The sequence below is a fragment of the Sciurus carolinensis genome, chromosome 17 (assembly GCF_902686445.1).
Source record: "Sciurus carolinensis chromosome 17, mSciCar1.2, whole genome shotgun sequence".
In the NCBI taxonomy this organism is placed as follows: Eukaryota; Metazoa; Chordata; class Mammalia; order Rodentia; family Sciuridae; genus Sciurus; species Sciurus carolinensis.
The window spans coordinates 4403265-4454090 of NC_062229.1; the positions used below are offsets into that span (position 1 = coordinate 4403265).

Sequence of the window (50826 nt, forward strand, 5' to 3'; positions counted from 1 at the left end):
TGTACTGACTTCCTTTGTTGCTTCTAACTGATTTTCTCTTGAGGTTGATTTTGTTAAATGTGAATCTAGCTATGCCTGCTGTGTTGTGATTTGATTTCATTTTATTGAAATATCAGTTTCTATCCTTCCCCTTTCAGGCTGTGGGTTCTTGCCAGTCAGCCGAGTATCTTGCAGGCAGCATATTGGAAGGTATCAGTTTTAATTCATTCAGTCAGTCTGCATCCTCTAATCTGAGAATCAAGACCATTTCCATGCAGGATTCGTATTGAAGGCTTCTGCTGGTCCTTGCCATGTTGAGGTTTTTCTTCTGGTTGCTTTAACTGCTCTGTTTTTTCTTCTTACATTACAGATTTTATGCTTTTCTGTATTGATGATGCTTGATTCTTTCCTAATGCTCCCTTGCTTACTTATTATCCCTGTGAGAATTTTTATTTGCTATGCTCTCATGACTGTTTTCTTTCTTCCTTCTCTGGGTGATGATTACCTTAACTCTCTACCATGAAGCTTACTCTGCGGTTATGAACGCCCTCATTTTCTGTCCGTCACAGAAAATCTTCACTTCTAACACAATTTTGAAGAATGACTTTGCTGGGCATAGTAAGCTAGGATGGCAAGATTTTCTTTCTGGTCATGAAATACATCATTCCATTCCCTCCTGGCCTGTAGATTTTCTACTGAAGTCTGCTATTTTTTTAAATACTTTTGCCTATAAAAGTGACTTAAAGTTTCTCTTGTGCATCTTTTAATATTCTTTTGATACCTGCACTTTTGGAGATTGAATATAAATTGAATATGTTGTGGAAAGGGTCTTTACTGGCAGTGGTTTAGTGAGTTCTAAATGACTCCTGTACCTGGATTTCCATGTCTTTCCCAAGATGTATGGAAATTTGGGCCCCACAATGGACAAATGACCTGCAAGGATGTTTCTCAACAGAGGATGTACAAAAGTCCAACATGCATGACAAAGATTTTCAACATCATCAATCATACAAATGCAAGTGCAACCCTCAACAAGATACTATCTCAGTCCACTTAAAATGCATTTTATCAAAAAGAGCAAAAAAATTTCACACTTGTATACACATGTTGAAATGTCACACTGAGCCCAATAATGATGTAAAAACAGTGTCAAATTAAAATGAAAATAGTGTATTAAATATGACTGGAAAAAAACATTTAAACTAAGCAAACACCAATCAATTCTAATCCAGCACAGCTACTTTAGGATCAGATAAATTCAGTAAGTACACCATGCACTATTAGGAATCAGATGGTCCATTCATAAAGGCTTTGACATTCAACTCATCAAAGAAATCATATTACTGAACTTATGTATCATTTTGAGAATAACCTCAAATAAACAAAAAGAAGGGAAAGAAAAAGAGAGAGGAAACAGAGTCAGAACAAGAAAGGGAGAGAAGCAAAAGGAGGAGGAGGTGGAGGTGGAGGGAGATTCACATGGTCTGGGAGCATATTTGTATGCAAGTTTTCACTAATGGGAGAAATTTGAACTGCTACAGTTAATCATTTTGACATTTTTTTCACATTTTAAAGGAAAAGGATGATAAAATTTTTAAATTGTTACAAAGCCAATGGTCTAATATTCTTTTATTTCTCATAACCCCAGCCTGTTCCCCACCCCTCATTTCCTACACAATTCAATGTTCCTCCATTCTCCCCTTACTCTCCCATGCCTATTATGTATCATCATCAACATTTGGGGCTTTTGGTTTTTGGGGGATTGGTTTATCTCACTTAGCATGATATTCTCCAACTCCATCCATTTACATGTAAATGCCATGTTTTTAATTCTTCTCTATGGCCGAGTAATATTCCATTATGTTTACATACCAAAATTTATTTATCCATTCATGTATTGAAGGGCATCTAGGATGTTTCCACCATCTAGTCATTGTGAATTGAGCTACTCTAAACATTGATGTGACTGTGTCACTATGGTGTGATTTAAGTCCTTTGGGTATAGACCAAGGAGTAGGAGAGCAGGGTCAAATTGTGGTTTCATTCCAAGTGTTCTAAGGAATCTCCATACTGCTTTCTAGAGTGACTGCTCCAAAATGCAATCCCACCAGCAATGTGTGAAACAATTGCAGATCTTGCAATCTTTCATGCTTCTCCAAAACGTTCCCATCTCTCCATGATTCCTTCTTCACTGATGTTATGCTGTTCATCCTGGTTTCTTGGTTCTTGATGGTAAATCATAAGGTTCTGATGGGGCAGAAGCGTAGGTAACTTCATGGCCAGCCTTGTCTGCAGCGTTGTTCTCAATCCACAGGCATCCTGGCTCTTTATTGGGTAATAAGCTTCTACCGACATTATGTTCCCCCATGGCTGTAAGTTAAGATAATAATGTTAGGTTGCATGAGGTACTTCCTAATGTATTAATATGAAAGGGCATTTTGGTTTGAGAATCAAAGACACATTAGAAAAACAAAATCTTCCTCAAAATTGCACTTTTATTACTAAATATAATTATCTTCCTCTATGTGAGTGGAATTTAGCAAGAGCCCATTGGAGACTAAGCCATGTGATTTTTGCCCACACTACAAAATGCTTGTCATGCAAGAACCAACTGTTTCCAGGTAGGCTGCAGTGATGGATGTTCAGCATTAAGACAATGTCCTGGCTTCAACTGCTGTATAACCTTATTCCAGGAAAAGGGAAGGCCAACTGACCACAAATACATCATATTTCACACTTATGCAGACCAGGAAGACCCAGATCATGGCATTAGAAGATCTCACGTCTTGTAAAGGCCTATTTACAAATCATGAAAGCACTGCCTTTGGTTTCTAAAGGCATGGCAGAGAGATAAAATGAAGTCGCTCTCTTTCTGTACATAAGAACCTGAAAATCATTCTGGATAGGACCACTTCATGATCTCTCCTAATCCTAATTACCTCCATAAGAATCCAGATCTAATTCAGTCCCATTAGACATGAGACTTCAACATGTTCATTTTGTGGACACACAGGCATTCAATTGATAAGTAATTTCAATGAATTGGAAGAGAATCAGGTCTGAGTCACCCCTAAGCATTCCTATTCCTTCTACGCAGGTCTAATGGGAAAAACTACAAGTTGGTGCTGGCCTTGGTTTTTGCCATTAAGGAGATCAACAGGAACCCCCATATTTTACCCAACATGTCTCTGGGATTTGATCTCTATACTATTCCAGACAATGAATCAAACATGTTGGAGAGTTTCTTCTTTTGGCTGTTGGGGCTGGAAAAGGTGATCCCTAATTACACCTGTAGAAGAGAAAGTAAGTCTGTAGCAGTGCTTCTAGGAACATCACGGAAAACATCTTCCCAGACTGGCCTACTCCTGGAACTCTACAAATTTCCACAGGTAACAGTGGATGGGAAGGGGGGAGATGAAACCATTCTCCTCTGGTGCCATTCTTGAGGGCCTGGGTATGGTTAAAGGAAGAGACACGATTTCATCAGTTTTCACTGTGTGTAATATCAAAGGTTAAATCCTCAGAGACTGGAAGGTGTATTCACATTTTGGTTTTTTGGAATAGAGAGCAGGATGAACAGGGGCAGACCAAGAAGTGGGTTGGAAATCTGAGGTTGTTCAGTCATTTTCCAAAAAGCTCTCAGGATGAGAGAGGTCTTTGAAAATGAGATGAACAAATTTCCTTGGTACAACTTCCACCTGTGGCTTCATATAATATCCCATTCAGGACTGGGACTGTGCTCTGTGACAATCCTTTCCTTCACATTGTTTCCAAATGTTCCTTTCCCTTCAGCTCACCTTTGGGCCTTTTGATCATGCTCTGAGTGACCCTGGCCAGTTTCCTTCTCTCTATCAGATGGCTCCCAGGGACACATCTCTGGCCCTTGGCATGGTCTCCTTACTGCTTCATTTCCACTGGACCTGGGTGGGGCTGCTCATCTCAGAAGACCAGAAAGGTATTCAGATTCTCTCAGACTTGAAGCAGGAGATGGAACAGAATGGAGTCTGTGCAGCCTTTGTGAAAGTGATCCCAGAGGACACTGAGTTCAATCTTCACTTGATCATTGAATCATCAGCCAATGTGGTCATTATTTACAGTGACAGTAATTTTTTGGAAGACTTAATGTTTGCTATAGGGCAATCTTTCATGACATGGAAAGTCTGGTTCACAAACTCACAATGGCTAGATCTCAGCAAGATGAAACATTTCATCTTAGGCTCTTCCCATGGGATGCTCATGTTTTCACACTACCATGGGGAGATTCCCGGGTTCGCAGAGTTCACCAGCACATTTAACCCTTCCAAATACCCAGAAGACATTTACCTTGCTAGGCTGTGGCATTTCTGTTTTGGATATTCGTATTCTAAACTGGACTGTAAAACTTTGGAGAACTGTCCACCAAATGCCTCATGGGAATGGATGCCTGAGTATGTTTTTGACATGTCCATAAGTGAGGAGAGTTATAACATATACAATGCCGTGTATGCTGTGGCCCACACCCTTCATGAGATGCTTCTTCAACATGTAGACACACCAAAAATGGGCAATGGAGAAGGGCTCCTGTTTTCCCCCTGGCAGGTAATATCCCTGCTACCTCATGACACACACCACTGCAAGGGATGTCCACAGAGAGCAAACAAAGTAGTTTAGGATCCTTTCTCCAAAGCACAAAGGAAACTGTACCTATTTCATGTGCAGGAGGTAAATATAGGCCTGTGTGGAAGTGGTCTTGAGGAAGGAGCCAGTGGCAAGGAAGGAATGGGTTCTACACCAACATCCAGGCTTGTGTTACACATGAGTCCTGTCCACCTGATATGTTCAACAGGATAAGTCCAGATTTTCCACATGCCTTTCTTAAAAAGAGGAGAATTCACTCTTGAAGTGTGTAAATCCAGCTCAGGACTCCCATGGACACTTTACATAAGTGAACACATTTCACACCACTTGAAGTATTCACCATATTATTTTGTAGACTCAGACTAATGATCACTGGGTTCAGGGAACTTTTAATGGGCAGTTAAGATTTGTCTAATTCAGAAACCCACAGATTACACACTTGTGATTAGTTAGGAGACTTCTTCTGAAATTATTCTAGAAACATATTCTTTAAATGTCTTTGAGCTATCATTTGTTCTACTCTATGATGCTTGTGATAAAGTTGCATCATACAATAGGGATTAGCTTGGCACAGTGTCACATTCCTGTACTCCAGTAGGTAGGGAGTTTGAGACAGGAGGATCTTGAGTTCAAAGCCAGCCTCAGCAACTCAATAAAGCTCACAGCAACTCTGTAAGACCATGTCTCTAAATCAAATACAAAAAGGCCTGGTGATGTGGTTCATTGGTTAAGTTGCCCTGGGTTCAAACCCCAGTACCAAAATAAATAAGTGAATAAAACAGGGATTAAAGACAGGTAGGGACTTTATCCAATTCACAGTTTCTGCCTTGACTCTGGAACATGCTTATTCATTCAATATTGTGTTTCTTCAGCTTCACCCCATCCTCAAGAAACTAAAATTTGAAAATATCGCTGGAGAACAAGTGACTTTGGATGAGAAAATGAAATTGGAAATAGAGTATGAAATTCACAGCTTTTGGAATTTTCCAGAAGGTCTTGCATATAAAGTGAAAGTGGGAAACTTTTCCCCATATGCTCCACGTGGCCAACAACTGTCTCTGCAGGAGGACCTGATTGAGTGGAGCATAGGATTTACACAGGTGAGTTGGGATCCACCACAATGCCTTGAGTCACACAAGAACAAACAAGATTTTATTCTGTATTGTATGCCACCAATTGCTCAGTCGTGAGCCAACAAAGAACACTTAGGAACTTCCATTTAAGGAATTTTCTTATAAACATTCTCTGAGGATGAAAATTGAACCCATTTATTTACTAACACGATTCTAAATATTCATACACTTCATGTCACAAAATATACAACACACCCGAAAACCAACACATATGGAGATATTACAGTTTGAATGTGAAGTGTTCCCCCAATGCCCTTGTGTTAATGCATGAGTTGAAATGATTTGATCATAAGAGCTATAGCCAAATCATTGAATAAAACCATTGCAAGGACTAATATTTGAGTGGATTACTGGCGGTAACAGTAGGCATGTGGAGTTTGGCAAGTGGAAATGGGTCACTGAGGACATGTCTATGGGATTATATACTCCCTGGCTCATCCTGCTCTATCTCTCTGTCTCTGTCTCTCTCTGTCTCTGTCTCTCTGTCTCTCTCTCTCTCTCTCTCTCTCTCTCTCTCTCTTTCATTCCCTCCCTCCCTCCTCCCCCCCTTCTTTCACCATGATGTTCTGTCTCACCTCAGACCCAGAGCAATGGAGTCATCCAACCATGAACTGAACTTCTGAAACTGTGAGCCCAAATAATCTTCTCCTACAATAAGTTGTTCTTGCCAAGTGTCTTGTCAAGTGCCAGGCATTGACTAACACAGGAGCAATGACCTATTTTCACTCAGTTTTGATGTTCAGTCCATGGTTAGACTCTGAAGAATGGACAAGGAACACGTACTTTCCAACATGATTCTAACTGTTCATATATTTCACAAACACAAACAGGGCAACTGTCTTACTTTCCATCCCTCTGATGCATTGCCTGACACACTCTGACTTACAAGAAGGAATGAGTTTCTTTTGGTTCAGTTTGGTGTGCTTCCATCTGTGTTCAGTTGGCCTCTTACTTTTGAGTCTGTAGCTGGAGAAGTACATCATGGTGAGAGTGTGTGGCACAGGAAGTCGCTGCCTTCATAGTGGCCAGGAAGTAGAGGGACACTGGATTGGGCCAGGATCCCAACATCCTCTCTGTACTTACTGGAGGAAAAGCCCAACAAGTCCAAGCAGTTTCCAACAACAATCTGATTTTCCTCAGACCCCTCGTTCTGTCTGCACTGAGACATGTGGTCCTGGATTTAGGAAATCCCCTCAGGAGGGAAAGGCTGCCTGTTGTTTCAATTGCCATCCCTGCCCGGAGAACGAGATTTCTAATGAGACAGGTAAGCACATGCCTTGTGGAGAGATTCACCTATCCTCCTTCATATTCCTCAGTCCACACAAGCAAAGGGAAGAGATCTGGAAGAGACTTGAGAGACAGAATTCTTCTTTCCATCAGGTAGGAATTGAATTGTTATTCACAATGGTATTTCTCCTTGAAATAGCACAACTCTATATACATTACACACTTGGCTACATCATTCTAAGCACACTGTGGGCATTGCTATCTCAAGAAGCCCCCTTCCACCATCCCACAGGAATGCCAGATTCATCTCCACCATGAAATTTAATGCACAATAGTCTTTGTCTCCTTTGAAAGTACGTTTAGATCACATTTTGGGTACACACCCTTCACACTCCTTGCACTGCTCCTAACACACAGCAGGTCTTCAGGTAGTCCCTGGTTTATCATGCAGATGGAACTGAGCGATAAAGAATGCGTTCAAACTGCCGAGAGTAGGTTTCATTCCCTGCTCTCCAGTAGTTCACAGGTGAGTGGGATACACAAGATATAATGATATGAATTCAAGGAAGAGTCAGAGGGCTGCACAGAAACCTAGCAGATGGACTCAGCTCTGTTCTCTGATTTTTGAAGTGCATTATGGGGTTCTTTACAGAGGCATTATTATTGTATCTGATGAGTGAGGGTGGAATACAATTTTTAGGATTAGTATAAATGAAAACAATAACACCTTTTACAGTCATGTAATATTCATGGACATTAAAAAAAACTCCTTCTGACTGAAACACAGAGAATGTGGGAATGTGGGTTGGAATGAGACAGAGACACATGACAGAAACTAAGATTGAAGATTATTGGTTACCACCTTGGTAAAGCTCGGATTTACAGTAACAAATGGCTAGAATTGGTCCACGCAGGGTTTTTCTAATTTCTTTGTGTGGTGTACGTGTAGTTTAGTATCCCAATATAATGGAATTTCCGTTTTTGATTAAAACTATATATTTCATTATTTTTAGAATTTCTCTGTGTATTGGCAAATAGTCTGTAATTATAGCTTAATCTAAGGCTTAAGAGAAACATGAGTATATTGAGACTGACAGTGGAGGATGCAATAGGGTCAGTTTGCATACTGCTCTATGCACATTTGTGCATGGGATGGTCAAGTCCATATTCCACACATACAGGCATGAAGAACAACATACCTGACAGTATGAGGACCACACACTTATGCATTAAGAAAAGCACCTCTCAGATAAGTGGAGCAGAAAAAGTGGATGGAGGAGGAGGAAGAGGACAGGGAAGGGAAGGAGAGTGAGCTGAATCTGATGGAACAGCCACATGTGCGTGCATGGAGGTGGTACGGTGGGTCCCTCCACCAGGTGTATTCACAAGATGCTAACTTTAAAAAAAACTGTGAACTGTAAATGGATTGAAGAGAGATCAGTGGAAGAGAGGGGGTGAGTTACAGGGGAAATTCTAGGGATTGAATTGAAATGGAGAATACTCCATGCTTCTGTGATAGGTCAGTGTGTGTCCTGGTGTTGTATATAATTAAAATAATTAAATGAAGCTGAAATGAATATGAAGGAATTTCAATAAATAAAACCAATAAACTTTTCAAAGGTCAGGAACTTAAAATTTTGATAGAACCAGGTGTGGAAGTCCCCACCTGCGATTGCAGTAGCTTAGGAGTTTGAAGCAGAAAGATCAGGTTCAAAGGAAGCCTCACCAACCTCTCCAAGTCCTAAGCTACTTAGTGAGACCCTGCCTCAAAATAAAATCTAAAAGGGCTGTGGATGTGGCTCAGTGGTTAAGTGCCCCTGAATTCAAACCCTAATACAAACACAGAAAAAATGTTTGTGAGAAACAGCAGGTATGCTATAACTGCTTTACCTAAAGTGTAAACTGTAAGAGATTGTTCAGAGCATCACTGTTTAATAGAAAACTTCTTTCTAAAGAAACACAAAAGAAAGAGGCAGATTTTTAAAACACAAAGAAATAGACCTTTAAACACACCGTAAGTTAAAGAAGAGATTTTGAGAAAGACTACAATGAGTCCAACAATGAAAATATTATTAATGAAACTCATAGGGTAGAAGTAAACCTCTGGTTAGAGAGGGATTTTAAACCCCCCATTGTAATTAGAAGCATGTTATTTATTATGTCTACTATTATCAGAAGGCTTGAAAAGCTACCTATGAAGCACTAATAATGAGGTAGAAAAGAAGCAACAAAGTAAATGCAGACAAAATAGAAGAAACATAGAAAAGAAAGACAGGATAAGCAGTCTACAGGAAAATACCTTTAAAACTGACAAACCATTAATGAAAGTAATCGACAAGGAAGAGTACAATGGCTAAAAGGAGGTCATTTTTATGGCTCTACAGAAAGTTTTCCTCATAAAAACATAGTATGAAAAGTTTCACATTGGTAGATTTGAAAATAAACATAAAATTCACAAGGTCAGTGAAGTCAACAGACTATACCAAGAAGGAACTAAACTTCCTAGGTGCTGGGCTGGTTCCATGGTGAGTCTTTCCAAGCTTGTGAGAGGCCCTGGGTTAGATCACCATCACTGTAATAAAAACAAACAAAAACACCAAACAATAATTATACATCTTGAAAATGTTCAAGCCATAATAGAATACTCCCACCATTTTTGAGGCCACCAGCCACTTCACTAGTGAAATTCATCAAAATTTCAAGAATGTAATAAAACTTATATTCTCAAACTTATTCTGAGAAGAGAAAGGGGACAATCCAATTCATTTCCTAGAATAACTGAATTTTGGTCCCCATATCTGAGAATGATATAACAAGAAAATCACTTTATAACTTTCAATCTTCCATTAAAGTCATGTGTCCTTTTCAAAATCAAGTTACATATTATAATTATAAGGAGGCTGTAAAATAAACAAATTTGGGTTTTGCAATTTAATTCAATATGCCAGTTTCTGAAAAAAGGGAAAAAAACAGTCTCATAAAGTGCAGAAAGACATGTAAAGATCATGGAAAACCAATCAAGATTAGAAATAAACAGAATAAACAGGTTTTCCTGACTTAGGAGTAGGTGGGCATCACCTTCATCATTAGAGGCATTTCCAGGGTCCAAAGGGAGCACTGTATGTTGCACCCAGGGTTGAAACCAGAACACGATGACATGCTGCTCATGACCCCTCCTATCCCACATTGTGCTAAGATCTTGGAAGTGCAACATGCCCATGAGAAATTGAAGGAAACACTTACTGGGAAGGAAGATAAAAGTCAGATATTATTTTCCTAAGATAGTATTGTATGAGCATAAAATCCAGTTAAATTGTTGAATTAGCCATCGAAGTTAGTGGTGACTGAACACAAGATCCATGGGCTGAAAATGATTGATTTTAGCATCCCAGTCCTAAGCCACTCACACATGGAATTTTAAAAAGATGACATTCACAAGTTCTTAAACTGTAGCATACCTGGAGATAAAGTAGTGGTTGCTTTTAAAGACTCTAACCAAAACCATACAAAAGCAACCAGAAAAACACTTAAAAACTGAAATGAGTGGGGTTTGAAAGCTATTCCTGACTGGATGGAATCAGTAGTGGACTGATGTCAGTACTCTCCAAATTGACCTACTGATAAAATGAAACTGAAGGCAAAAGGTTCACATTTGTGGTGAAAATTACAACTTGACTGAGGTGGGGAGAAGTTACTCTGCCACTTATCAAGTATTATTGACCATTTCTATTTCCCAGAAACCAAGCAAAGTGCACAACTGAAACAAGTGAGCACTATTTCTCATAACTGATGGCCATTGACTGAATAAACCTAGGCCATAGCTTATGGAGGTTGAACATAGAGAGATGAAATCTCTTAAGACATCTCTTAAAGTTCTGAGAATATAAAAATAAGGCACCATAATTAAAGTACAAAAATCAAGAGAAGAAATAATAGCTTGGTTTATGGCTTCATAAAGATGAAGAGTAAAAATCCATTTATTGCCTCAAGAGCATTCTTTACTCAGTGATTAAATCCACCTTAGACGACAGGTTGGCTAACACAGTCCAATGAGCTTCCCCAGAGAGGGCTATAGAGAAGAGAGACACTGAGCCTAGACTAAGGATATTTTGCATTCTTCCCCAGACATGGACCAGTGTGTGAAGTGTCCAGATCACCAGTATGCCAACACAGAGAGAAGCCAGTGTCTCCAAAGAACTGTGACCTTCCTGGATTATCAAGATCCCCTGGGCATGGCACTGGCCTGCACAGCTCTCTGCTTCTCTGTACTCACAGCTGCTATTCTTGGGGTCTTCATGAGGCACCAACACACTCCCATAGTCAAGGCCAACAACCGGGCTCTCAGCTACATCCTGCTCATCTCCCTCACCTTCTGTTTCCTTTGCTCCCTGCTCTTCATTGGCCGTCCCAACACAGCAACCTGCACCCTGCAGCCAATAGCATTTGGACTGGTGTTCACTGTTGCAGTTTCCACCGTCTTAGCCAAAACTCTCACTGTGATCCTGGCCTTCAAGGTCACTGCCCCAGGGAGAAGGATGAGGCGGTTGCTGGTGTCAGGGGCACCTAACTACATCATTCCCAGCTGCTCCCTGATCCAACTGACTCTCTGTGGAGTCTGGCTGGGCATCTCTCCTCCCTTTGTGGACTCAGACACACACTCTGAACAAGGCCACATCATCATCACCTGCAACAAGGGCTCAGTCACTGCCTTCTACTGTGGCCTGGGATACCTGGGCTCCCTGGCTCTGGGGACCTTCATGGTGGCCTTCCTGGCCAGGAAACTACCTGACACCTTCAATGAAGCCAAGTTCCTGACCTTCAGCATGCTGGTGTTCTGCAGTGTCTGGCTCACCTTCCTCCCTGTGTACCACAGCACCAAGGGCAAGGTCATGGTGGCCGTGGAGGTCTTCTCCATCCTGGCCTCCAGTGCTGGGCTCCTGGGCTGTATCTTTGCCCCCAAGTGCTATGTTATTTTATTAAAGCCACATAGTTGCTCCCTACGTGGGTTCAGAGATAAAACTCTTTGTTGGAGTCATAAGCCTTCTTGAGTTTTTTTGAAAATCAAGTGTCAGAACATAAATCTATATTCTCCCAAAAGATCGTGGATTTCTACATGAGATTTCTTCAATGAACCAACAATCCACATCTCTTTCTGCAGTAATGACAGTTGCCCTACCTGCATCTATCTTCTTTTATCATATAATTGCACTCAAAGTGATTTTTATTCACCAAATCTGCAATGCATCCTGCAGATCCTGCTCATCTGTGGCCTCCCACCTGCATGTTGGCTTCCTTTTGACCTCTTAACTGATTTTAGTCACACATAAATTGTTCTAAATTTCTCCAGGCAGTTTGCTGTATTTTAAATCCCTCTATGTGTTTCAGTGATTTCTTTCTATCAAATAAGTAATATATTTCATTTACTAAGTAGAGTACATTTTGGAAATGGTTAATATATTTCTTCTTATTTTTGTCTTCTCCAGTATCCTTGAGATCATTTTGCAGAATTTTTCTTTCATGTGTCCCTTAGAACTTTAGAGTCATTTTGTCACAGGTTGTAAGAAATATGATTCATTGTGGACTAGCAATTTATTGAATTCATACTTTCATATTTGAATCCAAATCATAGCAACAGTTAGTTTTTCTGACTGTAGGCAGATAAATACATCTTTCCATTGACCCTTTCTCTTTACCATTTACTCATAAAATACATGCATCTCCATGATTTGCTACAGTATATACAAATGTAGGTATTTATATATGTAACTATATTATATAAAATAAAGAACACCTCTATAATTCCTTGGCATAAATATGAATATCCTACATATTCTATAAATTAGTAGAGAAGAACATTTTTCTGTGCTAGATTTTCAGTTTCATTATGTTGTAAAAGGAAAGCATTCTTTCTTGTACCACACTTATATCACCTTCTTGTTTCCTAGATTTGGGTTGATGGATTGTTGTGTGTGTTTAGGCACATGAGCTTGTTGGCACCTTTATCTCATCTCTACCATTCATTATTCCCCTTCATCCTTTTTGTGCTTATATATACAATATGATGCCTAATAGTGTAGTGGATCATGGGATTCATCTACTTTAATATTCACTAGGAAAGTTGTCAAAATTTTTACCATAAAATATCATGTACATGTTACACTTTGTGGCATATCCTTTATCCAATGAAAACTTGTTCTTCCATTAAAAGTTGATCAGAATTTATTAAAATTTGATAGAATGGTTTCCTGGTTTCCTTGATACAATTTTTCTCCTACACCTCTCAATTTTATGAATTTCATTGATAATTACGACTCTTTGCTCCTGAGTAAAGACATGGTTTCTCATGTGGTGCGGTTTCTTCATGAGATGATCTATTTTTCATGTACATATTTGCACCCACTGAGAATAATCAATCATCATTTCCTTTTGTTGTACCATCCTTTTTGGATTTCTCAGAATACCTATTCAGAAGAGTGTTTCTTCTATCTTGGCAAAAGAATCTCCTGTGGACAAAGTATGGGACGAGTTCATTAATCAAAGCCTTGATAATTCAGGAAACAAGAGCTGAAGAGAGTGACAAACGGGGAGGTGGGGTTGGCAAAGTGGGGGGAAAAATCGACATGAGACTGAAGCAAACAGTTGGATAGACATGACAGCTGTCACTCTAGGTTTAGTACAAAGACAGATCCAGTGATATCCCATAAAATATATCATACATTTAAGATGAGAACATCCAGTTTATATGAATTACAAGTAATGGGAACCCAAACGTAAATTGAATCTATTCATGTCTATAAATTGCAGTGTCTCCTGTCCAAAACAGAAAATTCATTGTCTTTCTTGTGCAGATTCAATCACATGCTCATTTAGGACCTCTTCACTGCACCAGGCAGAACAGTATCAGATAAGGTGAAGAGTCCCCATGCCTGGACCAAGCACTGTGATTAACCACACCTAAACTCCACGTGTGCTACAGTGAGAAAAAGTAATTCACGCTCACATACCTGGTTATTGAAAGAGTAAGAAGAGAATGATAGGCTTTGACAGACAGCTGTAATTATCCACAGTACCCATGTTGTCCTCAGAGGACTTATCCACAATGTTCACCACATGTGGAATGGCCCTGAATGACATCACACTGTGCTCTGCATGTGTTGGCTTTGTGTTTCAACCAAGAAAGATCATTGGCACTCACCATGGTGGCACACACACGTAATCCCAGAGATGCTGAGGCAGGAGAACCTCATTGAGGGGCCAGCCTTACAATTGAGGAAGACTTTGTCTCAGAATTTAAAAAAATAAAAAGTCTGAGATGAGGAACCTTGGTGGAAATTCCCTGGGTTCACACTCCAGTACCAGAAAGAAGGAAAAAAGACAATTTTCACTCCTGAATCTTCCCACAGTGGAAAGAGATTAAAAACTAAAAGACATGAAAGAAGCAATGTGAAATAGCAAGTGGTTCACAATTCAGGAGAAAATACTCTCAATACAAGAAACTGAAAATGACTCATGTAAACCATTAAACATTGGATTCCTAGGTGGATTTTAGATGTGAACATTTTATGAAAGATGACACAAAAATGACCAAAACACATAAAACTTGTTGAAAATTTTTAAAACAGAAATGAGACATGTCTTTTGATGTCCTAGAAGAGGTAACAGTGACCTCTACTTGGATCGTGTTCATTTATTGGAAGCCTCGTCTTTAATGGGGCAATTTTTGAAGGGGCTTCATGAGGAACACTTGGGACAGGTGTCACAGCCCTCATAAATGGACTAAGGCCATGGAATAATCAGGTTTTCCTCAGTGAGACAAAATGTCTGAGGAAAAAGAAATTAAAGGAGGAGTAATTTGTTTTTGCTCAGGTCCAATAAGTGTCAGCCCGGGGTCAGCTGGTGCCTTTATTTCGTGTGATGAGGCAGAAAGATGCGGCAGGGCTCAGCTGCTCACCTCACAGCAGGCAGGAATAAAATGGATCTGGTGACAAGACATACCCTCGCAGGTTGTGCCACCAGTCACTTACATTCTCCAATTGCTCCAGCATCCCAGAGTTCCCCAACCTCCCCATAGGACCACCAACTGAGGAGCAGCCTTCAACACAGGAGGCCAAAGGGACATTCAATATCTCAAACACAGTTCTCTGCCCCTGGACCCAAAAGACTCATGCCCTTCTCACACTGAAAATTTGCAGTCACTCCATCATGCAGAGTCTCCCCAAAGTCTTAACATTCCAGAATTGTTCAAATGTCCAAATCCAAAGACTGCTCTGAGCCTCAGGAATCCTTAGCTGTGAGCTCCTACAACATTTTGAGAAGTTGCCTGTCTCCAACATACAATGTCAATGTGATAAACATTCCATTCCTAAAGGAAACCACACAATATCAAGACAGCATTAGCCCAGAGCAAGGCCGAAACCCAGCAGAGCAAACATTCAAACTTTTCCCTGCAATTCTGGCATCCAGAGCATGTGGTGGTGGAATGTTGAACTGAAAGGTCTTGATTAGCTCTGACCCTATAGGCTTCCTGACTGAAACTCATGTGGTCATTCCCTTGAGTTGGCTCTGCTTGTTGTCTGTGGCTATTCTCAGCAGCAGTTCCACATTCCTGGTATCTCTTAACTTCCTGGGATCTCCACTTCAATATTAGCTCACTCACATCTTCATGCATTACCCTCTCAGGATACACTTCAGAGGGGAGAAATCAGAATTCCAGGAAAAGAGTCAATCCAAGAGGTAGAGGCCTATGGTTAATGAGGTGTCCTGAAGAAAGGCTGCCAGAAGCAGAGGGAACTGACCCTGTTCCCAGCACCAGTGTTTCCTACAATTTCATGTTACAACCAGGCCTTGTTCTGCCATCACACTGCCCCTCTCAGACCAAGCCCGTGGCCCTACAATGGCATGACTTCCTTAGGGACCCATGACAATGTGAGCAGACTAGTCCACACCCTGGCTCAGTGGCCTGCAGACCCCAGAGCCCTGCAGTAGGAATCAGGTTCTTCCTGGGAGGTGGAATAGGCAGTGTATACATGAACTTCAGGTGGCTTCCCAGCTCCATCCTGTTCTCTGACATCAGCCTCCATGATGGAGGAGCCAAAGGCACAGGGTGATACATTGATTCATGGGAAGTGGGGTAAGGAGTGAGTCCAGTATTAGTCCCAAATATGCAACTTAGTTCCTGCCCTGGTACTGAGGCCCTGGCTTGGACCTTCTGGACTCAGCATGAGAACTGGCTCCACAGGCAATGAGGAACACACACCCTCAAGGAGTTCTGCACATGGGAGTGGTGTGCAGACATGGTGGGCCACACAGGGGATGTCCCATGGCTGCCCTGGACACTGGGTATTGAGGCAGCCCCTCCCCATCATGAGCACTGTGAACAGGATGCCTGAGTGTTTCTGAGTGTTTGAGCCCTGCCTGGCATGTGCCCTCCCCGACCTTTCACCTCACATCTTGCTTTGCCTCCTCTGGGGAAATCCACTTTCATCATTTCAACAGCAGGTGGTGCAAAGTGTCCTCGACCCGGGCTTGGACCAAGTGTACCCAAGAGGAATTTGTCCCTGGACCTTGCTCTCTGTGGACCTGGATGAAATCTTATCACCTGGGGTGGAGAGGATGACACTCACACGTGTTTTCCATCCTGTGCTTTTCCCGGGTGAGAACCTCAGATGCAGAGCCCCAGGGCAGTAAGTGTTTCAGGTTCCTCCAGGGAAGTGGTGGAGGCAGGGAAGCCAGGAGTCGGGGCAGGAACCTGGCCTCTCCAGCCCACAGCATAAGGAGCCCTCAGAGATGCAGGTGCACCTGCCCCTGGGTGTATGTCCAACTCGCTGACCTCCCTGAACTGCAGGTCCCTCAGCTGGGCTCAGTGCTTTACAGACACATCTGAGATGTTGGTCTTGGTTTGTGTCTCCTTGGTCCTGAAGCTTCCCCTCCTCACCTGCTCTTCCACCACTCCCCAATGCTTTTTGAGAAAGAAACACAAGGTGTCCAAGGACGGGGACATGGTGATCGGGGGCTTCTTCCCCCTGTACACATACCAGAACACGGAGGACACCCGAGGGCCCGGCCAGCCCATCCTCTCCATGCAGTAAGTGCTCTTTACACTTCTTCTCTTTCTGGGTGATTGTAGGGATGAGTAATGCTGAGGAGTCTGGAAGGACAGAGCCATGCCCTCCTGTCCTGTTCTTCCTAACCCAAAGCTCAGGATCCACCAGGAATTTTTCATTTCTTGCTGAATCCTTTCCCCCTTTGGTTTTCTTCCTGTTAACTCCTTCTTTTCATGTCTGGAGGTGAGAGAGATGGCAGTCTCCTCCTTGGTTCATCGTCTCTGTCCCTCATGAGAGTGCCAGGGCATGGCATCAAGTGACATCCCTTAGAAAAGCAGCCCAAGCCAGGACCTGGGTTCAGCACTAAGACACTGCCACACACAGTTACTTCCCCGGAGATGAGGGTCTGCTGAAGTTTCTTCCCCAGCATATAATTCCTAACTCCCTACAGGGGACACTGCAATTCATTCCCTGTCCCCTCGGGCAGACTTCCTGCTCTGGATGATTGTTTCAAATCATTTCCATAACATATTTCATGCTGGGTGCTCCTTGCCTCCTGGAACTGGAAATCAGTCCAGCAATGAGACACACACCATCAGTGAGATTTTCATCTGTTCCAATTTGATTCTGCTTCACTTGGACATGCAACCCTCAGGGTTGGGGTCTTATCAATGTCACTGATAATGTAGTTAGATACTGATTTACAAATGAATGAAGCAGAATTTCAGGAATGTCCCAGATACACTTATGAATGTGCTAACGTACACACTTAGATCCCAGGCGGCTGCTGGTTGTGAATCTGAGTTAGATCGGGTCTGTAGGACATGAGAGTTGAATCACCACTGCTCTGTCCTGAATCCCCTGGGTATTAACAAAGAGGATAATCAGGAGTGACACTTGTCAAGAAAGGCAACATAGACTCTTCAAGAGGGGCCATCTTCACAGGTGTAGGGACACTGCAGAAATTTCCCAGCCAGGGAGGGGTCAGGCCAACTCTGAATACACTTAGGGAGATTGGGATTCACAGCCCAGGAGCAGGGCCAGAGTCAGTGGATAGAGAATGACCAAGGGGAGCAGGAGAGAGGAGACCCTGGGTAAGTGGAAGGACATCGGTGTGTGTTGGGAGCTGGGCAGGGTGAGCAGACAGCACCTCAGGTGCTGGAGGATGAGGAACTGACAGGATACTGGGAAAGGCCAGCAGTCCAAGGTGGCTCAGCCAACATGACCAGATTCTTGCTGAAAGGAAGAGTGAGGACATTACGGCCTAGCTGGACAAGACTTCAGGGAGGACGGTAGAACTTGACCCAAGGGCAAACCTTTGTCAGGACTGAAGGCAGGGAGTGTCACATGTCCCCACAGCCCAGGACCCTGATGCTGGAGGGAGACTTGGTCTCTCTCCCTAGGAGACGAGGTGAGGCCACCTCGCTCTGTCCCCTGCTCTCCACTCTCAGCAGCTCAGAGTCCAGTGAGCCTCAGCTGGTGGCTCTCTCACACCAGAGCCTGCAAACCTGTGCCTAAAGGAGCCTCGTGCCACCATGTGACATTCATGGCCCGCTGAGGTGACCTAGTGCAGGAGTTAGGGGCCCAGGAGACAGCTGTTGTATCTCCTAAAATCAGAGGGAAAGAAATGAGATTGAGGACGTAAACCTGCTTCCATACATGATTAGCATGCTTCTCTTTATCAGCACCATGGCAAAACCCAACTATTCTACCTTTTAAAGAAGGAAGAGGGTCCTGTGCACAAGAGCCTCAGACCCACAGGTGTCCTAGCCTGGCCGGGCCAAGGGCTGTACTTTTCTTCACATAAATACATTGCAAAGGTGGGATTATTGTCTCAATCCCTCTTTAACCAGCCTCTTTTCTCTCCATAAAAAAAATATCAGAAGTATGTTTGCAAAGATGTAAACTCTTGTGTTCTTGGGTAAGGCCTGTGTAATGCTGTCTATCACACAGGGCTAGCAAAATGCTGTTTTCAGGACAGTGTTTGGATGTTCCTGATTTCCCACTTTCTTTTGTTTCATTTTCTGTCATTAGGTAGACAGCAGAGGGACACATGGGGTTTTGGAATATTTAATGAATAAAGTCATTTTCATTGGTTCTTTTTAGTTGCACATGACAGTTAATCCATTTTGACAGTTCTACCAGCAGGTCTTGTTGAGTGCAGATCCAGCACCTCTCCTTCTCCTAACCTCCCTGACCCCTGCCCCTCCCTCTGTTGATCTTCTGCCATTTACCCATAGTCATTAAAAAATCAATTTCTTGATAGATTCTTCTGCATATATCTGAAAAGTCTAATTAAAGTAAATGTATGTGTGGATGTAAAACAGCTGGGTACAAAGCTATATTTTGTTTTTATTTTGCATTGATAAATCATAATTCTATATTTTGAAGGAATAAAAAGTGATGTTTGATATATGTATATAATGGGGGATGATCAAATCAAACTAGATAATATATTCCTCACCAAAAATAATCATCTTTTTTGGTGAAGATTATTTGAAAATAGTAATAGATTTTGCTATTACTGGAGTGGTCTCAATGACCACATCACTAGGCCTTCAGAAGACCACATTTTCCTTCATATTTAATTAAAAAATGGGGTCCAAATTTGACATGTACAAATGTTTTCTCATTGATCAATTTTACAATTATTTATTAGTGGTTGTACTGGTCCTACTTATAATGCCTCTGAAGCATTCAATGGCTTGCTCTTTGCTGACTTATCTATTTCAGGGTAAGCATTTTCTTTTAAAGAACATTGTGCATTTCCAGGAGAACCCATGTTTGGTTGTGAAGTACTCTGGGGCTTGTTGCTTCTCTAAGTGTTTGTGTGTGCTGCGTCTAAAGGAGAAAAGCACTTGAACATTCAGGCAGTGTGGAGTCTCACCATCTTTCATTTCCTTCTTTCTGCCCTTCAGCCAAGGTCCCCAGTGTGCAAGTTCATGAACAAACACGAGTTAATTCCAGTACTTTACTTCCCTTCACATGCAAGTCAACACACATCACAGATGAGTCAATAAACTTACCTTTATATTCCACAATTATTTGTTTTCTCCATCGAGGAGGTATTTTATTATTTCTCTACTGATTTTAATAGAATCATAGTGATGCACAACACAAACATATACCCAGATCACTCCTCTCTTTTCTCTTTTATCCTGTTTGTGTGTCTGCATCTTCTGGTACGTTGCCATCGTCTTTAAACTACTCTAGTTACTTAGCAATGAATATTAATGGTCTGCAAGTCACCTCATTCCATATTACTCTGAATTCTTTTCACTCATTTTCTAAATTTTTCCATATTACTGAAATATCTCTCAATTAATTTTGTCATCACTATTTTTAAAAAATTCTTGCCACTTTGGATTTGCTTTGAATTTGGTAGCACTTGGGGGAATGTTGATATATATTCGATGTTGCTATTAATGTGCTTTCTTATTCTTTAGTAGAATTTTACATATTCCCCCAAGGCGACTGCTGTTTGTCACCTGTAACACTTTACATAGTTGCTGTTATTTTGAAAATTCATTGGCAAGCGGTATTTATTATGTGCTTGGATGGACACTACATTTTTTTATTGGTTATACTGACTCTTCAGCAGGCATTTTCCAGGTGAATAAATACTGCTACCTTTCCCTTTCTTCCACCCTTCTTTGCAGTGCTTTCAATGGCATATCAAGTAGCTTAGGAATCCCAGTCAAGAGCAAACAATTCTGGTGCTAATAGAAACCATCCTCTGGCTTCATGAAATGTGCAGGGCAGGCTGTTGAAGTTCTCATACCACCACAGCAGGAGGAGCCACTGCTGCACCCACAGCGTGGAGTGTGGTGCTCACAGTGTCAGGTCTGCCCAGGGCGTGGAGCCTGCCTTGCAGAGCACCCTGCAGGGGGTCTGCCTCAGCCATGGCCTTCCTGTGGTTGTGACTCAGCGCACATGCCAAGAGGGTGTATTTAAAAGAGGTTCAGATTTGATTATGCTTCATGTTGATGTTATGTACGTTTATGGGGTGTGATGTGGCATTGTGACATGTGAGTTCATCATGGAGTGATCATACGAGCTAATCAACTTATCTGTCGTCTCAGCCACCACCCCGCTCCCCGACACAGATGCACTAGGACATGGCTACAGTCTTTTATTTTGTGAAAATAATGTTAAGGAAATGTCTTCTGACAAAGCTAATTTCTTTACTCAGAAATGGATGTTTAGTTTTATAAAATGCTTTGTATGCCTTGATGAATGTGGTTTTTTACTGTGTGGGTTTTATTTTTGTTTTTGCCTTGCAGAAATATCGAGACATTAAATGTAAGGATTTGAAAAGATTATCTAATATTCCATTTGGAATAATTCTTTGCTCATATTTTTCTGTTGGATATTTGTAACAAGTGCAGGGGAGATTTTAAAATACAGACATGTGTCTTCTTTTTCTGTTTTCTGTGTTATTTAAGAGTTTTCTGGTGTAGTGACTATCTATTCCTGAGTGGCAGATATGACTTATCTGTGACTCCATTCAGGCCTGGTGTGTATTGGGTTGTGCATTTCATGAAGCACACCTTGTAGCAGTATCTGCGTAATGTTCTTGAGTTCATATTTCAGTATGTTCAGGTTACTACAGTTTCATTTGAAAAAAGAAAAAAAAAAACCCAGCCTTTTCCTGCAGTCAAAGGAGTGACTTTCCAATGGCCTGCATGCCTCCACTCATGAGTTCTCCCTACTATGGAATGCTGACACTCTTCCTGCAGCAGGCTTCCTCCTCTGATTGACCCCTTCTGTCTATCTGTGGACCTTTTCAAGGAGCCAGATCTGCTGACTATTTTCTGTTGGACCTGTTGCCCCTCATTTCCCCTCAGTCTTCTGTCATCTCTGCTCCTTCATTCTCAACTACTTCAGACATGTTCTCCGTCTCTTTCACTCATGTTGAATTCATATGCTTGTGTTCTTTTTATCTTCCACTCAAGAAACTTAAAGCTGAGGTCCCCTCTCTGCAACCCAATGTCCTCATGTGCCTCAGGCCTCCCCTCCCTCTCTGTCTCCGCTCCTTGTGATGGCTTTTTAACCACGTGTTTCATTTCCTTTCAAAATCATTTCATCAAAATGATCTTCGTTTTGTCTATTGACCAGCTAAAAATATTTTCAATCTTCAATGAGAAGTTTCCTTAGTGTGTGGTTTAGCACCCTGCATTTCAAATGTGCTTGCTCACTGAATTTCTGTGCTGACCCAAGATCTCTCTCTCCCGGGCTGGATTAACCTGCTGAGCCATGAGGTGGGCTCCTTGCTCCATGGAATGCTCTATAAGTGACAAAGTGTGCTGCTGAAGACCCAGAAGTGGTGAGCCACCAACCAGGGATTAAAACCTCCCAAACTGTAAACCAAAGTGAACATTTTCTCTTTTTACATTGTATTTTACCAAGTATTTTGGACAGTACTGACTGACACTGGCATCAAACTTGAGACCCATAAATAGACACCAGTTTGTTGGGCAGGGCTTAATTTGTAATTTATTATATGTTTCTGGTAAAAACATAATACATAAACATTAACAATATACAGGACCTCAGTATTGGCATTTTCAGTCAAAACCTTAGAGTCTGTGATGACTTGTCTGAACATAGCTATGGTTAGGTTCATTTAAATTAATATTTCCTAATGTTTTGTCTTACTTATAAAACTATATGTGTGCTTATTATTTTCAATTTCTGGTAATTTTGTTTTCCTTAATACTTTTCACCTGAGATAAATGCATATGAGCATTCACATAAATTTAGTAAGTATTTTCAGTTGTGGCTATGCTGTGAGCATTTGTGTCTGTTATGAGTTACCAAAAGCTCAGTCCTTGTCCCCAATGTCAATTCAATAATGTGGACACAGTTTAGAAAGGAAAAAGAAGGCGCACTGCTTTCCTAGCAAAGGAGAAGCAAAGGGACTCCTGTCCCAGAGGCTGTGATTCTGCCCATCAGGGAGAACAGAGGGTTTTTAAAGAAGATATTCATTCCAGGTGTTCCCTGGGGGTGGGGTGGGAGAACTTGCCATCCCTGAAATCTGAAGTCCCTGTGGTGAAGGGACTTCATCCCTGTCTGAAGTCTGAAGTACTTGGTCCTTGTGGTGGGTGTGTGCTCAAGGACAGGTAACTCAGTCTAGGATGGGAAAAAGCAATCCCGTTCCCCTCCCTCAGGTTGGGGAGGAGGAGAGAGAAGAGGAGAAGAAAGCATGTCCATTTTAAAACTAGCTGCAGAGGCAGAGCAGCAAGGGCTGTGTTCACAGCATGAGGTGGGTCACTGTTACATAAGAACACTGAAATTTGCCATTCTTTTGGTTCGTTTATTCGACTTTAATTTTATATTTCTTCTGTGAAAGATAGAGAAACAGTTAACACTGAATTAGCCACTTAAATTATTGAAATAGAGGGAAATCAAGATGGCAGGTGAGAGGAAGGGTGTGCTCTCCAGTTGCTCTTTGGGTCGAGGTCCAAGGATCAGGAACGCTGGCTCCCAGTGAGGTGGAGAGCAGAGGGGATTCACTGCAGTGCACATCAGACAGTCAGAGACTCAGACCAGAACCTAAGGTGTTTGAACAGAGGACAGGGAAGAGCACACTGGAACCAAGCTGGTGGTGGCACTGGACCAGGTCACCACACAGGGAGGGAACACAAGCAGAAAGAAGCAGCACAGTATGTTATGGGGTGCAACTTAAGACAGACTGATCACCACTGATGGGTCCAAATTTGAGAGTCTTTACTAAACTGTCTGGCTGACTGTATCAAATAATGCCCCCAAAAATGGCTATTGGGAGAACAGCCCTGACCATAGGGTTGCAGGAGTTCCTATACCAAAATTCACATCAATCATAAGTGTCTGTTCCTAGGATTCAAAATTACAAACTAACATCATGAAATCATCAGCAGAAGGGGAAGTGGATCAAAATGACCCTTACCTAGGTACAAACTAAAGAATGGTTACTAACATCCACACAATCATTGTTGATATCACTGTTCACATGGTGCATTGTTTAGGAGAAATAAGAATCAAAAGAGCAATTTTTCATCACATAAGACTCGTCATTTTGTATTGCTAAACATGTCACATTAAGTAACTGATAATGGGGACAGAGGTGGGGTGTTCCCATGGGAGAAGCTGATTTCCTACATAACACGGAGTCTCAGAGCAAAATGGAGTCTGTTTAGTCATTGCTCATATAGCCTGGCCTGTGACATTTCCATGGAGCCAAATCTGTCAAACTCATCAAAAGTAGACACACTTGGTGGGTGAAAACATGTAAAGCAGAAAACAGTCTGAATGTAGCTGAAACTGAGTCTCCACAGAAGTTAGTGTTTGTAGTGTGACCCGTGTTTCTCCAAGGGCAAGTGGAGAACTGAGGCGGGAGCCATCTTCAGTAGGCCAAGCTTCAGCTTCCAGCGACAGGAGCCTGAGAGAACTTACCAGATACTGCCACACTTCCTGGAAGGCACCTTCTGTGTGAAGGTGATTGAAACAGGCACCGTGAAACCGGAGCATTAAGGTTAGAGATACAGAGGGTTAGAGCTAAAGACATACAAATCACTTTCTGTTTGAGTCTGGCACTTCTGTAACTGGACAAAAAGGTACTGAAACTGAGCAATTGGGCATGATTACATTTGAGGACCCAACCTGAGGAGGCTGTATTCATACACAGTGGAGCATGTGAGGCCTGTGGAGGGCTGGTTGCTATCCACCATGAGTGGAATCCTCAGGAGGCCTCTGAGACCCAGAAGCCCAGCAGATTGGCAGCTGCCCAGCCTGGTGGTGTGTTGATCTAATCTGTCCAGATACCATCCAACAAAGTTGTCAAGTCCCAATAAGAACTGAACCCCAGCTGCTGGAACTTCTGATGCAGGACTCTCAATGAGCCCCACAATGGGAGTGCCTTGACCTAGACTTGGTCAAGATGAAACTCTGATTGACAGTATTCCCATTTCATTCAACCTGTACTGGTGAGAAAGGAGCTGAGGGCTATTTCAACCAGCTTCAGCACTGGGCCACATTAGCTGGCACTTTGCAGGGCAACACAAAAAGACAAAGGGTTTTTTGTTTTAATTAATGTTTTATTAGTGCACAATAGTTATACATAATTTGGGGGTTCATTTTGACATGATTTTACAAATGTGGAATATAATTGGCTCCAATTCAGTCCCCCCTACTTCCACTTTCCCTCCATTCCTCTGTCCCACTGTTCCTTTTGCTCTACTGATCTTTCTATTTATTTATAGTTTTGTTTTAAATAATGCATTGCGGATCTACGTTAAGGTGAAGTTCGCTGTGGTATATGCATAGGTACATAGGGTAGTTTGGTAAGATTCATTCCACTATGTCTTCTTTTTCCAACCCTTCCTTTCTGCCCATCAATTTCTTTCTATTCCACAGTTTGCTCTTCTATTTTCATGGACAATCCCTACTTTTCTTTTCCTTACTTTGGTCTAGTTTTTACATATGAGAAAAAATGTTTGATCCTTGACTTTCTGGGTCTGACTTATTTTATTTAGCATGATGTTCTCCACTTTCATCCAGTTACCACCAAATGTCATAATTTCATTCTTTAAGGCTGAGTAAAACTATAATCTGTATATATACCACATTTTCTTTATCCATTCTTCTGTTGAAGGCCATCTGGGTTGGTTCCATAACTAGGCTATTGTGGATTGAACTACTATAAACATTGATTTGTCTATATTGCTGTAGTATGCTGATTTTAGATCTTTTGGATAAACACCAAGGAGTAGCATTTCTGGGTTGTATGGTGGTTCCATTCCTAGTCTTTTCAGGATGGCTCCATAGTGCTTTCCAGAAGGGTTATATTAACTTGCAGTCTCACCCACAAAATACATCCTCATCAGCACTTATTGTTGTTTTTGATAGTTGCCTTTCCAACCATGGTGAGATGAAATCTCAGTGTAGTGTTGATTGGAATTTTCCTGATTGCTACAGATGTTGAACTTTTTGCATATATTTGATGGTCATTTGTGTCTCTTCTTTTGAGAAGTGTCTGTTTAGTTTTGTGCTCATATACTAACTGTTATTATTTTTGTGTGTGTTAAGATTCTTTATTTCCTTAAATATTCTGGATAGTAATTGACTATCTGAGGAGCATGTGGCACAAACCTCCCATTCTGTACACTCTTTCCTCATGCCCTTGTTTTCTTTGCTGTGCAGAAGTTTTTTAATTTGATGCCATCCCACTTTTTCATTTTTGGTTTTATTTCTTGCACATGGAGTCTTGTTAAGGAAGTCTGTATCTATGACAATATGTTGAAGTGTTTAGCATGCATTTTTTTCTGCCAGCTTCAGAGTTTCTGTTCTAACTCCTGGGTCTTTGATCCACATTGAGTTTTGTGCATGGTGCAAGATAGGGATCAAGTGTCATTTTTCTACATATGGATTTTCCAGTTTTCCCAGCACCATTTGTTAAAAAGGCTATCTTTTCTGCAACATACATGTTTGTGAATTCAACTGTTCCTTGATGAAATAGTTTATAGATTTCTGTTATATCCATTTGACTTTTAGTAGTATTTAGGTCAGAATCTCCTTCATTGGTTTTTTGTCTGGATGACCTGTGTGCTGGTGAAAGGGATGGGTGTGAAAATTACCCGTATGACTGTATAGGGGTTTATCTGAGGCTTGGTGTCAAGAAGCACTTGTTTTATGGAAACAGGTGCATTGGCATTTGAGGCATAAAGATTTCCTATCCTTATATCTTCTTGTTGGATTTTTCCCTTCACCAGTATGTAGTTACCTCCCTTGTCTCCTCTGATTAATTTTTACTTGAAATCTACTTTGTTGGCTATGGGAATAACTACTCCTGGGTTTTTTTGGACTCCATTAACATGGAATGTCTTTTCCCAATCTTTTAATTTGATCCTGTGAATATGTTTGCCCAAGTCTCTTGAAAACAGCATACAATTATGTCGTTTTTCAATACATTGTGCCTGATTATGTCTTTTATGACCATTTACATTCAATATTTATGGACAGATGTTTATTACATCCTTCCATTTTTATTTGTTTTATATATTAATTTGGTCATATTTTCATATGCATAACTGCTCTTTTAGCAAGTGTCATTTATTAAGGAGCACTGGAGTTTCTTTTGAGTTCAGTGTGCAGTTTTTTATCAAGCATTTTTTATAGTGCTGGATTACTGCTTATGAATTCCTTTAATTTGTTCTTACCTTTGAAGGTTTGTATTTCTATTTGATTCTGAATGATAACTTTGCTGAAAATAGCAATTTTGATGGGCAATGTTTGCTTTCAGAGGGTGGATTATATAATTCCAAACCTAATTAGTACCACCACTCTGGAGAGCAGCATGGAGAGTTCACAAAAGACTAGGTTTGAAACTGCCTTATGATTCAGCTGTACCACTCCTTGTTATTTATCCAAAAGAACTAAAATCAGCACTCTACAGTGATACATGCATACCAATGTTTACAGCACCACAATTTACAATAGCCAAGTTAGGGAACCAGTCTCAGCACATATCAACAAACTAGCAGATAAAAAGAATGTGGAATATATTCATCATGGAGTTTTATTCAGCCAGTAGAAAAATGTCATTTACTAGTTAATGGATGGAACTGGAGAATATCATCCTAGGTGCAATAAACCAGAGTCAGAAAGTCAAGTGTAGAATGATTTTTTTCATATGGGGAAGCTAAGAGGAGAAACAAAGGAATTTTTTAAAAGGGGATTTCATGAAAATGAAACCAAAAGAGTATAGGAAGGGGATTGAGACAATGGGAGGAGTGGTAGGCATGTCATTATAATGCACTAGTGAATGATAGTAATAATAACAATAACAATAATAAGGAGGAGTAGAGTAGAACAAATGAATCAAGTAGAGGGAGGAGGGGAGGAAAAGCAAAGACATTAGGCAGTGTAGTCAATGGAATTATGTTATTTGGGTGTATGAATACAGCATGTTATATACCACTATTACATATCATTATAATGCACCAATGAAAATTAAAAAACAAATACATATAATTGAAATGTATTGTGAGTGATGGGTATGCTTTTAACTCTATGATTCTAAATTTTAACTTTTCTACTTAGCTTCTTTGTTTTTTCACTTTTTGTTATATTTCAAAAAAATGAACCTATTTAACTTTATATGGTTGGAAATATGTATCATATTTGTATTCAGTTTTGTAGAATTCCTAATGCAAAAAACCTGCAGAACCCAGAATCAAAAGTCTCGCCTCACAAATTCTTCAATGATTCTTTTCTCTACAGATATAGTATAATTTGGATATTTTGATCTTGATAGATTTCAAATGCCTGGTTCCCCATTAAGTTTGTTTCCTTAATCTTATTTTTAAATTTGTTCTACTTAGTTATACATGAAGTAGAATTCACTTTGACACATTGTGCAAACATGGAGAACAACTTCTCATTCCTCTGGCTGTACGTGGTGCAGACTGACACTGGTAGAGTAATCATACATGTACATAGGGTAATAATATCAGCCTCATTCCACCAACCCTCCCATTCCTCCCTCTCTTTACCCTCACTCCCCTTTGCACAACTCAAAGATCTTTCATTCTTCCCTACCCACACAATTATGTATCAGCATCCATTTATCAGAGAAAATATTTGACCATTTATTTTTTGAGTTTGGCTTATTTCACATAGCAAAATAGTCTTCAGCTCCCACCCATTTACATGCAAATGCCAAAATTGCTTTTTTTTATTGTAAACAAATGGGATACATGTTGTTTCTCTGTTTGCACATGGCGTAAAGGCATACCATTTGTGTAATCATAAATTTACACAGCATAATGTTTGATTCATTCTGTTATTTTTTCCCTTCCCCCCACCCCTCCCATCCCTCTTTTCCCTCTATAGAGTCTTTCCTTCCTCCATTCTTGCCCCCCTCCCTAAACCTAACTCTAATCCTAACACTAACTCCCCCACCCCCCATTATGTGTCCTCATTCACTTATTAGCAATATCATTCGTCTTTTGGTTTTTTGAGATTGGCTTATCTCACTTAGCATGATATTCTCCAATTTCATACATTTGCCTGCATATGCCATAATTTTATCATTCTTTATGGCTGAGTAATATTCCATTGTCTATATATACCACAGTTTCTTTATACATTCATCAATTGAAGGACATCTAGATTGGTTCCACAATCTGGCTATTGTGAACTGAGAAGCTATGAACATTGATGTGGCTGTATCTCTGGAATATGCTGATTTTAAGTCCTTTGGGTATAGGTCAAGGAGTGGGATAGCTGGGTCAAACGGTGGTTCCATTCCAAGTTTTCTAAGGAGTCCCCACACTGCTTTCCAGAGTGGCTGCACTAATTTGCAGCCCCACCAGCAATGTATGAGTGTACCTTTCTCCCCACAGCCTCGCCAACACCTGTTGTTGCTTGTATTCTTGATAATCGCCATTCTAATTGGGGTGAGATGGAATCTTAGGGTGGTTTTGATTTGCATTTCTCTTATTACTAGAGATGTTGAACATTTTTCCATATGTTTGTTGATTGCTTGTAGATCTTCTTCTGTGAAGTGTCTATTCATTTCCTTAGCCCATTTGTCGATTGGATTATTTGCATTCTTGCTGTAGAGTTTTTTGAGTTCTTTACATATTCTGTAGATTAGCGCTCTATCTGAAGTATGATTGGCAAAGATTTTCTCCCACTCTGTAGTCTCTTCCTTCGCATTGCTGATAGTTTCCTTTGCTGAGAGAAAGCTTTTTAGTTTGAATCTATCCCAGTTATTGATTCTTGCTTTTATTTCTTGTGCTATGGGAGTCCTGTTGAGGAAGTCTGGTCCTAAGCCGACATGTTGAAGCTCTGGACCTACTTTTTCTTCTATAAGATGCAAGGTCTCTGGTCTGATTCCAAGGCCCTTAATCCATTTTGAGTTTAGTTTTGTGCATGGTGAGAGATATGGGTTTAGTTTCATTCTGTTGCATACGGATTTCCAATTCTCACAGCACAATTTGTTGAAGAGGCTATCTTTTCTCCATTGCATATTTTTGACCCCTTTGTCTAGTACCATACAATTGTATTTATTTGGGTTTCTGTCCATGTCCTCTATTCTGTACCATTGATCCACCTTTCTATTTTGGTACCAATACCATGCCGTTTTTGTTACTATTGCTTTGTAGTAGAGTTGAAGATCTGGTATTGCGATACCCCCTGCTTCACTCTTTCTGCCAAGGATTGCTTTAGCTATTCTGGGTTTTTTATTCTTCCAGACGAATTTCATAATTGCTTGCTCTATTTCTGTAAGGTACATCATTGGGATTTTAATTGGAATTGCATTTAATCTGTATAGCACTTTTGGTAGTATGGCCATTTTGACAATATTAATTCTTCCTATCCAAGAACATGGGAGATCTTTCCATCTTCTAAGGTTTTCTTGAATTTCGTCCTTTACTGTTGTGTAGTTCTCATTGTAGAGGTCTTTCACGTCTTTTGTGAGATTGATTCCCAAGTATTTTATTTTTTTCAATGCTATTGTGAATGGGTAGTTTTCCTAAATTCTCTTTCTGAAAATTCATCGCTTATGTATAAAAATGCATTATATTTATGTGCATTGATCTTATATCCCACTACTTTACTGAATTCACTTAAGAGATCTAAAAGTTTTCTGGTGGAATTTCCTGGTTCCTCTAAGTATATAATCATATCATCATCAAATAGGGACAGTTTGAGTTCCTCTTTTCCTATTCGTATCCCTTTAATTTCTTTGGTCTGTCTAATTGCTCTGGCTAGAGTTTCAAGGACGATATTGAAAAGAAGTGGTGAAAGAGGGCATCCCTGCCTTGTTCCAGTTTTTAGGGGGGAATACTTTCAATTTTTCACCATTTAGAATGATATTAGCCATGGGCTTAGCATAGATGGCCTTTACAATGTTAAGGAATGTTCCCACTATCCCTATTTTTTCTAGTGTTTTGAGCATGAAGGGGTGCTATATTTTATCAAATGCTTTTTCTGCATCTATCGAAATAATCATGTGATTCTTGACTTTAAGTCTATTGATATGGTGAATTACATTTATTGATTTCCTGATGTTGAACCAACCTTGCATCCCTGGGATGAAACCCACTTGATCATGGTGCACTATCTTTTTAATATGTTTTTGTATGCGATTTGCTAAAATTTTGTTGAGAATTTTTGCGTCGATGTTCATAAAGGATATTTGTCTGAAATGTTCTTTCCTCGATGTGTCTCTGTCTGGTTTAGGTATCAGGGTAATATTGGCTTCATAGAATGAGTTTGGGAGGGTTCCTTCCTCTTCTATTTTATGGAATACATTGAGAAGTATTGGAATGAGCTCTTCTTTAAAGGTTTTGTAGAACTCGACTGAGAAACCATCTGGTCCTGGACTTTTCTTTGTTGGTAGGCTTTTGATGACTTCTTCTATTTCATTACTTGAAACTGGTCTATTTAAATTGTGTATGTCCTTCTCGTTCAGTTTAGGCAATTCATATGTCTCTAGAAACCTGTTGATGTCTTCCAGATTTTCTATTTTGTTGGAGTATAGATTTCCAAAATAGCTTCTAATTATGTTTTGTATTTCAGTCGTGTCTGTTGTGATAGTTCCTTGTTCATTCCGAATTTTAGTGGTTTGGGTTTTCTCTCGTCTTGTCTTTGTTAGTGTGGCTAAAGGTTTATCAATATTGTTTATTTTTTCGAAGAACCAACTATTTATTTTGTCAATTTTTGGTATTGTTTCTCTTGTTTCAATTTCGTTGATTTCAGCTCTGAGTTTAACTATTCCCTGTCTTCTACTACTTTTGGTGTTGGTCTGTTCTTCTTTTTCTAGGGCTTTGAGCTGTAGTGTTAGGTCATTTACTTGTTGAGTTTTACTTCTTTTATTGAATGTGCTCCATGAAATAAATTTTCCTCTAAGTACTGCTTTCATAGTGCCCCAGAGATTTTGATATGATGTTTCTTTGTTCTCATTTACCTCTAAGAATTTTTTAATTTCCTTCCTAATATCTTCTGTTATCCATTCATCATATAATAGCATATTGTTTAATCTCCAGGTGTTGGAGAAATTTCTGTTTTTTACTCTTTCATTTATTTCTAACTTCAATCCATTATGATCTGATAGAATACAAGGTAGTGTCTCTATTTTCTTGTATTTGCTAACATTAGCTTTGTGGCATAATATATGGTCTATTTTACAGAAGGATCCATATGCTGCTGAGAAGAAAGTGTATTCGCTCTTGGTTGGATGGCATATTCTATAAATGTCTGTTAAGTCTAAATTATTGATTGTGTTATTGAGATCTATGGTTTCTTTGTTCAATTTTTGTTTGGAAGATCTGTCCAGTGGTGAGAGAGGCGTGTTAAAATCACCTAGTATTATTGTGTTACAGTCTATTTGGTTTCTAAAATTGAGAAGGATTTGTTTAACATACATGGATGAGCCACTGTTTGGGGCATAGATGTTTATGATTGTTATATCTTGCTGATATATGCTTCCCTTAAGCAGTATGAAATGTCCTTCTTTATCCCTTCTGACTAACTTTAGCTTGAAGTCCACATTATCTGAAATGAGGATGGATACTCCAGCTTTTTTGTTGAGTCCATGTGCATGCTATGTTTTTCCCCAACCTTTCACCTTTAGTCTATGGGTATCTCTTTCTATGAGGTGAGTCTCTTGCAGGCAACATATTGTTGGATCTTTCTTTTTAATCCAATCTGCCAGTCTATGTCTTTTGATTAATGAATTCAGGCCAATAACATTCAGAGTTATTATTGAGATATGATTTGTATTCCCAGTCATTTGGTTCATCTTTAAAATTTTATTTATTTATTTATTTTTTTGACACAACTTGGCTCCTCCTTTATTTGACAGTTCCTTTAGGAAAATTCCTCCCTTTGCTGATTTGCTTCTTTGTTTTTTATCTCTTCCTCATGGAATATTTTGCTGAGAATGTTCTGTAATACTGGCTTTCTTTTTGTAAATTCTTTTAGCTTTTGTTTATCATGGAATGATTTTATTTCATTGTCAAATTTGAAGGTAAGTTTTGCTGGGTATAAGATTCTTGGTTGGCATCCATTTTCTTTCAGAGCTTGAAAAATGTAGTTCCAGGCCCTTCTAGCTTTTAAGGTCTGGATTGAAAAATCTGCTGATATCCGTATTGGTTTCCCCCTGAGTGTAATTTGGTTCTTTTCTCTCACAGTCTTTAAAATTCTGTCTTTATTTTGTATGTTAGGTATTTTCATTATAATGTGCCTTGGTGTGGGTCTGTTGTAATTTTGTGTATTTGGAGTCCTATAAGCCTCTTGAACTTGATTTTCCATTTCATTCTTCAGATTTGGGAAATTTTCTGATATTATTTCATTGAACAGATTGTTCATTCCTTTGGTTTGTTTCTCTAAGCCTTCCTCAATCCCAATAATTCTCAAATTTCGCCTTTTCATGATATCCCATATTTCTTGGAGATTCTGTTCATGATTTCTTACCATCTTCTCTGTTTGTTCAACTTTGCTTTCAAGGTTAAATATTTTTTCTTCAATATCTGAGGTTCTGTCTTCCAGGTATTCTATCCTATTGGTTGTGCTTTCTATGGAGTTCTTAATTTGGTTTATTGTTTCCTTCATTTCAAGGATTTCTGTTTGTTTTTTTTTTCAATATCTCTAACTCTTTATTGAAATGATCTTTTGCTTCCTGTATTTTCTCTTTTAACTGTCAATTGGTGCGATCATTCAATGCCTGCATTTGCTCTTTCATCTCATCATTCAATGCCTGCATTTGCTCTTTCATCTCATCGTTTGCTTCCCTGATCATTTTAATTATGTACATTCTGAACTCCCTTTCTGTCATTTCTTCTGCTTGCTGTCGTTGGATTTTATTGATGTAACATCCAGATTTGTTTGGGGCATTTTCTTCCCTTGTTTTCTCATATTGTTCAGGAATCTGTGGGTCCTTAAGATATTGCAGATTTCCTCTATTGACTTATAATGTCCCTGAACATTGCTAGTATATCCCCTCTTATCCTACAGTAGCCTGCAGTCTTGGAGGAAGTTGATAATGTGGTGTTCCACAAGGAAGCTGCCTCTCTAGGGTTGGTGACCCTCAGGTGGGGTATATTCCCTGCTAGTGGGCAGAGGTGCCTCCACTTGTTGACCAATGGTCATCCAAAGGGGAACTAGGCTGCGGCAAGGCCTGTTTGTGCCTGTGTCTCTGGTTTTACCGTCCTTGTGGGAAAACCTCACCTGGCAGGGAAGACTCACTCGGTGGGGAGGTCTCGCTGGTCAGTTCCCCTCCTAGAGGTTCCCCTCAATCTACAACTACCGCCTGGGCTGGGCTGTCTTCCTCTGCAATGTTCCCAGGGGCCCGGACCTACCTCCTGGGCCTGGGAGCCTCACCCTTCGCAGATGAGTCTCCTTAGGCTGCCTCTCCTCAGAGAATCTGCCCGCAGTCCTAGAAACTTCACTCTGCCCCTAGGCGTGTCTCTGTGCGGCTCTTCCACCAAGAAGCCGCCTAGATCCTGGGACCCTGCTCTGCACCTAATCGCCTGGCTATGCGGCCCCTCCTCTGAGTCGCCACCTGGAGCCCCGTACAATAGCTCTGAGACCCAGAGACCCGCCTCTTCCTCCGGACAGCCGCCCGGTGTTCTGACGCAGTCACTAGGAGTTCAAGCAACTCACTTTGCGTCTCCTCCTCCCGCCAACCGCTCGTAGCCTTAGGCAGTCACTCCGAGTCCCAGTGCCCTGCCCCGTTCCTCCTCCTCCTCGGGGTAGCCCTCCAGGTGTTCAGGAGTGGTCGCTCAGAGACCAAGCGACCCACCGCCCTCCTCCTCCAGGCAGGCCACCAGTGTTCAGGAGCAGTCGCTTTGAGTCCAAACAACTCACCACTCGCCTCCTCCTCTGGCAACCGCCTGTGGCTCTGATGCAATCACTCCTCGACCAAGCGACCCGCCACGCTTCTCCTCTTCCTCCAGGCAACCCCCCGGTGTTCAGAAGCGGTCGTTCTGAGTCCAAACAGCTCACCATGCAGCTCCTCCTCTGGCAACTGCCTGTAGCTCTGATGCAGTCACTCCTAGACCAAGCGACCCGCCACACTTCTCCTCTTCCTCCAGGCAACCCCCCGGGTGTTCAGAAGCAGTCGCTCTGAGTCTAGACAGCTCGCCACGCAGCTCCTCCTCAGGCAGCCGCCCAGAGCCCTAGTGGTTGCTCCGAGTCCAAGTGCTGTGCTGAGTCGCCTCCTCTACGATGATCCCAGTTGTCCATGTTTACCGCTCCAGCGGGGGGGAGGGGCATCTCCCATAATTGCTTTTTCTTAAAGCTGAATAATATTCCATTGTGTATAATACCACATTTATTATGCCTTTATCTGCTAAACTGCTCCTAGATTGGTTCCATAGTTTACCTATTTGAGTTGAGCTGCTATAAACATTAGTGTGGCTGTCAGTGTAGTATGCTGTATTTAAATCTTTTGGGTATAAACTGAGAAGTGGAATAGCTGGGTCAAGTGATGGTTCCGTTCCAAGTTTTCTGAAGAATCTCCATACTGCTTTCTGAGGTGGTTGCACCAATTTACAGTTCCACCAGCAATGTATGAGTGTACCTTTCCCCACCATATCCTCTATAACACTTACTATTGCTTGAATTCTTAATAATTGCCATTCTGAATGGAGTGAGATGAAATTTGAGTAGTTTTGATTTGTATTTCTCTAATTGCTAGAGATTTTAAAATGTGCATTTTTGAACACCAAAGTTGATCAAGTTCCTAGGCAATTACTTCACTCTGCTGTGCTCATATTTGTTTCTTTGATATCATGACTTTTTACTAAACTAGAGTTTCTGTAACATTATCATGGATCAAAATCCACTGGAAGGCTTACTGAAACATCAAGATTTCTGGAATCCATTCCCTGACTTTCTGACTCAGTAGGACTGGGTTGGGGCCCATTTGGTGTAGGCCAGGGCCCTCTGCTTAGGCCTGCTTCTGTTTTTCCTCAATCCAAATAAATGTGATGTTTACAGGCACTATTTTCTCTTTCTTTTCTTTAATGCAAATGTAAAGTCATTTGCATTAAAAATTGATGTCTTTCCAACTCACTGAAAACCTGTGTATGAGTGGGAAAAACATCACATGGACTCTTGGTAGTAAGGAGTTCTAGAAAGGGTTTCACCAGAAAGCAGCAAGTTTTCATAAAATGTAATTTCAACTGCATTTATGAGATTGCATGAAGTAATAAAAGACATAATTGCAAAAGAAAGATGAAATTGGAAACTATCAAAAAAGACCTATTTGAAAACTAACCCTTTTTAGATATTAAAACTTCATAGGTATGTAATAAAGAAGTTGATGTAAAGAACTGAAGGTAAATTTTGAAGGAAACATAAATCAAGAATGGAATAACAAGAAACTAGAAAACATGATGGAAAAGGCAGATGTGGAGAAGAGAATGAGAAAGACAAGAAATACAGAAAGAAAATACTAGAAAACAGAAAGAAACAAATCATGCAGAGACAGTTAAAATAAGAGTCTCTAAATTGCACAGATGAGATAATACATCTACATCAGATAGTGTGGTCTGGTGTGCACATGGTAAAGAACAAAAAGAGAAGCCATGCAAAAACTATTACAGGAAAATACAATGTAAAATACAAACAATGTGAAAAAATGACATTTCTAATAACGAACAGAATAAATTCTTCAGTTAAACACAGATTGCCAAATTGGATAAGAAAATCACAATTTTTGGTCAATTATTTTTAAAAGGGATATATGAAATAAAAAATATATGGCATATTTCAAAGTCAAGATACAAGCAGAAAGTACAAAGATACACCAGGTAAATTCCAAACAATAAAATCCAGGGTAGGGAACTAAAATAATATCAAATAAATTGAAAAAAAGACAAAATTCATCATTATAAATAAAATGGCTCATTCATAATGGAAAAGGCATCAAGGCAACACAAATTGTCATTGTTCTCTTACATATTGAACCATTTTATTCATAGTCCCAAATAGAAGTAGAAGAGGTGGAAGGAGGACAAGAAGATAAGAGGGGTGAGCAGGAGGAGGGGGAGGAAGGGAAGTCCTGAGATCCCTTGGTGAGGACGTCAAACAGCTGGTAAGTGTCACCTGTTTCTGTCACCACACCTGCGTGGGCCTTCACCCTCACTTGTTTCACCATCTCAGTGCAGGCTGCTTAGGACAACAAACCATAAACAAGGTGACTCCAACAACAATCATCTGTTTTTCACATTTGTGAAGGATCAGAAGTCCAACATCACACCACAAACTGGCTGGTTGTCAGGCCAAGGTCTGCTTCCTGGCTCATGAATGGACAAGGATCTTCTCTGATAGAGGAGAAGATCATATCCAGGGACACTGATAAGTGACACACCCTCGTGACCCTATTTAATCCTAATTGTCCACCAAGTTCCATGCTCTAACACCATCACATGACAGGGGAGGATTTCAACATATGAACTGGGTGTGGGGGCAAAGAGAGTGTTCAGTACCTACAAATCTTTATATTGTACTTAAAGAAAATCGCAGTTGAAGTCTTATCCCTAAAGATTCCAGCAGGCCATATAGCACATTTCGTAGAGGGCCAGCCTCTCATGCTGGAGGCCCAGGTTCGAATCCCCAGCACTCTGGCGTTCTGGAAATAACAAACAAACGAAACATACCTAAAGATCCCTATGACCTCTATGCAGGTTGCAGTCCAGGAACTACCAGTATGCCCTGTCACTGGTTTTTGCCATTGAAGAGATCAACAGGAACCCATATCTTTTACCCAACATATCTCTGGGATATGAGTTCCACAGTGCCCTGCACACTGATCGGAGGACACTGGAGAGCTCTCTAACATGGCTTACCGGCGTGGACAAGCACATCCCTAATTACACCTGTAGAAAGGAGAGCAAGTCTGTAGCAGTCATTACAGGACCAACAAGGACATCTGCCCAAATTGGAACATTGCTGCAGCTCTACAAATTTCCACAGGTGAGGGTGGCAGAATGGGGAGAGATGAAACATTTATTGGTGCCATTGTCAGGGGAGAGAGTGAAAGAAGATGATGGAGTTTATGCCTGTATCAAAATGTATAGTCTCTAAGGCTAAGCACTCCAATACTGGAGGGGAATCTTTATATACGTGGTTTGAAACACACAGGGTAGAGTGGGGTAAACAGATAAAGGGTTTCCCTGAACACTGAGACTAATCAGTTATTTTATCAGATGCTATGAAAATTTAGGACTTGATTAGAAAACCAGGACAAGAAAATCTTCACTTCTACCACTGAAAAATGTTGTACAACTCCTTTCAGTTCTGAGGTGGTGCTTCATGCAAATTCTCTTCTTCATGTGACATTTATGTTCTTCCCCCCAGCTAACCTTTGGGCCTTTTGAACCCATCTTGAGTGACCCTGGTCAGCTTCCTTCTCTCTATCAGATGGCTCCCAAGGACACATCTCTGGCCTTTGGCATGGTGTCCTTGATGGTTCATTTCAGCTGGAACTGGGTGGGGCTGATCATCTCGGAAGATGAGAAAGGCATTCGATTTCTCTCAGAGTTGAGAGGAGAAATGGACAGGAATGGAGTCTGTGCAGCCTTTATTAATATGATCCCAGTCACCGTACTTTTGTATTTCAAAAGAGCTCACATACAATACAGCCAGATCGTGAAATCATCAGCAAGGGTTGTGATCATTTTTGGAGACACAGAGTCTCTTCTGGCTGTGAGTTTTAAAAGATGGGACAATTTAGTCACACGAAGAATTTGGGTCACCACCTCTCAGTGGGATGTTACCACCAGTAAGAGACATTTCATCCTTGACCCATTCCATGGTGCTCTCCTCTTTTCACACTACCATGGGGAGATTTCTGGTTTTAAACATTTTATCCGGACAGCTAATCCATCCAAATACCCAGAGGACACATACCTTGCAAGGTTATGGTGGATGCATTTTAACTGCTCAGTCTCAAAGTTTGACTGTAAAACATTGAGGAACTGTTCTTCCAAAGGCTCCTTGGCATGGTTACCATGGCACCACTTTGACACGGCCATGAGTGACGGAAGTTACAATATATACAATGCTGTGTATGCCGTGGCCCACACCCTCCATGAGATGCTTCTTCGACAAGAGGATGTGCAACAATTGAAGAGTGGGAAAGGACCAGTGTTCTCCCCCTGGCAGGTAATGTTTCCCATTGGGTGGTTTGAACTTCACCAAGGTTGCATCCTACCTTGAAGCATTCCACAGGGCCTCAAACCAAGCAGTGCAGGACCCTCTCCCCAAACACAAGCACTTCTGTACTGTTTTCACTGCCAGCGGGTAAATCTATGCCTGGATGGTGATCAAGAACCCAATGTCAGTGTGAAGGGAGAAAGGAGCCAAGAATGAAGATCATCAGTGTGTAGTGAGGGAGCACCTCAAGATCCTGCCCTCCCCCTGCTCTCAACAGGTGAAACCACTCCTTCCAGGAAGTCCTTAATTGACAAGCACAAAACAAGCTCTTGAACTGCCTGAGGGATGCTGAGCACAATGAATGGTTTGCATAAGTCATCTCATGCAATTCTGCAACCACAGTAGGCCCTGTGTCCTGACCTAGCTCACAGGTGACCTGAGAACAAGGAGAGGAAACGGGTGTCGGGTGTCGAGGTTTATCTGAACAGCTTGCCCACTGACAACCCTGGCGTGCGTGTGTTTGGAACTCTCCTCCAGAGTCTGACTGATAGTGTAGAAACATTAGGATATGCTAGTTCTCCTTGTTTTACTGTCACCTGCCTGTAATGAAATTGAATTTTTAGGAAGGGAGTAAAGAAAATGTGGAGACTTCCCTAATCCAGGTTTCTTCATAACTCTGGGGCACTCTTCATAACTTGTTGCTTCTCTTTCAGCTGCACCCTTTCTTGAAGAACATCAAATTTAACAATCCGGCAGGAGACCCAGTGATTGTGAATCAAAAAGGACAATTGGACAGAGACTATGACATTCTTAACTTCTGGAATTTTCCAGAAGGGCTTGGACTTAAGGTGAAAGTTGGAACGTTTTCCCCATATTTGCCACATGGTCAACAACTGTCTCTATCTGAGGACAAGATAGAGTGGGCCACAGGATACAGACAGGTCTGTTGGTACTAATCATAACTCTCTGCATTACACTATGGTGGCTTGGGTGTTTCTGCAAAACTTAGTAAATAACCACATCTGTATATTTAATGCATTGTATTTCACCTTCCAAGATTTTCTTGGTGACTTTCTTATGGTTGAAAAAGGAACACATTTGTTCAACATGTGTCTCTAGATGCTCATATGTACATTTAGCAGTGTAGTTGGCATTTGATCCTTCAACTTTGTGTAAGTATATGTGAACTAAGTTTATTAGTGGTCCAATACTCTAAAACATTACAGTTATTGTGGGATGGGGTCAAAGTCCTCTGTTGCTAACCCATTTCTGATTTTCCTAGATTCCCCACTCAGTCTGCAGTGCCAGTTGTAGACCTGGATTCAGGAAGTCCCCCCAGGATGGAAAGGCTGCCTGTTGCTTTGACTGCATCGCCTGCCCAGAGGATGAGATTTCCAACCAGACAGGTGAGTGCATGTCTTAGGAAAAAATTCCTGGAATCTCCTGAATCCCCAACCCGTACAGGGAACTAGAATTGATCTCGAAGAGAAATGCAGGGACAAAATTCTTCCTTGCTTAAGTTCAAAACTCAGTTGTTATAATCATAGTCCCACCCCATGAAAGAATAAACCCCCATCTCTTGAACCACGTGTTGTTTTGACTCAGCATTCTACATCCACTGCATACAGCAGCAATCTAATGGTAGCCTAAGTTTTATCTCCACCTATGAACTTAACACACTGTACTTTATGTCTCTATTCTCAGTTTCTTCTTCTTAATTAAAAAATTTTTAGATATTGATGGACTTTATTTTATTCATTTATTTATATGCAATGCTGAAAATTCTACTCAGGGCCTCACACATTCTAGGCAAGCGCTCTACCACTGGGCCACAACCCCAACCCTGCTCTCAGCTTCTCTGGAGGTCCATTTGCATCACATTGAAGAGGTGGGTCTTGCACAGCCTTACTCTCTCAGTACCCAGCACCATTCTTGATGTAGAACAGGTGCTCAGAAAGATTGTTCTTGTGTTAAGGAATAAAAATTCCTGCAGTGCAGAAGAGGCTGTGGTAGAGCACACCCCCAATAAGGAGGGTGTATTTCCTGCTCTCCCCCAACTCACACCTGGGCGGGAAACAGCACATGGAGAGGTGAACTCGAGGCGTTCCACCACAGTCTAGCAGATGCCATCACAGGGACTGTAGGAAGAAATGGGTGATGCTAACCCATATTTGGTAGGGTGGCATGGAAGTCTTGACAGTGGTGGTAGTGTCTGCCAATGATGAGATCACCAAGTGGTGCAATAAAGAAAAGGTGTCAGTGTCAGAAATGGCTAAGTATAGGGAATTACCATTCCATGTGATACCCAGAGTACCTAACAAAAATATGCAACACAATTTCAACACAAAAGGTGGTTGTAGGATTCTTGTTTTTATTTCTTGTGCTTTTAAGGAAGTCTTTTGAGGAAGTCTGGTGGTATGCTGACATGACAAAGATTTGGGTCTACTTTTCTTTCTTTATGGTGCAGGGTCTCTGGTCTAATTCCTAGGCCTTTGATCCATTTTGAGTTGAGTTTTGTGCAGGGTGAGAGGAGTTTAATTTCATTTTGCTGCATATAGATTTCCAGTTTTCCCAGCACCATTTGTTGAAGAGGCTACCTTTTCTCCATTGTATGTTTTTGGCACCTTTGTCTAGTATGAAATAACTGTATTTATATGGGTTTTTCTCTGGGTCTTCTATTCTGTACCATTTGTCTGCCTGTCTGTTTGGTGCCAATACCATGCAATTTGATAGATGCAACCTATTTATTTCTATTACTACTCTTGATGTTCTCAAAAAGGATAATTTAAAAGAAAACACAACATTTAAAATTTTGAAATATATTGAAATAAGTTTACTGGAAATTTGGAAGAATTGAGAAAAATGAAAGAAGACTGAAGAAAGTGGACAAATAAGACCCATTCTTAGCTGGAAAGAAACGGAAAGGTGTCAGGACTGTCAGAACTGGTCTGTGATGCCAGGCAGTTCACTCAAGATCTTGCACACTCTGGGGTAGAAACTGCAGCTTTTGGGTGGGAGGACTCCTCATGAAATTATGTGCTGTCTTCTCTAAATGATTGTGACTTGGTAATTTATTTCCTTGTGATGGTTTAATAAACTTACCCAGACCATAGCTTCTAGAAGTCCAATTAAGTGACACAGGCAGGGGTTTTGTGTCTTCCCCAAATCCATATGTTGAAAATTAGCCCTCCAGGTGATGGTATGATGATGTAGAGCTTCTGGTGGTGACAGATACATGAGGTCTCCACCTTCATTAATAAGATTATTGCTATCAGAAATAAGACTTGGGGGGTTGCACCTACAGCCAGGTGGGTACACAGCAAGAGTCACGTTCCCTGCAGCAGAGAGAGCCATTTGCAGACCATACACATACAGCTCTTCCAGCCTGGACTTCCTTGGTTCCAGAAATGTGGATGGTAAATGTATGTCTTTATGAACAATGAGCTCAAGGTTATTTCTTTATTATATCCTGAATGAACTAAGATTGTGGGTATTTTGGCATTGTTAGATAAGAAAGATGTTCTTGTGAATAAGCAAGATAAGTCGAAAGAAGAAACAATAGCCATGGTTTCTTAACCATAAAGAATAGGGAGGGTTGATTGAGAATAAGGAAGGACATGTTGGCTAAGCTTGCCCCATTTCCTCCTTGAGGGGGTCTGGAACGAAGAGAGTTACTGACCCAGGACTGATGACATTCTGCATTTCTCACCAGACATGGACCAGTGTGTGAAGTGTCCAGATCACCAGTACGCCAACACTGAGGGAACCACCTGTCTCCAAAAGGCTGTGACTTTTCTGGCCTATGAGGATCCCCTGGGGAAGACTCTGGTCTGCACTGCCCTGTGCCTCTCTGCACTCACAGCTGCTGTTCTTGGGGTCTTCGTGAGGCACCAACACACTCCCATAGTCAAGGCCAACAACCGTGCTCTCAGCTACATCCTGCTCATCTCCCTCTTCCCATGCTTCCTCTGTTCCCTGCTCTTCATTGGCCATCCTAACACAGCCACCTGCACCCTCCAGCCAATAGCATTTGGACTGGTATTCACTGTGGCTGTTTCCACTGTCTTGGCCAAAACTATTACTGTGGTTGTGGCCTTCAAGTTCACTGCTCCAGGAAGAAGGATGAGGCGATTGCTGGTATCAGGGGCACCTAACTTCATCATTCCCAGCTGCTCCCTGATCCAGCTGACTCTCTGTGGAGTCTGGCTGGGCACCTCTCCTCCCTTTGTGGACTCAGACTCACACTCTGAACATGGCCACATCATCATCACCTGCAACAAGGGCTCGGTCACTGCCTTCTACTGTGGCCTGGGATACCTGGGCTCCCTGGCCCTGGGGACTTTCACAGTGGCCTTCCTGGCCAGGAACCTGCCTGACACCTTCAATGAAGCCAAGTTCCTGACCTTCAGCATGCTGGTGTTCTGCAGTGTCTGGCTCACCTTCCTCCCTGTGTACCACAGCACCAAGGGCAGGGTCATGGTGGCCGTGGAGGTCTTCTCCATCCTGGCCTCCAGTGCTGGGCTCCTAGGCTGCATCTTTGCCCCCAAGTGCTATATAATTCTCAAGAGACCTGATAAGAACTGTTTGAAAAAAGTCTGGAATTAACTAGACTCCAGAGGAAACAGGCATTCAGATTACTTCATATGCATCTATTATCATTTATGGTTTTGAGCAACCATGGTAAACACCACCCTGATTTTGCTTTCTGATACCACGAAATTACTGCAGTCACTTATCCTATTTATCAACAAGATCAACCTCCCTTTTGAAAGGACTAAAGCATAAAACTAACCATAACCAGCTATTTGAGCTCACAGGTGAATGCTATCTCAGTACAACAGCTATCCCTAAATGTTTAAGTAGAATTAATTAATGCCTTATATGTGCTCACTGCCTAACACTGTAAGATTCATAGTTAAATAAAATGTCTAATTTTAAATGATGATTGTTTCCATCTCATATCCTTGGTGTCATACATACAATAATGTGATCTTTATAATATACTTGGTATTATTCCACATGTATAACCAGTCATACTAAATTAGTTTATATGTGAATAATACACTGTTCAAAAAAATCTTAACAAAACATCCTTGTCAAACAATTTTGAAATGCTGTCTTGGTCACACACTAAGTTCAAATACAAATGGACATAGTTCTAAGAACATGTGTTCTTCCACTGAGTTATTGACTCATGTTATTGACTTTGCTTTAAATTTTCTTGTGACAAAACCAGACTGGGACTGGTATTTCCAGGGAACAGATTCTTATCTACTGAGATGAAAATGATATAACACAAAACTAACTCCTTTAAAATCTACAAATTAATGATATCTGGCACATTTGCAAAGTGATGCAACCATCCTGTCTAGTCCCCACTTATTCACCTAAAGCCAAGCTCCTTGTGCATTGAGCACTGATTCCCAAGACTTCCTTTCCCCTCCTTGTGCAGCTGCCAATCAGCTTTCTCTTTCTGTGGGTCTAATTATTCTGGGTATTTGGCATAAATAAATTTATATACCAAACTACTTATTGTGACTTCTTGCAAGTAGCATAATTGCCCAAAGTTAATGCATATTGTACATATGTTCTACATTTCTTCATTATCCTCCTCCTTCTCCTTCTCCTTCTTCTTCTCCTTCTTCTTCCCCTTCTATCCCTCCTCCTCCCCCTCCCCTCCCTTTCCCCTCCCACTCCCCTCCTCTTCAGTACTGAGGAATTGCTCCCAGGGCCTGGGGCATGGGAGGCAAATGACTTACCACTGAACTACAATCAAACCACTCTTTTGGTCTTTTCATGGCCCAGAATTTTAATTGTTTAGTATTTCGACTTCTCAGAGATATTACAATAGGGATCCTACCCAATGGAATATTGTCAGGAAAAGTAATAAAAAAATAAAATTTACTGGAAAAGGTAGAAATAAAACTGGTTGTTTCTCACTGAAATAATAAACACAGGTCACAGCTTATAGAGGTTTAATTTAGTGAGGTGAGTAGGTTTTTGGCATTATGTGAAAAAAGGAAAATGTTCTTGTGCATATGCTGGATATATACGGACTAGAAATTATAGCGTTGGTTATGGAACCCTATGGAAGGTGGGCAGTATTAATTGGAAATCATTCCTTCTAAGGCATTCTTTTATGTTGTGTCTCCAGCAAGAGAGAAGGACGGTTTGGCTGAACTTGCCCAATTCTCTTCTGTAGACAAGTATTAAGTCATTTCAATTATTTTAGTAGTGGGAATCATTTCATCTCAGTCACACAACAGAGGAAGCAGATAACTTCATGTAAAAATAAGCTAGCTGAAAGTTACTTCCATTTCTTGGCCAGATTTGTAATATATAATAAATGTGTAAAATAAGAAAGATAAGTAAAGGGGAAAAGGACTTAGGACCCACAATGCAACATGCATATACTTGTGTGTGCCAACCATGTCCCTTGGTCAGAACCAGGAGCCCCCATTAATTCTATGAAGAGGAACAAGTATCTTAAAAGAAATGTGGATAAAATCACTGTATATTATTTCAGAATCTCCTGCTGTTACATGAGTATTGTCTGTAAAAACTAAATAAGATGCTCAGGAAGTTTACCCATTCAGGTGCCAATTTCTGTAAATGAACTGTGCTCTTAGATGTATTTGTGATCCATGACTGCTTTCATGCTATTACAAAGCAGATCTGAGCTTTAGCAGCAGGGACTATATGCTGTGCAAAGGTCAGAATACTTGTGACACATCACATTTAAGAGAAGGCTTATCCACCCACAATTTCATTTTCAAAGGCAAGGCACTGTTTTTCCATCACACTGCTCTTCAGTAACTGTATTAATTATGAATAATTGTATAAAGCAAATAAATTTCTATTCAAAATCTAAATTTTTATAATTCAACTACAATGTTCAGTATTTATATGGAAAATTGGATAAAAATCAGTCCCAGAAAACTGAAAATGTACAATTAAAAAATCTTGTTCTATCAGATACCAACTCAGATTGAAAAAACAACATAAATTATGGAATTATGGTAAAGATAAAACTTAGAAGTCCCATGAGAGCTAGAGTTTGTTTGTCTGCCTGAGTTTGAATAGACAGAACTAAATTTTTTTCCTTGGATAAATGTGATGTGTGTGGCACTGGGAGGCTCAGGCTGAGACAGAACCTGGGTGGGGTAGAGATAAAGGGTGGGGAATCCACATCCACAGGGACAGTGCCACACTATCAGCTGCACAGTCCTCCATGCTGCTATTTTCTACAGAGGCCATTGGAATGGGACTGATATTTGCTGAGGTTGAAAGCATTCTCCTGACATCAGGAATGTAGAAGTTTCTTTGGTGTATCTTAATATTACATCCAAGGCAGTCTGGACTCACACTGATAATACAGGGCAAACATTTTCTTCAACATGGAGAAATGGAGAAGTTGTGATGAGGAAATACTGAACCTGTGCTTTTTCCCAAGACGCAGAGAGTGTGTCCAGTGCCCTGCACACAAGTACCCCAACAGTGAGAGGAATCACTGCCTCCCCAAGGTGGTGACCTTCCTGGTCTTCCAGGATGCTCTGGGCATGGCGCTGGCCTGCATGGCTCTCTGCCTCTCTGCACTCACAGCTGCTGTTCTTGGGGTCTTTGTGAGGCACCAATGCACTCCCATAATCAAGGCGAACACCCAGGCTCTCAGCTACATCCTGCTCATCTCCCTCCTCCCATGCTTCCTCTGTTCCCTGCTCTTCATAGGCCATCCCAACACAGCCACCTGCATCATCTAGCAAATAGGATTTGGACTTGTGTTCATTGTGGAAGTTTCACCTGTGTTGCCAAAACCATCACTGTCATTCCAGGCTCTGAATACAGAAAGAACAATGAGGTGGTTGCTTGTGTTGGGGACACCTAACTCCATCAACAAAATGTTTGCAAACCACATTCAAAACACATTCCAAGTGGTGAAAGACGGTATCCCTGCCTTGTTCCAGTTTTTAGGGGGAATGCTTTCAATTTTTCACCATTTAGAATGATATTGGCCATGGGCTTAGCATAGATGGCCTTTACAATGTTAAGGAATGTTCCCACTATCCCTATTTTTTCTAGTGTTTTCAGCATGAAGGGATGCTGTATTTTATCGAATGCTTTTTCTCCATCTATCAAAATAATAATGTGATTCTTAACTTTAAGTCTGTTGATATGGTGAATGACATTTATTGATTTTCGGATGTTGAACCAACCTTGCATCCCTGGGATAAAACCCACTTGATCATGGTGCACTATCTTTTTAATATATTTTTGTATGCAATTTGCTAAAATTTTGTTGAGAATTTTTGCATCTAAGGATTAATATCCTTAATCAATATTAAGGATATTGGTCTGAAATTTTCTTTCCTTGATATGTCTCTGTCTGGTTTAGGTATCAGGGTGATATTGGCTTCATAGAATGAGTTTGGGAGAGTTCCCTCCTCTTCTATTTCATGGAATACTTTGAGAAGTATTGGAATGAGCTCTTCTTTAAAGGTTTTGTAGAACTCAGCTGAGAACCCATGTGGTCCCGGACTTTTCTTTGTTGGTAGGCTTTTGATGACCTCTTCTATTTCATTGCTTGAAATTGATTTATTTAAGTTGTGTATGTCTTCCTGGTTCAGTTTAGGTAATTCATATGTCTCTAGAAACTTGTTGATGTCTTCGAGGTTTTCTGTTTTGTTGGCATACAGATTTTCAAAATAGCTTCTAATTATGTTTTGTATTTCACTCATTTCTGTTGTGATATTTCCTTGTTCATTCCGAAACAGTAACTGGAGTTTTCTCTCTCTTTCTCTCTGTTAGTGTGGCTAAGGGTTTATCAATTTTGTTTATTTTTTCAAAGAACCAACTCTTTATTTTGTCAATTTTTTGTATTGTTTCTTTTGTTTCAATTTCGTTGATTTCAGCTCTGAGTTTAACTATTTCCTGTCTTCCACTATGTTTGGTGTTGGTCTGCTCTTCTTTTTCTAGGGCTTTGAGCTGTAGTGTTAAGTCATTTATTTGTTGATTTTTTTCTTCTTTTGTTGAATGCGCTCCATGAAATAAATTTTCCTCTAAGTACTGCTTTCATAGTGTCCCAGAGATTTTGATATGATGTGTCTTTGTTCTCGTTTACTTCTAAGATTTTTTTTATTTCCCTCCTGATGTCTTCTGTTATCCATTCATCATATAATAGCATATTATTTAATCTCCAGGTATTGGAAAAGTTTCCTTTTTTTTATTCTGTCATTTATTTCTAATTTCAACCATTATGATCTGATGGAATACAAGGTAGTATCTCTATATTCTTGTATTTGCTAACAGTAGCTTTGTGGCATAAAATATGGTCTATTTTAGAGAAGGATCCATGTGCTGCTAAGAATAAAGTGTATTCATTCTTTGTTGGATGGCATATTCTATATATGTCCATTAAGTCTAAATTGTTGATTGTGATATTGAGATCTATGGTTTCTTTATTAAAATCCCAATGACATACCTCATAGAAAGAGAGAAAGCAATCATGAAATTCATTTGGAAAAATAATAGACCCAGAATAGCCAAAGCAATCCTTAGCAGGAAGAGTGAAGCAACAGGTATTACAATACCAGACCTTAAATTGTACTACAGAGCAGTATTAGCTAAAACGGCATGGTATTCACACCAAAACAGACAGGTAGACAAATGGTACAGAATAGAAGACCCAGTGACAAGCCCACATAAATACAGTTATCTCATACTAGACAAAGGTGCAAAAAACACACAATGGAGAAAAGATAGTTTCTTCAACAAATGGTGCTGGGAAAACTGGAAATCCATATGCAGCAAAATGAAATTAAACTCCTTTCACCCTGCACAAAACTCAACTTAAAATGGATCAAGGATCTAGGAATTAGACCAGAGACCCTGCACCAAACAGTAGGAAAAGTAGGCCAAAATCTTCATGTCAGCTTAGGACCAGATTTCCTTAACAAGACTCCCAAAGCACAAGAAATAAAAACTGGAATCAGTAAATGGGATGGATTCAAACTAAAAAGCTCTTTCTCAGCAACAGAAACAATCAATGTGAAGAGAGAGCCTATGGAGTGGGAGAAAATCTTTACCACATGCACTTCAGATACAGCATTTCTCCAGAATCTATCAAAACTCAAATTAACTTTACACCAAAAATACAAAGAACCCAATCAATAAATGGGCTAAGGAACTGAGCAGACACTTCACAGAAGATATACAATTGATCAAGAAATGTATGAGAAAATGTTCAACATCTCTGGTAATTAGAGAAATGCAAATCAAAACCACCCAAAGATTTTGGGACCAAATCTGCTCAAGGGAAGTTCATCCCTGGGGCTTTGCTATCTGTGGTCTGGATGAAATCATGGCACCTGGGGTTGGAGAGGATGATCCTCAAACATATTTTCCAACTTGTGTTTTTCACCTGGATGCAAGACCTCAGATGCAGAGCCCCAGGCAGAAGGAGTTTCAGATTCACCCAGGGGAATGTAGGAATGTGAAAGAAGTTAGGGGGGTTAGAGAGGCCTCTCCATGAACACACACACACACACACACACACACACACACACACACACACAGCATATGTATGAACCTGCCTGACACTGCAGGCTCCACCTGCACCCAGAGTTGGAGCTCAGACATGTCTGAGATGCTCCCTTGGATTTTTATCTTGCTGATGCTGCAGCTTCCCCTCCTGGCATGCTCCACAGACAATTCTACACGTCTGCACAGTGTGAAAGCCAGTATGTACCAGGATGGAGATGGGGTGATTGTTGCACTTCTCCCCCTTTATACCATTTTCCTAAGCCTGAGAAATTATCTGTACAACGTGTACTCTCACAGGCTTTAAGCACCTTTTTCATTTCTTCATTTAGTGGGTTATTGGGAGGGATTTCACTGGGATTTCTGTGGATCAGCACTCCTTGTCTCCTGCCCCACCTACCCAGAACTGTCTCATTTATATGTGACTTCCTGTTGACCATTTTTCTTCCTTCAGTGGGGAACAGAGTATTCTGCTTCTCTTCCTACTAGCTTCCCCTTTCAGGGTTCAGCTCACCAGCTTTCTCCACCACCCCTGGCCTTCCCCAGCCTGGGCTCTCATTGCATAAGACCAATTGATGTTCCTTAGAAAGGCCCTCTGAGCCACTGGTGAGAGTTCTGTACCAGGAAGCTACCACAAAACATCCTTCCCACAAAGTCTAATAATGTTTCTGTAATCACATCTATGATGCCTAAAACCCCTGAAGAGCATCCACTGCTATTCAAGCACAGCTCCATGGACAGAATTCTAACTCACTCTTTCAAATAAACTTCCTGTCATTATTTCAAGCCAGGATGCTCCAATTCTCCTGGAACAGCAAGTCAGTCCAGAAAAAGAGATCAGTCATCTGATACGTTTATGCCCTCCTATTTGATCTGTTTCACTTGTAGGTTTACTCAGAACCAGATCTGGGATACTATGAACATCAGGTCAGCAGACTGATTTATTAGTAGATAACTAATGCAGAAATTCAGGAAATTCCAGCAATTTTATTGTGTGCTCCTGTGAGAAGAATGGATGCCACTGAAAATGGTGATGCTGGAGTGGACAGGTGTGCCTGTGGTGACTGTCCACATTGGTGGGCAGGTACGGCAGGTTAGGAACTGGGATCTCTTCCCTGCTACAGAAGAAGCCCACATCT

At 40.9% G+C, this 50826-nt stretch overlaps 2 protein-coding genes across 2 annotated transcripts; both read left to right on the top strand.

Moving 5' to 3' along the window:
* The first annotated feature begins 2568 nt into the window (after nucleotides 1-2568).
* LOC124968978 (vomeronasal type-2 receptor 116-like) lies at nucleotides 2569-12004 on the top strand. The gene is made up of 6 exons (XM_047531809.1): nucleotides 2569-2600; nucleotides 3077-3368; nucleotides 3772-4557; nucleotides 5469-5696; nucleotides 6870-6993; nucleotides 11082-12004. Exons 1-6 carry the CDS (start codon nucleotides 2569-2571, stop codon nucleotides 12002-12004), a joined length of 2385 nt encoding a protein of 794 aa, XP_047387765.1.
* Nucleotides 12005-14587: 2583 nt separating this feature from the next.
* Nucleotides 14588-43756, top strand: LOC124968980 (vomeronasal type-2 receptor 116-like). The gene is made up of 7 exons (XM_047531810.1): nucleotides 14588-14611; nucleotides 16928-17040; nucleotides 37681-37969; nucleotides 38354-39160; nucleotides 39865-40092; nucleotides 40434-40563; nucleotides 42864-43756. Exons 1-7 carry the CDS (start codon nucleotides 14588-14590, stop codon nucleotides 43754-43756), a joined length of 2484 nt encoding a protein of 827 aa, XP_047387766.1.
* The last annotated feature ends 7070 nt before the right edge of the window (nucleotides 43757-50826 follow it).

Coding starts and splice junctions, on each gene's coding strand:
- LOC124968978 (XM_047531809.1), top strand. CDS start 2,569: ATGCTTGTCATGCAAGAACCAACTGTTTCCAG. Junction 2,601..3,076: donor CAAGAACCAACTGTTTCCAG/GTAGGCTGCAGT, acceptor CCTTCTACGCAG/GTCTAATGGGAAAAACTACA. Junction 5,697..6,869: donor GGAGCATAGGATTTACACAG/GTGAGTTGGGAT, acceptor GATTTTCCTCAG/ACCCCTCGTTCTGTCTGCAC.
- LOC124968980 (XM_047531810.1), top strand. CDS start 14,588: ATGTCTTTTGATGTCCTAGAAGAG. Junction 14,612..16,927: donor CTTTTGATGTCCTAGAAGAG/GTAACAGTGACC, acceptor TTTTTGAGAAAG/AAACACAAGGTGTCCAAGGA. Junction 17,041..37,680: donor CAGCCCATCCTCTCCATGCA/GTAAGTGCTCTT, acceptor ACCTCTATGCAG/GTTGCAGTCCAGGAACTACC.